Genomic DNA, 65,065 nt, shown 5'->3' on the forward strand with positions numbered 1-65,065 from the left:
GATAGGCATCAAGCACTTGGGAAGGCCTCAAATTAGCTTAGCTTTGTTTTGTTTACCCAAAATCAGTTCAGTGAAACCACACAGTCACAACCAGTCAAATGATGAAAATAGATTCTGGTCTACCCATCACTTTCCACAGTGCCTGCAGTCATCCAAATCTCCCCGCTATCTCAACAGCTATCTGTGTTCTTGTTTCTGCACCAAAAATCAGGCTCTGCTTAGTTATCCACTTGTAACTGCATTCCAGACTACCTAGTCTTAGGTTTTGCAACTAGAACTTCAACCTCCTGACTTTCATCTGCACGTTTTTGGTTTTTTGTTTTTTTTTTTTCCCATAAATACAGCATTCTGCTGTAATCACATGAAGTATTTGGACAGGAAATTTAAACCTCCTCATTTACAAACCAGCCAGAAATGTTTTGAAGTGTGTGAGCACAGATAATATAATCCCCATCAACATAACTTGTTTAGAACTAAGCATGTCTCCTATGATGTTCCTAGTAAGGCCTTTCAGTGGTGAAACCATGAGAAGAAATGCCCCATTATTTGTAATGAGTAATATAATTCTTGTAATAGGAAAAGCTCTGACTACCAAATGTATTTTTGTTATACTGCTGAAGTCAACTTGCACATTTTATAAAACAGGGTGCATTAAATCTTTGTAGGTTTTTTTTATTATTCCTTACAGACAGTTTTTTTACATTATATGGACTAGTGACTAGGAAAGAGTCTGTTTAGCCAAATTTGCATTCCTGTGTTTTGTTATTTGGACTGAAAAAGCAATTATATGTACCAGGAAATAGGATACATGCTGAAATACATGAAATGTACGTTACAGGGGTAAAAAAAAGTTATCAGGAAGCAGAATTGGGTCCATAAACTGTTGTACTTTATATAGCTTCAGTGAGCAAACAGCTTCTCCCGTTTAGAAAAAAAATCCTACAGCACAGATTTTTACTTCAAAATGTACTGAACAAAGTCAGTGGAAGGGAATTATTCAGAGATAGTGTGGATATTTTAAGGGCACTTTCTACTATTTTCCAAAATTATCAGCACTTTGAGTTTGCCTGATAAAAGTGTTCTTCATAACAATCCTCACAGCAGGCTCATGAATTGATTCAATCATCTTGTAACTACATCTACTGCCATCCAGAGGTAATTGGCAAAAGTTTGAAGAGTAAATCTAAGTTAATGGTATCACTAACAATGAGACATGAATCCTGTACATTAGAGCAGCTCCCATCAAACACAAACTTCAATTTGCAGCCCAGCTGAACAGAAACTACAAAAATAAAAGTTAAGTAGGATAATTCTTTATTCTTTCTCACAAGAAAAACAAACCTGATGGTATGTCACGTTGATGCTGTAGTTTTTTTGGTGCATCATGTATATCCTGCATTATGCTTTCAAATAATCTTTTGGACAAGTGTTTCTGTAAATTATACTCTGCCATATTACGTTTCTCATGCAGCTAAATTTTTCATGTGGTAAAAAAAAAAAAAAAAAAGACCCAAAACTCTGCAGCATTCTTCATCTCAAATAAAAACTGCACTTTGTAAGAGAATCCAAACCCTGCCTGGTCACCTCCTAGTAAAGAAAGCAAGCAAAGAGTACAGCATTAAGCACACATATGCACATACTGTGACATGTATTGCTATTGCTCATACTGAAGAGGTAAAGTACCTCAGGGAAAAGGAGAGCAATGATGAAATTGTTTAATTATCTATGGACTGTAAGTGCCCACAGTTAGCTGTTGTCAAGCCCTACAGCTGAACACAACCAACAGGCAGTCTGTGAAATGTGATATTTGGTATGCCAAAAGGAACACAGGAACTCCAGAACAGAGATGATCAAAATTAATTAACACTTCTAAAAATTCATTCTTTTAAAAATTGTTGGGAAAGTACTTTTACAAAGCTGATTTAACATGAGATAATAAATCATTCATTTCCTAAAAGCTGTTTCTATAACTGGACACTGGTATTACCCTTTCGGAATTTTGGATTTGCAGAAGTACACACACATCTATTTCCTTAACAGAAGCCATGTACCTGGCTGCAATCCCCAGCTCTAAGATGGGAGTACAAGGTCAAAGCATGGCTGTGATTACTGCAGTCAGCTCAGAAGCCCCTCCTCAGAATGGGACAGTTTCCCAAAATATCCATGACTATTTACAAATCTCTGTATACAAATCTTTTCCAATATTCTTCCAACTACCACGTTCCCAACCACACCGTGAAATCACAAACTGCAAACTCCAAAAGCAGGGTCGTGCTCTGAGGTGCAGATTCCTGGAATACATAAAAAGGCTGGAATTCAGATCAACACAGCTGTTTCCAGAATGTAATTTTTACCTTCTGAGATCCCTCTACATGTTCTCAGGTAAAGCAAGAAGGTCAATTCCTGGCATGCACTTCTCCTGCTGTTCCAGTGGTAATCATTAACAGTTCAAGCAACTTTGGAAGTGCAAGAGATGATGTCCTCTCAGCTTAACGCATCTACCTGAAGCATTCTGGACTTTGTACAAATACAGACCAAAAGAACTCTGTGAGTTAGCTGCAAAAGGATAAAACAGGAGGGTACCTGGGTCAGTGTAAAGGTATTAACCATACTTTAACAAAACAGTGGGCCTTGCAGTTCAAAAGTTCAAATTTATGCCTAAATCTAGATAGTGCCTATGCACCTCTTCAAAGAACTGTCTTTAAAATTTGTTTTATCTGCAATTCCAGGTGAAAGTATGAGCTACCCAAGGCACAAAATATTATCCAATGCCATCTTGTGGTAAACAAGAAAATAGTCCATGCCAACCAGCTTGGATTTAAATGCATAGGGATTCTGTTGCTCCACAGTATACAAATCATGCTCAAAACAGATGACTTGAGGAAAAAAAAATTCCAGGTTAGACTATGGGTAAGTTGTGTTGTGCTAGCCATTAGAATTTGAGCATCAGTTATTTGTCCTCACCTTATAAACACGGCATTTTGTTTCATTTCAACAACATTGCTGTGGCATTGCACTCAGAATCATTTCCATCACTCCAAAACTAATGTAAAGGCAAAGATGGGGTAATAACTTAAAAGAGAACTGTACCTTGTATGAAAACACCCATCATTTCCCTGCACTACAGCCAAGTGCTATCATGAGCTTGTTTTCAGGGCACCAGGGATCAGCTCAAAATACCATGGCCACACAAGCCAAATCACTGTATAGCTATAAAAGGATTTTTCTGTAGCCCATTTGTTTAAAAATAGCATGGAGGTATCTGTGACCCAGCTGACCTTTAGGAGCACACCATATCATCACAATCACCTCACTTATAATTATGTCTGTTGAGACATCTGCCAGATGATACTGCTTCCCAAACGCTGTTCCTCCCTTCTCTGCGGGCAGATTTACCCACAACACCTGTGTCAGTCTCGGTGGAGCTGCATACAGCACTTGAATGTTGATCCTGAGAGGAGCACTCAGCAGGACTGTTCTACGGCAAGGAGCATCAGAAAGGATCATATGCTAAAATAAAAATCATTTAAAAAGGAACAAAAAATCACACACACCCCCATCAAAAAAATTAAAAAAAAAAAAAAAGTTCCTGTGTCACAGTCTCAGTGTTTGGATGCCACAGAGCCCCACTGACTCTACGATGGTCCCACCACTCTGCTTTTGGCATTTGCCTCCCCTCATGTCCTGAGTCTTCCCGCCGTGTGTTCCACCTCAGAACCACTCATGGTGGCAGCAGGAGACAGATTTGGGGCCACCCTGAACCCCACACAACCCCAGCCTGGGGTCACTGGGATTTCATCAGTGTCATTGGTGATCATCAGCATCATAGGTGAAGGGTCCAGAAGGTGAAGTCCCATGAGGAGCGGCCAAGGAAGCCGGGGTTGTTTTGGACAAGAGGCTCAGGAGTGATCTTATCCTTCTCTACAACTAGGCAAAAGGAGTTTGTAGCAGGTAGGGTTTGGCCTCTTCTGCCAGGCAATAGTGACAAGACAAGAGGATATAATCTTGAACTGCACCAGGGGAGGTTCAGGTTGAGTATTAGAAATAATTTCTCCACAGAAAGAGTGATTAAACACTGGATGGGCTGCCTAGGGAGGTGGTGGAGTCACTGTCCCTAAAGACTTTTAATGAAAAACTGGACGTGGAATTCAGTTTCCTGGTCTAGCTGACATGGTGATGTTTAGCCACAGTTTGGACTTAATGTCCTCAGAGGGCTTCTCGAGCCTAAGTGATTCTGTGATTCCGAGACTGGAAGTGCATGCCCGTAAGCCACGGCGGCGGCTCCCCTGGCACACCAGGGCTCCTCTGGCACACCAGGGCTCCCCTGGCACACCGCGGCTCCTCTGGCACACACCAGGGCTCCCCTGGCACACTGCGGCTCCCCCGCCACACCGCGGGCCCGCCGGGTTTGCGGAGAGCCACGGCTCCCTCTGGCGGGCCGGCGCGACGGGACTACACCTCCCGGCGGGCATTGCGCCCGCCCGCCCCAGGGCACGGCGGGACGGGCCCGGCGGTTCCGGCGCGCTGACCCGGCGGAGCTTTGCCGCGCTCCGGGGCAGCGGCGGCGCCGCTCGCACGTGGAGCCGCTGCCATGGCGGCCGTGCGGGTGGAGGCGGTGCTGGCGGCCGCCGAGGAGCAGGAGGCGGAGAAGCGGCGGAGCATCACGGTGGAAAAGGAGCTGGAGCTGGAGTACGACCTGGGCAATTTGCTGGCCGTGGACCGCAACCCGCCTCCGGCGGCGGCGCTGCGCGGGGCCGGCCCGCGGCGGGAGGCGCTGCTGCGGGCGCTGGCCCGCGACAACACGCAGCTGCTCGTGTCGCGGCTCTGGGAGCTGCCGGCCGAGCGCGCCGGCGGCGCCGGGGGCCCGCTGGTGGCGCAGCTGCCCGAGCCCGCGTTCCGCCTGCCGCGGGAGAAGCCGCCGCCCAAGCCGCGGCCGCCGACGCGCTGGGAGCAGTTCGCGCGGCTGAAGGGCATCCGCCGCAAGAAGAAAACCTCGCTGGTGTGGGACGAGCAGGCCAAGGAGTGGCGGCGGCGCTGGGGCTACCGGCGGGCGGGCGGAGACCCGTCCCGCGCCTGGCTGGCGGAGGTGCCGGCGGGCGCCGACCCCGAGGAGGACCAGTTCGCCCGGCTGCGGCGGGAGAAGCGGGAGCGGGTGGCGCGCAACGAGCTGAACCGGCTGCGCAACCTGGCCCGGGCGCACCGCGCCGGGAGCGCCGTGCCCGCCGCGCCCCTGCACCCCACCGGGCACCAGGACCGCGAGGAGCTGCGGCGGGCGGCCCGCGTGGCCCGCGTCTCCACCGCCTCGCTCGGCCGCTTCCAGCCGCGCCTGCCCAAGGAGTCAGCGGAGCCGCCCTCCCGCAGCGGCGGCAAGAAGCGCCGCTTCGAGCCGCTGCTGGGCAACCTGGCGGCCGAGCGCAGCCGGCAGCTGGAGCTGCTGCGGGACATGGGCAGCAAGAAGCCGGTGCTCGACATCACCCGCGCCGTCAACAAGCAGCTGCGGCAGGAGGAGGCCGAGGCGGCCGCTGCCAACAAGGGCAAGAAGCAGTCGAAGCGGGGCAAGCGCGGCCGCCGGCAGCAGCGGCCGGGGCGCAGCGGCAAGAAGAGCGCAGCCCGGCGGCAGCCGCAGAAGCCTGCGGGCGGCGGCAGCGGCGGGGCCAGGAGGAAGAAGGCGTGAGGGACGGTGTGCGGCACCGGCTGGGGATGCCCACCGAGGCGTGGGAAGGGACTGTCGCTGCCAGCCCCCTGCCCGGTGCTCTGTTTACACGCGTATCTGTCAATAAATGCGTTCTGACCTTTCTAAAACGTCCTGCGTTTGGCTCTTAGCTGGTAGACGGAGGAGGGCTGTGTTCTCCATCCAAGGGAAATTGGTCTCCTGTGAAGGGAGAAGGGTGCCCCCGTTCCCGCCAGGCTGGGGGTGTCACAGTGACTTTTTTCACAGGTAATGTTGCTTCACAGTTGCCCTGCAGCATCTCTGCCAGGACGAAAGCTGAGCAAAGCTGTTTTCAGGTAGCTGGGACTGGACCGCAGATGTGACCTGGGGTTTTGATGGAGAAGCAGCCGCAGGTGCAGTTAAAGGATGTGGCTGCTGCTCTCTGCCCTGGGCAAGTGGCCTGATGGTGGAGCTCGTGCTCTGTAAGTCAACTTCTGCCGCTCAGCTCTGTGGTGTTCAGGTTCAGTTACACCAGGAACATGGAAACTTACTGTAAGATTTATTGCAGCGCCTAAGAAATTGTACAGATTGTCTACAGCATTTTGTTGATGAAAAAAGGAAGTCAAAGCTGCTGACCAGCCACTGAGTTCAGCAGAAAAATGTTTGTATTGTACAGGTTAAAACCTAACACCTTGGAGCTTGGAAGGCATTGATGGACTGACCGCTGCCCAGTCTCTGGGCCTTGCACAGGGTGTGTTCTTTGCCTCTCTAGTGCTTCTTGCCCGTGTGCTGAGCCATCTGCAGCACTGCAGGTGCTTTGGACTTGTCAGTGGCAGGAATGGTCTTGTGGGCACAACCCTCTGTTATCAACCCTTCAGCGTAAGTATCAGGGCAAAGCAGGGGCAAATAACGCATGGATGGATGGATGGAAAAGGTTGTTTCAGAGAGACATTCCAGACCTCTGATCTTCCAGGCAGTTCCATAGGGCACACTTGGTACATGCTCAGGCAGAGAGAAGGGCTCTTTTCCCATACAAATATACATCTGATGAGAATTCTGTGCTGCTCACAAGGCTGCTGGTCAATTTTCTCCACCAAAATCCCATGAAGTGTGTTCATCTCCAGCAGCAAAGTGGTCACCTGAGCAGAGGTGCAGGTGCTCCTGTGGTGTTGCCACTTTTTGGCTCTCACAGGTGGATAAAGGTTTTGCAGCTTCGTGTAGGTGCCTGAGCAGGCCACTAACCTGCTTTCCCAGGCTCAGCACCTTGCAAAATCCTGAGTTTCAGGGTTATCTGATCTGCTTATAGAATCATTGAATGGTGTGGGTTGGAAGGGACCTTAAAGATCATCTAGTAAGACATACAGAGTATGCAAAGGCAAATACTTACATCTGTTACATTAGAAAAATGATGCTTTTTTTGTCAGAATCCAATGTTTCCTTTGCTCAGTACTGGTGTACTACTGTGCTGGCAGCTAAGCGGCATAGCTTACAGCTTAAAAATTTGGTTATAAAATTTTGATCTGTCCTGCACTGTAATTTACCATGATTTCACAGAATTGCAGAATTGTGATGGTTGGAAGGGACTTCTGGAGATCACCTTGTCCAAGGCCCCTGCCAAGGCAGGGTCACGCAGAGCAGGTGACACAGGAACATGTCCAGGTGGGTTTTGAATGTCTCCAGAGGGAGAGACTCCACGAGCTCCCTGGGCAGCCTGTTCCACCCTCAGTGTGAAGAAATTCCTCATGCTGAGATGCAGCTTCTTGTGTTTTAGTTTAGAACATTTCTCTTGTGATTTAGTTTATGACCATTCCTCCTTGTCCTGTCACTGGGCACAACTGAAGAGTCAGAAAAGTAGTTCCCTTAATTTGAGGACCATGGGGGTTTTTTTATTATTTTCACCTTGCAATTCCATTACTTTCAATATTTTTCTGTGACAAATACACGACAGGCACTCAGCCCTAACGAGATTTTAGTCGCTCTTCACTGGCATTCTGTGCTGTTTTAGCGAACAGATTTCGCTTGCCTTAAAACAGGCGTGAGTTTGAGACTGACCCGTGCGAGTCCGAGTTTGGGACAGCCGTGTGCCGGGCGGCGGCGCTGTCCCGGGAGGAGGGGCCCGTTCCCGGCCCGTTCCCGGCCCGTTCCTGTCCCGTTCCCGGCCGTGCGCAGAGCCGGGCGATGGCGGCGGGGCGGGCGCGGGTGTCCCGCCTGCTGCGGCAGCTGCAGCGGGCAGCGTGAGTGCGGGCTCCCTCGGGGATCCCTCCCGGGTCTCTCCGGGATCCCTCCCGGGGCCAGGGCCGCCCCTGGGAAGCTCCCCCCGTGCCCGCTCCCGCTGCACTGCGGCGGGCCCGGCTGCAGGCCCTTGCAAGGGGTGCTCACAGGACACTTTTAGGACGTAAATCTTTAGTTTTCTGCTTTAGTTTTCCCCTTTTAACCGTACCTTTTTTTTTAACGTTTTAACTAGTTGTCGGTGCCCGAGCCATGGCCACACTTATTCCCAAGGTAAGACTGAATTTGTTTCTCCAAAATAATTCTGCAGGAGGCCGTGGCCCTGCAGAGGGCTGTATGTATCCGTGCAGCCTGGGCAGAGGGTGCAGGTAACAGGTGGGAAGGAACAAGCTAAAGGAGAAGGTAAGCAGCCTGTTATTTTGCAGCTGTACAGTGGTAGTGGTTATTGTTAGAGAGTCACTGCTCCCACATAAGCCACAGTTTCTGCCTCCTGTCCCCTCCCTCCCCATGCCGTGGGGCCAGCTGATCTGAACTTTGCTCTGGCTGTCATCGCCTGACCCATCTCAACTTTAGGTCTGCTTCTGGATACACATCTGTTACATCAGAAGAGAAACAGGAAACTATGTGGATAAAAAGTAGCCTTTCACAAAGGTGTGTGTTGGGTTGGTGAATAAAATCTCCATAGCCTTTTTATGCAGTCAGTCCCAAGAACGCAGCTCACTTAGGCCAGGATGGTGGACTGTGAGCAGGGGAGCTGCACTGACTTACCCAAGTCACCCTAGGAGGAGCTTCTGTTTGCATGGACTGTAGGGAGGCTAGGAGAATAACTATCTGTCAGTCTCCAGATCCACTAAACATTAGCGGCTTGGGCCATAATTTCAGTAATGTGTAACTCTAAGTAGCATGGTTTCACATGCTTAGAACACTTCTTAAAGAATTGACATTGTCATTTTACATATGGAAAAACTATTTATAGGTTCAGATACTTGTTTTGCCCAAGACCATCCATACAGCAAGACAATAGTGCAGCTGAGAAATAGAATTTCATTCTTTTGCTTGTCTGCTTGATGACCTACTCAGTCAATTTAAACTAATCTCTTGCTGAACTGAAGCCTGAGTTAAGAACCCTCTCTGAAAGTTTTAGGCAGCAATATATTCTATAGCGTAGCAAGATGATATAAGTTCAGTAAATCTCTAAATAGTAGGAATTGACTGAACAGTGACTATAGCTGAAAAAAAACCCCAAACTTCTTTATGTTTCTTGGCAGTGTTCAAGGAAATAGTACAATTTTTTAACTCAGCAAAATTCGCCCTGAAAGTTAAGTTTGGTTCAAGAATGTAACAGCAGGGTGTCTATTATACTATCAGAAAGCAAGAGAGTAAATGGTTTGGACATGTCCTTAGCCTGTCAAATTAATGACTGAAAGTACAGCAGACTCCAGCTCCAGGAGAGGTCAAACATGTACAGCCTGGCAAGAGGTGGCAATGAAAGAGCTGATAGCAGCTGGCCTGTGCTTGAATAGAAAGTACATAAAGGGTTTTAATACATCTATCTGTTACTGTCGTGGGTCAGTGCTTCAGTGCACCCCAGCGTGTCTGTGAGCCTCATCTTCGTGGCTTCACTCATTGGATCAGAATCCAAATTGCATGTTTTCCATTAATATAGCAGACGTAAGGCATGACTCCAGCAGGAGGAGCAGAATGCTTTGCCTGGTGTTTTCTTGGAGAAGAATGGGCAATTTCGGTTGATGCAGTTTGCTTCGTCTATGGCAAAATCAGAATATGCCAGAAATTGAGTTTTGTGATAATTCATGCAAAAATGACATGGCAGAGAGAAGCTATGACTGAAATACTGTCCTTATAAATATCTTCTAATTAAAGTTAATAGAAACACACTGATTCTTATTTACTATTAGGAGTGCACGTGGTAATTTTCTAGCACATAATTCAGTTTCACCTGGAAGTTCAGGACTAGGGAGAAGTAAAATGTTGTGTAAACACCTGTTATGTATTGCTCATACATAAAGGTGTTCTCTATCCAGGTGCATAAAGAGGATGTCTCATGAATTTGTCTCAAATGTTGTTCTGAAGGTTATCATGTATCCCCTATAGCATTTCTAGCACCTCTCAGCTTGTATGTAGCAGCCTGAATGCTCTACATATACTCAGTTCACCTTTTTTATGTGCTGTTCTGGTCTTTGTAGACTGCAAACAAACTCTCATGCAACCTTCCTGCTAATTTATTCAGATTTTATAAAAAATAATTCTTGAAAGAACTTGAAAAGCTCACTTGTTTTGTTGAATTACATGAGTCAGATCAAGTACTTGGATCATTTAATCTCATGAACAGCAAGGCGTGAAATGGGTAACTGTTATCCACACAAGCTGAGATGACCTGTGGAAATATGTTAGTGATTCTAAAAGCAAGGAATCTGTCAACTCTAGAGCTGAGAAACAGATTGAAATAACTTATTGTTTCCTAATTCTGCTGTTTTATTTCCATTCCAGTTCCTGAACAGCCCACCCTGGGGAATACAGACTATGCCTTTGAGGTAGATTTAATAATAAAATATGTTTCATTTAAAAGTCGTGCAAACAATACTTCTTGACAAATATGGCATTTAACAAATATTTACATTATATTTCACTTTGAATGAATAGGGTCAGATGCCATTTTTGTAGAGAAAAAGAAATGTTCTTTTTTATTTTTATAGATGGCCATTTCAAACATCCGCTATGGAGAAGGAGTTACCAGAGAGATTGGCATGGTAAGCTGCTATGGTGTAAGTCCATCGCTGGTAAAAAGTGATTTTCTGAAGGGCTGCCAGTGCTATCAATCCACTCGATAAAGGAAAGCTTATATATGGTGTGGTCCACTGTATCAGTGCAAAAAGGTCAGAGCATGCTGTTGGCTGAAGAGCAGAAGCATGGTGCATCAGTGGTGCTTTGGTACATGAAATGCAGCTCTGGGGAAAATTGGGTCGTTGATACTTTGCTGCAAGAATGCAACAATGTTTTTCTCTGACCGGGAATTTAATTCAGAAAGGTTTGAATCCTGCTGACTCACCGGGATTTTCTCAAGATCGCTTTTATCTTTCTAGAGCTCATTAACTCAATCAGAGACTTTCTGTTAAATTGGCTGGATATTCATTCAGTTCTCAGCTTGCCCTGTGTAAGTGTAGAATTTTTGTTTCAGCAGTGTGAGATGGTTCATCTGAGTACATTGTTCCAGTGTGCTTTTATCACTGTCTGTTTTCATTTATCATTTTTCTCCTTTTTGGCATTTCTAGCATCAATAGATCTCTTTTTTATTTGAAAATTTATGAAATAAGATTATAGTCAGACAGTAAATGAAATTAGACAGAACCTGTCTTTAAACAGCACTAGAATAATTTATACATATTGTATAGCTATTGTGACAATTAGCAAAGGTTAGGATGTAGCATTATTTTTCCTTTTGCCACCTTTTGATTTTTCATCAATAAATAAATATCCAGTATTACATTTTCAATATTTTAATGCTGTGCTTTGGTAGACAGCTAAAGGAGACAATCTGTGAAAAGGCCTTTTTTATTCTCACAGAAACTTAGGGAAAAATATTTTTTAAATGTTTTATATTTTACTATAGTTTAAAGTGGTTCCATATGGTTCAACAACTTTAGTTTTCTTCTGTCTTAAGACTTCAACTATATAAATTTGGCAGCTTTAAATTTTATTCTGCTTTCTGTATTCTACATGTATGTGGTTAATGTTCTTTTTCTTCAGCTGATATGGTCTTAAAAATTTTGCAGTAACCAACTATTTTTAAGTCAGGGTTTTATTATTATCAAATGGTTCACTTGATTTGGATTAGTGTTTAAATAGTGAAGTGTATGATTTTATACCAGTTGTTTGGTTTTTTGATTCATTATTGTAGGACCTGCAGAATCTTGGTGCTAGAAGAGTTTGTTTGATGACAGATAAAAACCTCTCCAAACTCCCTCCTGTAAATGCAGTATTGAATTCCTTGGCAAAATATGGTATAAACTTTCAAATATACGATAATGTCCGTGTGGAGCCAACAGACCAAAGGTACAATTTGCTTCTGACTTGCATTTCTCCAAGTAGTGCCTAGGCCTTTACAGGATTCCATATGGCTTTTTAAACACCTCCTTGTGGCCTGCATGCTGGTCTTAACAGTTTGTTTTCCTGTGTACTGATTTTATCCTGACTAATTGGAAAATCTTTCTTGTGTCCTAAGTTTCCTGGATGCCATTCAATTTGCTAAAAAGGGAGAGTTTGATGCCTATGTTGCTGTTGGAGGTGGCTCTGTGATAGACACCTGCAAAGCTGCCAACCTGTACGCAGCCAGCCCTTCCTCAGAATTCCTGGATTATGTCAATGCTCCTATTGGGAAAGGGAAGCCGGTCACTGTGCCCCTCAAGCCACTCATTGCAGGTAAAGCAGGAGGAGAGTGTGTGGAGACTGGGGCCAGGGGAAGGTGAGTCATTCTACACTCTCTGATACTTCTACTGAAATCAGTTTGCTGTGGCTGTTTCAGCTTCCTTTGGGCTGGCTTCTCCTATAGTTGTATTCAGCAGTCATTTTGCTGTTTAATTCGGTGGAGGTAAAATCAGAGGTTTTATCCTTATTTTGTCTTGTTTAGCTCAGTTAGAACTCCTTTACTGAGAAAAGAGATCAAAGTAGCAGTTTCTCTTTGATCTGTTGGCTTTGGATCAGGGATACATTCAAGATTTCCTGGGCCCTGTAATTTTGGGTGGTGTTACTATTGTGGTTTTATTGTTTAAATTGCAGTATTATATATATTTTTATTATTTGTTGTTATCTCCATTCTTCCTTTTAAGTTCCTACAACATCTGGCACTGGAAGTGAAACCACTGGTGTTGCCATTTTTGACTTCAAAGAACTAAAAGTTAAAACCGGTGAGGTTTTGGTGCTTTGTTTTGGGGTTATTTTGTTTGTTTTGTGGAGGTTTCTGTGTGTTATTCAAGACAATCACTTTTCCCATGTCTTTGTTATTTCCCTGCCTTGAAAGGAAAGGATACTGCATGTCATTTCAGGTGTCATTTTGTTTGATTCAACAGCCGCAGGCAAATTTTAAAAGCTTAAAGGTTTCCTCCTTGAATTAAATTTATATCATATTAACATAATGAAATACCTATGTAATGCAGTGGATTATAGTTTGAAGGCAAAACAGGAAACTAAAATCTTTCAAGTCCTTAAATGGCAGAAAATGTTAATTGCAAAGGAAATTTCTACTTATATTCAGGGTCAACCAACTGTTCCTTATTTCCTCTGTATTTTTCTTTCTACTTTTAAGACTTCTGTTTCTTTGTTGTGTAATTGCAACCAAATGTTCCTTTTCCTGACTTTGGAAACCTCAGGCCTGGGATGCTGTGCAAGTGAGGGACACTGTCTTCCTTTGGCCTTTTCATCCCTGGCAAATAAAGATTAAGGCTAAAATGTCATCTTGAGCTTCATAGCTGTTTAAGATTTTGCTTCTAAACGTGTGGATTTTATATGCCACACAGTCTTGGGACCCAGATGGGTGTGCTAAGGAGGTTTGACAATAGCTCAAGAATTTTCTAGTGTATACATCGTCAGTCTGTCTGTCTGTCAGTCTGTCTCTCTCAGAGCTACATCTTTGCACCCTTAACCGAAATACAAGGACATGGTTATTACAGATGCTGAAGACAACCATTGGCAATAACAACTGATTGCAGGTACAAACCAGATTTGCCTTGTGACATTCCACAGAAGATACAAATCTAAGAATACTGCAGATGCCACAGACATCTTGCAAGGCTGCTCAGGGAGGGTTGCAAACAGAGAGAGAACATGGTCTGGTATAATCCACTTCAGGCAAAAGTCTCAAATCATATAACTCTTTTAGAGAAACTTCATCATCAGTCTTACATTCAAAAATACTCTCTACCCTCCCCTCTCTCTCTTTGCTTTCATGTTCATAGCTTCAAATATTTTTTCCCTCTTTAGTGTCGTGTTTTGAACATTAAGCTTATCTTGTTCTATTTTGTTGCAAAGCATCTTTAGCTGACTTTCCTCCCTTTGCACATTGCAGGTATTGCTTCAAGAGCCATTAAGCCCACATTAGGCATCATTGATCCTTTACACACACTGTCTATGCCTGAACGAATAGTGGCCAACAGTGGCTTTGATGTGCTTTGGTGAGTTTTCTGCATAGGCTGCTACTTGAATTTATTTAAATTTTGTATTTTTACTATGATGATTGTAGAAAAAATTTATTTTGAGAGCACAAGAGGATGAACTTTTTTTCTCTTTTTGCTGTTCTTGTTAAGGTGGGCTCTGTCAGACTTTTCCTTAGTTTCACTGCCTCCCTCAGAATGTATGGAAACAAATCCTGCATTTGCAGAAATTTGAATGTTTTTGCAGTGCACTGGAGAAATTGTTTGCTTCCAGAATAGCTGTTGTCAGTAAAGAGAGTCCAGATGTCATTTTTTAAGGGATCGTGAGATAGATGATTAATCACAGTTGTAACAGCACTTATCATGAATCATAGACATAGAAGGAAATAGAGAATAAGAATATTCTAACAAAAGCCAGGATGTCTCAATAAAAATTCATAAAAGCTTGTGAGATACTAGCAGGTCTTCACCCAGCTATGGTCATCTGGGAACCAATCTCATAGTTTGCTTTTCACTTGGCACAAAATTTTATTCATCTTAAACCAACAGCTTAACAGCACAAAATGCATTGACATTTCTATTTGGAGAGCCAGGGCTTACTTTGCTTCTGGGTGCTATGTATTAAAGTAATAGATTTGTAATGAAACTGACATTTCTCAAGCGTGGTGAAGGACCCCAGCCTGCAATGTCTGTAATGGAAAAAAGGCATTTGTTCATCAATGAAAATGGTTTGTCTGTAGTTTTTTCATCTTAATGGAGCCATGTAGGCAGTTCCCTGTCTTTATGTGGTCAGATTCATGAGTGTCTGGGAGATGAGACTATTAGCAGTTCCACTTAGCATGTAATTTTTTCAAGGCCAGTACTTCTAAAAGAATAGTACTGTATGAAATTTCCAGTGCTAAAGTCTCTTATGGTTGCTGTCCTACAGAAAGGAAATGCACTCATTGCACATATACAGCCCTCTTCAGTGAAAAACACTGTAGGTGCTGGTGCACCCAACCAGGCTTTTAGCATGGTGTGAGCTGATAGAAGGAGACTGTGTTTAGATTTCCTTTGGTGTGTTTATTCGAGAGGAAGTGCTCTGGAGGTGCTGGCCCAGCATTCTTCCACTGTCTGTGAGATTGTATTTCTTGTTTCAGCAACTGCTGGACACCAGAAATAAAAAAGAACCTGCATTCAAAGGACAGCAGGGCAGTAAAAAGGAGCTCTCCCCCTTAAATAATTGATTTCTCCCTTTCTGCTAGCCATGCCCTGGAATCATACACGGCTCTCCCTTACCACCAGCGCGGTCCCTGCCCCTCCAATCCCCTGCACCGCCCGGCCTACCAAGGCAGCAACCCCGTCAGCGACGTCTGGGCTCTGCACGCTCTGCGCGTTGTGGCCAAGTACCTGAAAAGGTAACACCCTCAGCAGCCACCTCTGCAGGCTGTTCAGGCCACAGTGCCCCAAAAGGGGTGCCTGCAGCAGTGTAAATTTTAGGCTAGAGTAATGCAAGCTGCAACATTAAGCTTTTGTTTTCTACCCTGGAATTTTCTTAAATAAAACAAAATATTTTTCAGATAAAATTCAAAATTTCAGATAAAATAGTTAGTCTTGAGGTGATAGCTTTTTAATGCCTCTGTGAATCTATTCTTAAAGTCCTCATTTAAAGGTGTTTCAAATTGTTCAGTTAGTATGGGAGCAGAATTTACTTTTTTTTTTTCAAGAATCTCCTTTGACAGCATAAGGGGAATATGTAACAAATTGAATAAAATACTGCTGATGTTATTTCTGTGGCCTTCAGCACCAAATTAAGATAGTTGCCCATCCATTGAGAAGGTAATAACATGCACTTATGAATGTGCAAAAGTATGCATTTATTGCAAACCTGCTCATTCTTAGAAGACCTTCAGTTTAGAATAGGTATTGACTTAGCTGGGAGTTGGTGTTGATCCTTGTCGATGAAGTTTTAATCTGTTTACAGCTTTTGCATGCCATGTGCACTTCTATTAAAGATCAATGTGGGGTTTTTTTGAAAAAATCTTTTCACAGTACCTAGTGAGTCAAAATAGTTGGGTTTTGTTCCTTTGGAATCTATTCATGAGACATTTTCTCCTTAACTGTCAAGCTACACAAGGATCCTGAGGCATAGGAAGGCAGGGAATCCTGTCTACTTCCCACACAGGTGGTGGGGTCTAGAGCACCACCTAATGAGATGGTGAGAAAGCTGGAGTGATCCTGGAGCCACACGCAGAATTACCAAAGATTCTAACTCGAATTTTTTAATTCACCACTCAATTGAATATGGCTAAATTCACTCTATTTACTTGTTTTTTGGAAAAGTGAAAGAAAGCTTGCCCTTCACTGAACCAGTATGATCTGCATAATTTATCCAGATGCAGGATTGTTCTTTTACCAAAGCGTGACTTGATTTCACTTCCGCCATTTTAATCTCAGCTTATCTTTTAGATTTTTTTGTGTATCTGTCCATAAAGAAGCCCTCTCTCCCTTCTCCCTGCTGAATCACCAATCTGTTTGTGAATTCATTGGTACCATTTGCCTCCATGGTGCACAGAGCCATCAGAAACCCCGAGGACCGCGAAGCAAGAGCCAACATGCACCTGGCAAGTGCTTTTGCTGGTATTGGCTTTGGCAATGCTGGTGTTCATCTCTGGTAAGTACAGAGAAATAGTAACCCCATGTGAGGTCAGCTTACAGCTAGTGCTTGTTCCACATTGTCAAAGATGTTGCTGCCCTTGTTGCTGATTGTGGAGTAAGGACTTGTAGCCTGGCCTGTGATGCTGAAGGACCTGTGTGCTGTGACAAACTGATGGGCTCTTGTCATTCATGTGTATAAGCACTGTGTATTCTTGGGTTGTGATACTCAAAACCAATCACGTGAAAATTAAAAAACACAGCCTTCTTTAACTTCCTTGGTAGTAAAAACGAGTGAAAAAGTCAGTGGCATTCAAATAGTTAGATTCCATGCCAGCTGTTCCGCAGTGAGACAGCAATGATGTAATCTTGAGTTCTTCCTGAACTGATGCAATTATCTGTAAGTTTGTCTGTGGGATAGGCAATCAGCAGTCTGAAATGAGCTGCAATTAATATTGCAAGGCAATATAGTTTCATTTGGATGAAAATCTCAAAGAAGCAAAGCCTAAAAGTGAATTGTGTACAGAAGTTATTAGCAGTCATTCTCTTCAGAGACCTTCCTTTCATTCCCTTTCTTTGAGCAAGTCTACTTTTATAATTATATCTTAAAATTGAAGTTTCTTTTTCTCAGACAGTGTGAACACACAGGTATGCAGACTATGATATTTTTGGCCTATTTACATTACTTTAGGAACTGAATGGCTTTCAGTTCAGTCAGTGAAGTAACTTCACACTCACAAAGTAAGGGAGGTACTGTTTTTTACAGCTAGGTCTCTGAGGTGCAGAGGGATGAGGTTGTCTGTACCTAATATCTACATCATACCTGTCAATACCTTCTGAGTATCTGTACTGAAGAGACTTGCATATTGAAAACTGACCACAGAAGGGACTGAACACAAATTTTCCAAATACCGGGAGAGCTGCCCTAACCACTCTCTCTCTGCTCTCTGTTCCAGCCATGGAATGTCTTACCCTATTTCTGGTTTGGTGAAAACTTATAAACCAAAGGATTATAATGTGGATCACTCTTTAGTGGTAAAACTTGTTTATTTTTGGGTTTTTATTATACATTTCAAATATCTGTTATCTGTCATTAATGATCATTAAAGTCCATTGAAGTTAAAAGTACATGTCCTGTTGATGTATTTCATTATTTTTCTCTTTTTTTTTTTCTTTCCTCAGCCCCATGGCCTTTCTGTGGTGCTGACATCCCCAGCAGTGTTTGCTTTCACAGCACAGATACATCCTGAGAGGCATTTAGAAGCTGCAGAGATTCTAGGTAGGAGTCTCTGTGGGTACAGTTCTCATGTACAAATGGAATTCTTTCCAAACTGACATTTTGGGATTGAAAAAAACAATGTGCAAGCAATTGTCATTGGTTGTTGGGAGGGGTTTAAGTCTAGAAAACAAGATTCTGGAATTAGATGTCATGCAAATTAGATAGAATAATGCTGAATTTTGATATTGTATGGTGTGATTAGAGGTGGAGAAATCTGATTCTTGGCCAGAAAAGTGGACAGCTGAAATTAACTGGAAGTCTGTTGCAAATCAAACAAGAGCTGTGATTGGCACAACTCTTGGTGCTTTATGAAGAGTAGTTACCACAAAGTGAACCAGTACTCAGGGGCATTTGTTAGCTAAAAGGAAGTATTTTCCCTAACAAATTCCCTGCTGTGGCAGTGAATTAGAACAGTGATATTCTGCATCGCTCCTGCTCTTTTTCCGTGGCACACAGCTGTGGCTTTTAGTCTTTCTAATGTTTGTTAAGGTGTTGGAATTTCTCAGTGGCTGATGCCAAGGGAAAGCTTTTCCTGGAGTAGCTCTTCTGTGGACACATATGTAATGGCTAAAAAGAGATTAATGAACAAAATGTCCTTTTCTGCTTTTTAACAGAATAAAAGTGAATGCTGCAAGCTGACAGCTCATTTAAAAGTTATTTTGTCATACAGTGCCTTTTTGTGTGTGCAGCCCATCACCAAAGGGTGTCCTAAGAGGAAGGATAGCTCTTTATTATACCTCCAGCATGACTGTGTGTAATAAACCAGCTTCCAGTGATGCAGGCTCAGAGCTGTTAGCAGTTAGCTGTGACAGCATGGCTCTGCTCTGAGCTAATTTATTTGTCTAAGGTCAGGGGTTTTGCCTGCACTAGGTTTTGTGTCGTGGCTACACTGCTGTTAATACCCATGCTGCCTAAGGAGCAGGCACAGCCACATGCACAGCAGTGCAGGGAGTGGAGAAAATATGGTTAGGTCAACTCTTCTGGTATTTGGAAAATTTGTGTTCAGTCCCTTGTATGGTCAGCCTTCTGTATGCAAGTCACGGCAGTCCAGTCACATGTATGACTGGCTTGTGTAAGTAATCTCAAAGCTTGTGTAAGTAATCTCAAAGTGGGGGTCTCAAGAAGAATGGGATTTTAATCAAGACATTTTATAGTGTTTTATATATAGTAAAAATATTTTATATATATTATATTATTTTATATTTTCTATATATTTTTATTGTATTTTATAGAGGGTCAGAAAAACTACATTGGGTAAAAGTTCTGTTTATTTCATAAACAGTCTGTGAGGTTGTTCAGGCTTCCTCTAACGTTTGCTGTCCTGCCTATGGTCAAAACCAAAACACAAACTTAGCTGGAGTCATATACTAAGCTAGTAAATATCTGTGTTCCTACAGCAATTACACACAACTAAAATTAGTTGAACAAAATGTGTCTGGATAACTGGTCAGCACAGCATATCAGAAATTTTCAACTCTGGCTTTTGATTTTAAAACAAGTGGCTGAAAAGCAGTTCCCTTAGGTTTTGTGCTATTTATTTCTGCCATAAATTCTGTCTGTAAAAGTTCTGTTAATTTTCTCAGTAGAAATTTTAACTACGTCATTGTGTGCCTTGCTGGAAAGGGATTCTGCCGAAAATGTGTCACGTGGAGTTGAATTTGTTCATTCCCATCTGGGGTGTTTACTTCTGAGTCCACTCCAGAGCCCAACTGACTACAGTAGTTGATTCAAATCTGTCATGTTGCCAAATGCAATGACTAAGAAGGTATTTTATGACACGAAGCAGATTACTAAATAGTTATGTTGTGTGTATGTACAGCTGTGAATTTGGGTACAGCCAGAAAAGCTTAATACCTCCCTGGATGTATTCTTAAACAGTTGAAATAGGTGTGCATGTGGCCAGAGATGTTCTAGGTGCAATCAAAGACTGATTTGCTTTTAGGTTGAGCAAAAAGAAAGTAATAGAACTATAGCAATATTTTTAAACTGCCAATCACATTTACTGTCATATTTTATCCTGCTCCCTTTCCCTTTTACTTTACTATCTGAAGATAATGGGTTTATGTCCTAGTTACCCCTCCACAGAAAAACCCAGGATAAACTCAGACTTCGTGGCATAGCCCCAATAGCATAAGATTTTGTACAAGACTCTGTCATATCTTCTTTATAATTTTTTCCCAGACATTATTTGCTACATTACTGCCAGCCTTACTATCTGAATACCTGAGTTCTTCAAGTGAGCTTGTAGGTCTCCTGTTCACTTAACTCCCTTTGAATGTTACACTGAGCTGTGTGAGGATCACAGAAGATGTTTTTTCTGGAGCTATGTATTGCTCTTACTCATCTCTCAGTGTGGCACTTGGACCTAACATAGTTGTGCAGTAACATCATTGAGGTTACACAGAGAACCAATTTAGCTCAGGTTACTTTGAAAGAAATCATATGGAGGAACTTGGGTCTCCTGTCTGGACACACTTTCATTATTACTTTTAAGTCCTGAACATTCATTGAAGAAGGGAACATGAGCTATTCTGTAAGAAGTATTTGTAATATTTCCTTTTGTATTGGTGTTTTCATTACTGTTCAGTAGATGTTTCAAAGAGAGCAGTTCCTCCTCTTCAGTTCTACAGTATCCTACACAAGTCAGCACATATTCAAACAGCAATAAATTTAGAATTTACTCAACATGCTGAACACTGCCCTGCTGTCTCCTGCCTTTTTCAGCCCACATGCTGTAGTCCTCTCTGTGAATGTGTAATTGAACAGAACAGTCCTCTAGATGTCAGCAAACTCAAGGCCTTAAAACGAAGTTAGCATTTGGTACACTGTCCATACAAATAAATACCACTGATGTTCATGCATTAGCTTCTTTCCTCCCAGCAGTTAGTCAGACTCAAAAGTGCTTCTCCCTGTGAGCACAGAGGGAAAGGAAGTTAACCTCATGTGGCAGTTAGTCTTTTTGGCAGCAGTTAACGTGCTTCTGATCTTGTTTTATTTCACCTTTCACCAACCATTCCAACTGTAAAATGAGGACTGATTCCTCTTTTTACTTCATGTTGCTTTTAGGGCAGTGGCTGTTATGTATGGATATGTATTCAGCTGATATTATGATTAAATTAAGTCCAGGACAGGCTTCCTCTGCTCTCTCCACCCTACAGTCAAGACATTATGTCTTATTTTAGGAGCTGACATCCGCACTGCCAGAATCAAAGATGCGGGGCTTATTTTGGCAGACACACTCCGGAAATTCCTGTTTGATCTGAATGTTGATGATGGCTTAGCTGCAATTGGTTATTCCAAAGCAGACATCCCTGCATTAGTCAAAGGCACTCTGCCTCAGGTAAGACAGAGAGCAAAACAGTTTTTCTTGTCAAATGAAATAGAACAGATTTTGGAAAAAAAACAGAAGTGTTTCTTTTCCAGCAAGTTTTATTTCTCTTCCTGCATGAAAACTATTTAAATGGAGAAAATTATGGATAGTCAACTGTATTTTGTTTCACTGCACAGCTTAGGTTTTTCTTTTCAGTGGGATGGAGTGCGTGCTGCAGTTTTCACATGAATTCAGAAAAAAGGGCCAAGTGTTTGGTTTGGGTTTTTTTTAATGTTACAGTTTTTAAAAAGAGGATGTTTTTCATAGGCCTGTGATCTTTGTAGTAGATACTGCTTTTTTATAACTACCTCTCTTAATTATGTGTGCAGGTGGTCTATAGATAAAGCCCTAATACCAAGTGTTATCTGGTAAGAATGATCCAACTCACTTTGCATTAAACTTTCCATATTGAGAAGTTGCATTTTTCTTCGCAGATGGCTTTTTTGTTCCATTGACCCCATCAGAATTTGAAATAAGGTCCCCTGGGATGATATAGATTAAACTTGTAATACCCTTTATTGTTTCAGTGCCCACAAAGACACTGCAAAAAGCAACACACCACTCTTAAAGCAAAATCCAGAGTCTTCCTTGTAAAAAGACAGTTTGATTCATATGCTATGGACCTAGTATTTGTTCCCACCAAGTTGGAAGGGAAATATATATTATGGAGAAAGTGAAAATTTTTTAGGCCAAAAGGTCATTCACTTTTTACAGCAGATCCTGTATAGTTCTTCTCATAAATCTCAGAACACCTTAGAACAGTTACATTAACAGTAAATATTAATATTCCTATTTTATACCTGAGAAAGTGACACAAAAGTGCAACTACTTAGGATCACACAAAACAGAGCAGTGGCAAGGCCAGGAAGAAAACTAAGGTCTCTGAGCACCCCTGAAGTAGGTTATGCATGTGCATTGTTATGGGGCACATGGGGCATTTGGAGGGTTTGTTTTGATAAACATGTTTCTTTATACATATTTCTTGCATTCAAAATAAACATTGAATGCAAGTTTTGCATAGCTGGGGAAGGATTCTTCACCAAAAGGTGTTGAAGGGTTTTTCTGTCTTCTTACGACATTGGTGATTCATTGTACTGTGTAAAATGAGATGACCTAATAATTTCTCAGCCCTTATTTTTTTGTATGAGACATTACATGATGCAAATGTATCAGTGTTCCTTAACAATCTGTTAGTAACCATGGGTTAATCCATACAGTTTATATTTTGGTATAATTTTTTTGCTTTTCATCTTGCAGTAGGTTTGCTTTGTAATACAGCAATGGCCCATTCACATCAGGAAAGCAATGTGGTGCAGTGGTGATAGCACCAAAAAGTTTGCCAAGTATATTCCATGCCTTGAAGTACAGGCTGCAGGGAAAAATGTAATCTGACCTTTGGGGTTTGGGGGGGAGCTCTGTTGGGACACACATCTATGCTTGAAGTTAAAACAGAATTTTATTTCCCTTCCTAAGTGAGGCTGTTGAAATGGACCTTGTGTACAGACAGCAGTTATTCTAGCAAAGAAGATGCTGCCTCAAAGTTCAAGGTGGCTGGGTGGTGGTGTGTGAGAGGAGATGGGGGCACTGAAAATGAGAGATTGTGGAAGGGCTGTTCTCTGCCCACCCAGCCCCTGCTGATGTCCCGGGGGCAGCTGCAGTGGGGCAGAGCCAGTGATGAGTCCGGAGCTGCTGGGTTTGGCACCAGACCAGAATGCACTGAGTGAGGCTGAGGGAGCAGGGCCTCGCTGTCTGGGCACCAGCAAATATCAGCAAGCTTGTGCAGAGGTAGTGATGGTGCCTCTGTGTCGAGGCATGCGGGAGGAGCACCCGTTTGCAGCCTTCTGTCGACAGAGCTGGGAAATGCTCCAGTCTGCCAGGCTGTCAGGCTGGCTGTCTCCTGTCACCCGGTGTGATTTCACAGACAGATCCAGACATCTCAGTGCACAGAGCTGCAAAACTGGCTTTGGCCCAGATGGTCCTAATATGATGAATTTATTAATATTTGAGCACTGTGTTGCTATATTTTGCATATTATGAATCTGAAATAAACAACAAACTACTGCCCTAGTGCTGTTTGAATTTGGTTTCAAAACTGCATAGAAGAATCTTAGTCTTCTCTCTTTGGCTGATCTCTGTGTGTAGCAGCACTGGTGTCAGCGATGGGGAGAGAGGTATCATTTGATTGCACTTATGCACCTGTGAATCTTCTGTAGGTAAAATTATGCACACAGAGCTGCACTTCTCAGACTCCTCACAAGCCATGATTATGAGCTGTGAATACCTCTCATTCTCACCTGACTTCTCACCACGCCAGCCCACTGTTTCACGTTGATTTTGCAGTGTGGTGGCCTCTCTTGCTGTGTAACCACATCCAGCCTGCCACAGCAGCATCCCACAGGCTGGGGGAAGTGCACGGCTGCAGCCTTGTGCTCTGGCATCACCCTGGGCATGGGGTGTGCTCTGCTCCCAGGGGGCTCAGCTGAGCCTCCTGCCCAGGCAGGGCACTGGGGGAACCCCTTTCCCTGCATCTCACTCTGTGCCTCAGGCAAGGACCTCAGCAAATGATATCCACTGTCTCATATGTGAAAAAAGAGGAGAACTTTGAAGCTGGAGAGCAGCATCTTCCACAAGGGAGATGTTGCAGCAGAAGAAACTCTCTCTTGCCAAAACACACCTCATCTAAAGATGTGTTTCTAGTGTGGGCCTGGACTCTGTCTTTGCAGACATCTCTAACTCTCCCTAGTATTTCAGTAAATGTTAAAATCATTGGTTGTTGAAAACATGAAAGTTCTAATCATAACCAGTATGAGCACACTGATGTTGGGCCCTTTCAGCTGAATTTTCCTGCAGTAACTGGGTACCTGCACTAATGCAGCTCCTCATCCTCAATAACACAGGGCTTTTCTGAGTTGCAGCCCTTGCCTTTGTGCTTATTTTGTCAAGCAGAGCACTAAAGCACATACCTGAGTTTCATTGCAGTCAGTGGGGCTTTAGCCCCTGAACATTCTGCTGAATCAGTGTCCAAATGAAGACCAGCCACAATTCCTTTGTATTCCAGCTCTGAGGTGTGGGGCAGTTTCCTACTGTCCCTTTCTCTCTCTTTTTTGGAGTCTGACTTACAGGTGCTGTTTATTCTCCCAATTTACAGCAGCTCCTAGGCCTTGAGAGATGTAGTACTTTGAAAGTCTTGGTCCCTAAAACTCTAACTCCTAGTTCAGTGCTGGCAAATTAATTTTAAAATGGACTATATTCTCAGGATAATGTCCTCCAGTGTACTGACATCTGCAATGGAGAAGGCCCATGTTTGCTGTGCTTGACTCTGAAACTGAACAGCATTCTGATCTTGCTTCTGTGTATTTAATTACAGGGAATCTTAGCTTATATATTCTTGAAAGAACTGTACAGTTGATGATGCTTCAACTTTAATTACTTGATTACTTATTTTGCAAAACTTTGTTATTCTCTGTGAAAGATGTTAGTACAGAGACACATAGTTCACCTACTGTTTGATTAATTTTATTAGCATCCATTTATAATCCATTATAATTTTCTTTCATCTTGCAGGAGAGAGTGACTAAACTATCACCACGTCCCCAAACAGAAGAAGACTTATCTGCTCTCTTCGAGGCTTCCATGAAACTTTATTAGCTTAAACATGTTGTGGAAAGTGTGGTCTATTCTAACACAGAGGTAGTTTCTCATAGATACGGGACTGAACTTGTTTAGAGCATGGAAAAATTTGGGTAACTTTGACTTCTGTTCCATTGTACACTGCCAAAAGGTCACATAATTCATCTTTAACTAAACACTGCTTTGAAGTGAGGGCTTGACTGTGGTTTCTTTCTTGCTCAGTTGTCAGTGACATTGACTTGCATAAAAGTTGGAGCAGATTTCTTGCATTACTGAAGGCTTTTTTGTGCTTCAGAGGTGGTCAAAGGTGGAAAAATGTTCTAAGGGATGTTTCAAGCCATTTTGCAAATTATGCTTCTATTTAAATTATCCATATTTTGTTTTAAAAAGGCATGCTAGTTAAGAAATAATGAAGGTCATTTTTAATTAGGGAGGGGAAGTCCCCTGCAGAAAATGTCAGCTTACTGTATTCTGTTCTGCTTTATCATCTTTTTACCATCTGGCTTTGCTAAGAAGGTTGTTGAACTGGGATGCTTTTTCATTGTTTGATTAAGAAAAATCTGTACACTTCATAGCTGTTTGGAAAAGACTGCTTGGAAATTTGGTTTGGGTTAAAATTCTGACAGATATTGTCATGTATTTATCTTTCCTCTTATAATCTCTATAATTTATCTTTCCTTTTATGCTCTATATGGGGTGTTAATCAGAGGAGTAAAACCAGAGTAAAGCATGGTTACACACTCAACAGAAACCACATCACAGTAAGACAGCATCCATCATGGTCATTCTGTCTGGCTGGAGGCAACATCCCCCCTTTCCTGCTGTGTTCTGTGGAAAGAAGCTCTCAACTGTATCTTGCTTTGCTGTGAATCAATTGCTTCTGCTGAGCTCCTGCAGGTGCTGTCCCTCAGAGTGCAGCCACCAGCTTCAGGAAGTGGCTGTGTGCTGTGGTTCAATATTAAAAAGAGGTGGTGAAGCATTTGGCTGCACAGTGCCCCAGGGGGAGCACTGGTTAGATGTGGGAATGAGCGTGCACCTTCCGAGCAGTTAACCAGCTGGTTGGCTGTCAACTGAGAAAGGGAAGTGGGGAAGGGAGAAAGGAAACTAACATTTTAATATTATTTTAATATTATTTTCCTTTATTTAAAAGGTCCACGTGGTTGTGTATACAATTTGTTTAAATCAGATTCTGCTTCACGTTGGACTCTTTCAGCATCTGATTCATGCTGCTACCACAGCACAAGACAAATGAGAGAAGAGCCCTGTGACTTCTGGTGTGCATATTTCTTTCTGCTGGGGAGGGAGCACTTTTCAGTCACCCTGCTGAAGTAGAAGGCTCTATGTTTGTATTTGTGTGATCAAAGTAGTGCTGTCCTAGCATCTGAGGACAGATGTGTACTGGATATTGGCACTGGATTTCAGGGCTGTTAAACAGCTGGGTGGATACTGGTTGAAGACAGATTGGTTTTAGTATCAGAACAGGTTTGGTGGCCATAGGCCTGCACTGCCACTGTGTGATGCACATGCGATCTCCGTGTCCTTCTGAACCTTCCCCTCTGCTGAAATTGCCCACAAGTACCTCTGTCATGAAGGCTGATGTTGTAATAGCAAGGGATTCACTTCATTATATTGTGCAAAGCTGACATGTTTAGAAAAAAAAAGAAAAAAAAAAAAAGTTTGTCAAAACTTTTTGTCCAATCCTGTTGTCCACAGTCAGGCTGGATGAAGCTCTGAACCCAGTCTAGTGAAAGATGTTCCTGCCCGTGGCAGGGAGATTAGAACTAGATCTTTAAGATCCCTTCCAGCCCAAACCATTCTATGGTTCTGTATAAACTTTTGGCCTGTTGTGTCTTTCCACTCCTGTCTTTCTTCAGTCTGTGGTAGCAGTACAGATTCATGAAGAGACAATCTTTTTGTCCAGGAGCCTAATTCATGGCAGTCCTGCTGTGTTTGGGGGGAATATACTGTCTGGAAAACTGAGCAGCATGTGATCTCATCACTGCAGCAGAGCACTCTGATGGGCTGCTTAGGGAGGTAGGATAACTTCTTCCAGCACACTTTTTATCTGCCTTTTATGTCAGTATTGCAGGCTGCATTTTCAACTGACAGAACCTCACACTTAGGTTCCTATACCACGTAACCTGCAGTTCCTGATGGTTTATAAAATAAACCTCATGCCCTCTTTGATACCCATAGTTTACAGATGAGACAAAGAGGTTTATGTAATACCTAACCTAACATGAGCAGATGGTGCTGTAAGAAGGGACATTTCTGTTTTTCTCACCTCTTAGGCTGCATCAAGGTCTTCAACTGCCTTAAACTGGTTGTGAAATCTCTCCCACAGACATCAGTTACATGTGAAAATCTCTCTCATAGACATCAGTCTCCACCACCAATTATTAGTTACTAGTAGGGATTTTCTGAGGAAAAATCAAGAGAGCTCAAGTTGCCCCAGAATGCTGTCATTCAATGATGACAGTGATGATGTGACAGGGTGTCACATCCTGGCTCCTGGGCAGTGGTAGTTTTATTCACAGCTGAAGAACTACATGGGGTTTTTCATGTGTTATCTCACTAATTACTCTGTACTGGTATTTCTGTGGGGAGCTGGGGTAACACTGTAATTGTGAGTGCCCAGTGGTGGTTGGGCACGTGTGTGAAATCTGGGAGGCTCGTTCTTGTGGCTCCTGTTACTGCTGTGCTGCTCAAACCCTCTGTGATGGAGCTGTTAGTTTAGATTGTGCTGAAATGCAAATAACAAAAATAAAGCTTGTTTGAGAGCAGCATTTTAATCTGTATTCTCTGAGCTGTGTGCAGGTAAATACAGCCCAAAGCCTGGCCCATGAGATCATTCACTTAGTCCATTCACATTGATTAGATTAGCTTTGGAAAGCAAGTATGAACAAGTGCCTATGTAGTGCTGGTGAAAATAGTTTACCAGCAGGTATAGTTTTATCTGGAGTACCAAATGAAAAACTCCCTCACTTCACAAGGTAGAGCCTGCAGGATTGCTGCCTGGGATTTATAGATATGAGAGCAGCTGGTACAGTAGTTTGTCCATCCCCTCATTTGCCTTGCCTCTTTCCATAGCAGTGCAGATTTTCTCAGCAATTAAAAAGAGAATAAAGCAAAAAATATGTACTTAATATGCCTAAATCTTCAAAAACTCTCACCATCATCCTGTGTGAATAAACTTGGATGTAACTACATGTAGGTTAGGCTGTGTGATCATTGCTGTTGCACTGTCTTGTGCCGTGGCTGTCATCTTCTGTCTTGTGGTTGGCTTTCCATCTCCCTGAGACCTTAAAAAAATGGATGAGAAAGAGCAATGGTCAAGGGACACAGGCAAGCTCTGTCTAGGCCCTTTCCTTAACCCCTGATTAAATCTGCTTAGGCATCACTGTGCTCCAGGACACGTGCAGTGTGCCTGGGATTCAACAGCTCCAACCAAATAAATCCATCACTGCATTAAACATCTCTGTGCAGAGGACCTAAAGGTAAGGTCTCCATTTTTCCTCAAACCATCCTTGTATGCTTCCTAAATAAAAATGAACTTGATTTAAATCCAAGCACCAGCTAGTGAATGCAGAAAGTGATGCCACCATTTTCCTGATGCCTCCAGCAGCCATGGCTCACACAGCGCTGCACAAGCTGCTTGTCTGCTGCAGTGTCAGCCCTGAGCAGTGAGGAGAGGGTCTTCCACACCTGCTATCTCTGCTAAACCTGCCTGGAGATCTGAGTTAATCTTTGACATACCACCTGGCCTCCTGTAGAAGGAGATTCCTCTGAACAGTGGTGTCGTGAGACTGTCAGTGACCAAATGTGCAGAGGTCTCAGCTCTCTTTGCACATGCCTTTTTCAGCCTTTCTGTTTACCTGCAGTGTACTTATGAGAAAGCACACAGGGCAGTGGGTCAAAAAATGCTTAGTGCATAATTTTGAAGTGTAGTGGTCCATGAGAATAAGCAGAAGCTTCTACTTTTTGCTCTGAAATTTTTCTCAAAGAAAGTGAGACCAAAGAAAAGCTCCACACCTGGGTTATCATCAGGAAGGCTACAGTTCCCTTAGATGCAACATTTCTGAATGTAATTTTATACTTTGGCAGATCTAATCTTCCACTAACCCACTAAAATGCCATTCAGTTTCTTTTTTTCACCATAGTCCTGAAAGAGCTGCCACAAGTGTAGAAAATGTTGTCCAGCCAAAAAAAAAAGAGGAAGAACCATTTGACACAGCTCAATATTGTGTTCATCAGTTTCTTAACTGCTTTCCTAGTAATAGGGAGGAGGATGAAAAAAATACTTTCAGACTTTGGTTTCTATTGAAAAATTACATGTACCCTATTTTCAGAGAACTTAAGTACAACAAATAGCAGCAGATATTTTCCTTATTTCTCTGAACATGGGAAATAAAGGGGGAAATTAATTTACATCCATGTAGTGGCATAGTTAAGTGAAGGCAGAGGAAATGAGACTTGTACCCTCTGGAGATAATTCACGTGTTAATTTGTGTCACCCTGTAGAGCCACACAGATTGATTCCTGAGCCACAAACACTGGCAGCACGTTCACCACCAAAGTCAACTGAGCAGCAAAGGAGTATTGGGTGTGCTGACACTGTAGTCTGAGCTCCCATTAAATGTTTAATGTAATCTAATATTACTTTATCATGAAATACATATCTCATAACCCAAAATGGTTTATTGATGGGGAACCTTTCCTATGTGTTCCCTAACTTGTAGTGACTTTGACCTACTTTAGCAGTGCACTTGTGCTTTTTCTGGGTGTTTGACCATACAGCTTAAATTAGCAAGTTGACATTGAAATGCTGATTTACACCTGCAGTCAAATGGATAACACATGTTAAAGACTGATTGTCAGCAGCTCCAATACATTATGGCTTCATTCTCTGGCATTGTTTCTTCCTTTTATGGGATTTAAGGACAGCATTGTGTGGCATTGTTGTTATGGCTATGGACACAGCTGTGGGGGGCTGACACTGTGTATGGTCCTTGTCATTTATCTAAAAGCTGACATCACTTTCAGAAAATGACTGTGAAAGTTTGGATGTTTAAGTGTTGCTGTATGTTTTAAGACAGCATTGGGAATAAAAAAGCCTTTTTGCTGACATTAAAAAAAACCCAACCAGTTAACATTGAATAGCTTGTTCTTCTGACCCTTTCACCTTAAGGAAGATTAATGGTGGTTTAGATCAGAACATCCCCCCTGATCAGGGTCTGAATGCTTCAGGGATTCAGGCAGACAAAGAAAGTCATTTCACCCCTAGGTCACCAGCACAGACCTGTGGTGTCTCACTAGTGACCACTGGATGATTGCTCAGTAGTTTATGTGCAAGAGTTGGTGGTCATAATCCATTTTCCAATGGACAGGTTCCTGCCTCATGAAAGCTGTCACTGAGTGCCTATCCAAGCAGCAAAAAATGGGAATTAACATGAACAGCCTGCATTACATTTGCCTTGCACTACTAAAATCTCAGAGCCTCTGTGTTTCAGTGGATCAGGCTCACTCCAGGAAGGGTTGAAGCTGTGCTGGTGCTGTTCTGTGAGTGGTGGCACCTCCGTGTTCCCTTCTGGAGGGATGCAGCCTCTGGAGCACACAGGTCTCATTCAGACACACTCACAGTGTCACCACCTGCATTTAGGACATCCTGGAATGTCATGTCCCACAGCTTTCCTGTAGTCACATCCCAGGTTTAGTTCTTGGTGTGGTCAAGCTGGTGTACTTCATACCTACTGCACTTGTATTTCAAATGGAAGACCTAAAGTTAGGACTCAGTAAAACTGAGCAGAGAGCTGGCGGGCAGGTTCTGATTGTAAAGTAACTCTCTGTGACTTCTCATGTCAGAAATTATAATGTCACCAACCAGAAAGCCCAGTTCAGGGGCCTACCCAGCAGAGCTGAGCTGAAAACGCCAAGGTGCCCAACAAAGGCAGCAGGGGGTTGGCTGACAGGCACTAAAGGTCCGAGTGTGTCCTTCAGCAGGGACATCAGCACGCACACAGCAAGCCAGGCTTTGGGAAAAACTGGCAGACATATGAGTACAGTTGTTCACAGCTGAGATGTTGAGCCTGAGTATATAATGTTGTTACACACGACAGAAAAAATAGAGTGCTAGGATGTAAAGGCTGAGAGGATCAGACTTCAGGGGGACATATGAGAATATGCATTAAAAAATATTGTAAAAACCTGAAGGATGAGGAATCTAGACGTACATTGTTATTAGGTTTCATGTCCAGATCAAGGCCCACAAGGGCTCTTTCCTGTTCCCTTTTGGTTTCTTTTTTCTCCCAGGATTAGCTCTGTACAGTACTTTCCTAGTAGTGGACAGAGCAAATGAAAAGATTACAGGTGAAACTGAAGTAATAAAGGGAAGTGCTTAAGTGTAAAGGCTAACAGGATAAAGGAGAAGGACACGTAAAGACGAGTTCTGCGAAAATCAGAGATCTGAGGCTGCTGCGTGACTTTAAAAGTACTGACCTCTATGTAGCTTATAAGCTTGAAAATCCTCTCCTATGTATTTGCAGCATTAATTCCTCTTGTTATCTGAGGTGATCTACTTTAATCAGATTCCTACAAACAAGTCAAGTGCTTACAGCAGAAGATCTTTGACACCCCTACTGGCAGCGTCAGTGGACAGGACAAAGACCAAACCAGCAGGGAGATCAGATAAATGGCCTCATCTCAGCAAAAACTGTTTTAGGATAATTGGCATCAGAGTTCCCCCCCTCCAGGCTCTTACCTGTATGCTCTATGGTCATTTGATGTACTGGTTGCACAAAAGCAACCTCAAAATAATCACATTTCAAAGGCACAGGAATTCTGAAGCCTCCTCTGTCACAGTGCCAACTCCTGTGCTACCTTGCTTCTTCACTCAGATAACTTGAGTCTGGATCAAAAGGGGACTCATAAATTTGATCTGCTTTTGAGCCTTTAGTGCAGCTTCTACTTCCTGTTTTCTAAGTTGCTAGTCCCATGGTCTCTAGCCCAAATAACGATGGTCCTTGTTTTAAATTTAATCTCATTTTCACACAGAGCTTAAGCAGAGGGGGCAATGCCATCTGATACCCTCCAAAGACCTTTCATCCCCACTGGAGCACATGTATTGCCTGTGGCAAAAGGAGCTTGATGGCTGTGTGAGGACACACGAGATACGAGATACGTAAGGTGACAGTTTAGGTTGCCTTACTCTTTAGACTTATCCACTGGAGAAATGCTAATTATTTTGTGCCTGGTTACCCATTTTATTGCATGTGGTGCAAGACTCAGGATGCAGTTGCAGCAAGAGGGCTACCACTGCCTAAATCTAGGAACCACAGGACAAGCTTGGATTAATATGCTTGTTTGCCCAAAACTGGTTATGTTTCTAGCAGGAGCCAATAGTTGAGATAATCTTAAAAAATTTAAAGGAAAAAATTGGGAGTGAAAAAAACCAATCCAAAAATCATTGTGGCTTATCAAGGGAATAAAGACCTCACTGATCAATTTGCTTGAAAAATTAGTAAATCCAGGACAAATGTAGTTTAAGATTAGCATCTTAATGAACTATTGTTGTCACAGCCTGGTTTGGACATATCGCTCCTTTGTTGACATTTTTAATGCTTTCTGTGGATTACCAGTACATGACCAGTATATGAAAGCTTGTTAAGCCTCCACGTGCTCAACCTGGCCCTAGCTTTAATACTGGCTTAGTGCAATCCCTGCTGTTGGCACAAGCTCTGTGGGACTGGAGCCTTGTGGTGCTGAGCATTGTGTTTCTACCTAATCATCATATGGACCTACTCAAGTGTGTTTTACAAGCTTAGGGCAAATTTGTGACTGCCCAATTATCTATATGTAACTTTTTTATAAGAGAAGCCAACCAGGTTGGGGGCTTTGCCCCCTTTCTTTGTCTTTCCCTTCTTTTTTTCAGAATTCTGGAATATCTTTCTGTAAGTAGTGGGGGGATGCTTTCAGCCTGGCTTCCAGGTCTGGCTGGTATTTCCTTTCCCGATTAGCAGAGAAGCCTGTGCACTCATCTTTTCAAACTGCAGAGCTCTTGCATCTCTCTCCTGGTTCCCTGTAAAGAATTGAAAGTTCAAAATGTTTTTTGAATGCCTCAATTTTATTCCCATTAAGGAAAAATCTGTTACAGCAGCTTCTAGACAGCTGCAAATTGACATGTAACTTTTGAAAATTCACCTTTAAGCTGTGCAGTGCTACTTCAATTTTGAGCTAGTTTTGCTATCTGCTACAAGTGTGAGGTGAAGTTAGTGTATCTGTCTCTCTATTCCTTTCATTCAGAGAAAAACAACAGATTATTATGAGAATTTCACTGTATAGTTTGCTTTTTTGGTTGGTTTTCCTTTTCAGTTTTTTGCAGTTGTAATTCTGTGGCCCTAAACCGAAACAAAGCGATTTTCCTTCCACAAAAAAAAAAAAGGCTGCTAGCATTGCATCATGTAGAAGTGGTTTAGAGTAGATGCCTGCAGTATGCATGTGCAGTTTTATCCCATCTTATTTTTAAATGGTTATCTGTGCATCCCTCTTGTTCAGAATCCTATTCCAAAAATACCTGGGGTTTATCCTTATCATATTGCCCAGCTAACAGTAAGAAATAGGCTCAAGTGGCTCAGTACAGAGTAGATTTACCTCTTATGCAACAAGGTACAAGATCCAGGGAGAAGCCAGAGACCTGTCTTGGGAAGAGCTTTGTCCTCTGTGGGCCAGGGAATCCCTTGGCAATACCCCTTGCACATGTTGAGAGTATCAGGTTGCTTCCCTGCAACCTCACTGGTAGAAATTTGCACTGAAAAGGGATTCCTTTGTTCACAGAGGCCAGGAAAAATAAGGTCTAGAGGTTTCTGATCTTAAATAACTCAATGTTTTAATTACAGTTTTTTGTAACCATATTTTTAAAATTTTATTCCTTTCAAGTTTACCAGCTCTGGCATGCTTGGTAAACAGGACAAGCATCTACATTTGCTTCTTTGAAATATGTCCTAACAGATTCAGGCTTTGGAAAAAGCACCCTTGCCAACTCCTCAGAGGGACATCTCACCAGGTTATTGGATTTTTCTGCCATTTTTACAAGGTTTTATGAGACTTCTGCTATTTTGAAGTTTGTTATTTTTTTCCTTTCAGCCTCAGCAAGCATTTTTTCTTTTCCGCCTTTCCCTCCTTTCTACCCCCATTCCCAAGAATCAAACACTTTCCCTGTCCCAGACCTGCAGATAAAGTTAGATGTGTCTTTTGTCAGACAGCATGTGTCTGTTCTTGTGTCTGGAGTTCTCCTCCTCCTTCTCAGTTGTCCCTATTCACCTTTGGTTCCCTTGTTCTGGCACCAGGAAATGTTTTGATCCTTTACAATCAACACTGAGAGGGGGTATTTGGAAAACTGCTGTATCACAGCCCACAGGGAAGAATTTGGATTCAAGGGGTTCACTTGGGAGTCTTAGGTGAAAGATACACCCCAGGGCAAAAACTTCTTAGGGTCTTCTCATGGCTGCATGAGAAGCAGTGAGCACCATGTGAATGTGAATGAAGCTAATAGCTTATTCCTCACTTTAGCAGAGAAGAAAAAAAATGAGCCTGGTCTCCAGATATTTTATGTAGTTTGGGGAACAAGAAAAAAATATTAATAGACTCAAAAACTGTTCTGTTTTCTCCTCTCACCACAGAGTGGACTCTTGCTAGGTGAGTAGGGAGCTGGAAGGAGATACCATGTGAGATTGTTCTGATGTGGGTCTGCAGTTTCTAGGCTAGATATTCTGGAGAATTTCTCCTCCAAGTCTAAAATTACTGCCTACACTTCTTTATCAGGTAGCATGCACTAGAGCTTTTGCACTACACTTCCTGCAGATATAATTACGCCTATTTCATAGCTAAACCCAACATTGGACATTTGCCCAAAATATCTCCCAGAGAGGTAGAAAAAAGTAGCCCAATATGTGCAGGTCTTCTCTTGAAGCCACATTAAGATTTCATGCAAAACCTCAAGCACTCATAGTGCTCAACTACTCTGCAGGATCTGGACAAAATAAAGAAGCAAACTCCTTTTCATGGGCAGGGGAGAATTAATTCCCAGATGAGAATCCCAGATGAGGCATATTGTGTCTGTCCTCCTGAGCCCGATTTTTCTATCTGAAAGTGATGTGAATGCTTCCCATCAGCTCTCTGTACAGTATATTTGTCCCCAGAACATCCTGTGCCTTGTAAAGGTGTGTCCAAAGCCTACCTGCCTCGTAATGCAGTGAATGCCAGCTGGTGACCAGCTCTAGAGATTCGCTTCAGTCTTACATCCCACCAACCCTCAAAGGATGAAGAATCCAATTCTTGTTCTAATGTTAAACCCCATCTGTGATTTGAAAATATCTGTAGGTCATACCTAGAATCTGGAAAACAATGACTTAGGTCTAAAAGTGCCCCTCTTCTCATAGGATTCTGAATATCTGAAGGTGAAATAAAGGGTGGGTTAGATTTGTTATAGCTTTTTTTTTTTTTTAATGGACTATTCAGTGTTGGTCTTCATTATTTTTTTTTATCCTTTTGAAAGCTTTTAGAGCCTCCTGCATAACCGCCTCTGCCCCATTCAGTGCTGAATGGACGGTGCGCTGATCTTTTTCTCGGTGGGTAATGGATTTGGGTTGATTGCTTGACACAGGGACAATAGGGGGGTAAACAATTGCCTTGCACCCGTGCAGCTCCCCATCTGTTGAGTGCGTGCGCCTTCAGAGGCAGCCGGGCAGGGACAGATGAATGCGCCAGCCGAGCCTGATGTTAATGACATCAGTCATACAAGCAGAACATGTGGCGCAATAAATCAAAAACTAATTGAACTTTTGGTTGATTATATTGCCGTCCCACTGCCTGCTCCAAGCACGGCACAGTTTCCTAGGACAATGCCCCCAGCCCTGCAAAGGCTTTGCTGTCCCTGGACAGCAGGAGCCTGCCCTGGGAGGTGACAAAGTGACAACAGCTTCCCTTCGCTCGCTGCTTTCTTGAAACAGTGACACCTTCCACTCAACCAAAATGCTTCCAGGCTCAGGATGTCTATTTGGCCAATATTTATTTTTTCAAATAAGAAACGTTCATCAATACGACAGTGACGGCCCATGTTCACTGGCACTTTCCATCTGGGACTGTTGGTGGCAGACAGCTATAGGAGAAGACAGAGCTTGTTTTTGTGCTAATTAGACACACACGTGGTAGTAATGAAGGCTATTCATTAGACTGATATAATTTAATATCATTATTCACACTTGAAAGTGCTCCAACTACATCAGTTGTTGGAGCCTGCAAGCCAAAATTTTCTGTCTTGGGTGTCCATGGCAGCATTAAGTCACCAGAAGTTGAGTGGGCTGATATGCATAGAGGTGGAAAGGAACAATTTCTGATGGGAATATTAAGAAATTAAAAGCTTTGGCAAGAAGACCCTTTATTGAAATGTGTAAATATGGGATTAGACCCCAGAGCCATCAAGTCAGGAACCCATCCATGACTGAGCCACCTTTCCTCCCCGTGCAACCACAGATGTGTAGGGGGCATGGAGATCTATGCACATCTGCCTTCTTAGGCATCTGCTTTTGAAATTTTACTTTGAAAAACCGAGGATTCCTGTATTTGTTTATGAAATGAAAAGGTAAAGCACAAAATGCTTTTTTTAATATACTAGAGTCATCTCCTCATTATATGTAAGGAGCAAATTTTACGGTAAATATGTTAAAGTACACATTTAACCCAACTTATTTCAAATATCTTTGCAATACTTCTGAAACATTTGCCAATAGATTAGACTTTAATTATTAGCTATTTATTGCAGAAGATTCTCCACACTGGTAAAAGAAAATGTAAAATAAAATGCTCCTATCTGAGTAGAGGCTTAAGCAAGAGCTAAATTAAATCTTTGTTAATATTATTCATAGAAAGGCAGATGGGAGCAGAAAATGTTGCAATGAAGAATATGGAATGAGATGAGATCACAGCATCAGTCTGTCCTTTGTAGATCTGGACAATGATCACAGAGCCAGATTGGATTAGTGAAACCTATTTACCAGAAGTTCAGAGCGGTTGCATGAAGCTGAAAGGCAGTCAGTAGGGAGAGGTGGAAAATGCACCAGATTTACAGCTGCAGCGATGAAAATTTAGAAGTTTTCACTGTGATTTCTTCCAAATGTGAGTACATCAAAATCTAACAACAGCTATAGTGTTGTCTTTTAGAGGGATGGGATGTTTAGCAGCAGGGAAATATTTGCAGAGAGCAGCTCATCTGTTCTGCTGTGCCGTGCTCTGCCTGCAGCCCAGCCCTCGCTGCTGCTTTCTCGACCTAATCCGTGCAGGTGCTTCAATATTGTGGCTCTGTAAAATCTTTACTCTGGCAAAACTGGGAGATTTGGAATCGGTGTTGCTATACCTATGAGGTAACTGCTAAAGTGACAGCTTGCAACTGTGTGGCTTTTCTGTGTAATAGAAAAGAGAATGAAGTTCTGCGAGCAGTTAGAAGTGGGTGAAGTGCATGAATGTTGAATTTAAGTCTGCTGGCTCAATAAGTGGAACATTTCCAAAGCCATGCCCTGGAAATGAATGCATGATTAACATTAATTGCTTCTAATGAAGAGTAAGAGCCGGACAAAGCGCAGCCTGCATTTGATTGAACAAATTAGTTTAAACTCAATGGCTGCATATTTCAGCAACAAGAAAGCAGGGAAAAGCAGGGAAAACAAATTGTGGGGCCAGATCAGATCTTTACTTGAAAGCTGCGAGCATGAGCTCTCAGCTGCTTAATTTTGGAATATAAGTGGAAATGACAAAGTGAACCATCACTATAATTGTATTTGTTGCCCGAAATCTGGGCTATACGTACAAACATCCTTTTGCAGGCAAATCCATGTACATCATCTGCAAGGATTTGTTCTTCTCTTCCTTGCCCAGCTCTCTGCAGAAATTCATGTTTGCAGGGACAGCCTCGCAGCCCCACTGTTTGCATTGCTGCCATTGTATTCCCACGCAAGTGGGTCACTTCTGGCTACTTCTGTGATTCACCCTTCTTTCAATGCCTATTCAAGTAATTGCATGTTTGCTGGTGCTGTGACTCCCTTTCATGCCTTGCCTTTTTTCAGCCCTGTAAACCTTTTGCCACTCATTCTGGGAGACAACAGGGGATGAGGGACTGTGGATCATATGTGCTCTGAAAGTAGGCAAATTTATTACTGTTAGGCACATTTATGTGTTGCTCCTTTTGCACTAGCCTGGGCAGCAGCTATAACAGCACAAGAGCACTTGCTTCTGGTAGAAATCTCTAAAAACTGTACTCCTTACACTGGGTGGTAAAATACCTAAAATACCAGAGAGACAAGAAGGCAACTCCTTGCATCGCTACACTTTTCTGCACTTGAGTGTTTTGCTTAGAAGCAATTAGTTTAGTCTTCACACAGTGAAATTCCAGAAGTGAGGGTGATGGAAGGAGTTTCAAAAACAGCTTTATCCTAGGGTAAAAAAACCCAAACCACCTTCATTATGTTTGTCAGGCTTTCACCCCACACTCAACCTGGTTTAAATTATAAAATGTGTCCTGCAGGAGAAGACAGTGAGGATCCCTGAGGATATCACACTGTGCAGAGCAGCCTGTAATCACCCTGACAGCTTAGCACACTCCAGGCAGGCAGATAACTTCCTTGTGACAAGCTCAGTGTGGAAGTGCCCTGCGCTGCAATGGGCTGCTCACAGCTCACGGGATCCTCCCATTTTCCTGTCCTGTTTCACTACAGCCACAGCACAGGCCAGAATTTCCTCTCCAGTGGGCTCCTAATGCTCAGGACTTACATCCTCGCTGGGGTGTGGAGGGATGGCTGTTAGACACACACAGGCTGTCTAGGAAGAGTGACTTTGGTGTCACTGCCAGCTCTGCTTGTACCGGAGCCCTGGAAAGCCCAGCCACTCCTTATTGCTGCCATCTGAGTAGAGGAGCTTGGCTGCAATAAGGAGCAGCCTTGGATGACCTCCAGCTGCTTCCACAGCTCCAAAACTCTGCAAGCAGTAATACACAGCAAAGATAAGCACTGCAAGTGAAATGCATGCCAGCAACGTCAAGGAAGGCTCACCTGGGGTGTAGGAGTCACCCATCATCCTGTGACAAACCTTCCTGGCTCCTCAAAGCCTTTGGATTATACACGGAGCCTGAATAGGAAACCCCATTCACATGCCTTGCCCCAGGGTCAGCCTTTAGAATTGGCGTTAATTCTTCACATTTGGCAGCTTTCTGCAAGCCTGTTTCTGTCGCTGGTGGCTAAATCCTGTAGCTCTGGTAGCCTGAGCACAAGGCAGGCTAAGATATGATGAGGGGGAGAGCTGGGAGGATCACAGAGTCTTTCTGGCCAGTTTCAAGCCTAACTCCAACAACAAGAGTTTAAAGAGTCTTTACTTAATTCAGTAAAACCCTCACCCAAAACCAATCACTTCAGTCCAGACAAAAACTTGGCTCGTGGCCCTGATATCCTGTGTGTCTATTGGCTAATGGTTCTATGCTTTTGGTGTCTTTGTGGGTCTAAGAAATAAAAAGTGACAAAAAGACTTTGAGCAAAATGTTTGTCTTTAGCAAAAGCTAAAGAGGTGTACAGGTAATTTTGAGGACTGAAAAAGAAAAAAATTACGCTTAGTGCAAATGTTGTGCTGTGGACATCATGCAGTGAAAGTGAAACAATGTCATGAGGGACTTTGAGCTTATTGATAAAGTCTCTAAGTAGATAAAGTCATAATAGTCTCCAAGTTAATGTATACACCACTCATTTCCTCCTGAAGTGCTGGCAGGAGGGAGGCCAGATCAAAACCGAGAAAGGAGGAGGAGTGCTGCTCCTGGAAGCCTGTGAGAGAGGTGCAGAAACTCGGGATGTGCTGTGGCCCTGTGGCCACAGATTTCTGTATTTTGTAGGCCAGAGCATGGTCTCTGAGATCACATCAAAAGGGACTTTTGGATTGTTTCAGCTGCAATCTTCCTTAAACCCCTTCTTGACCCCTCTTCCCACCATGCCCCCAGTGAATTCTTACAGAGGTCTTTGGGAGGCACGTGTCCACCTCCACAGCATCCTGACCATGTTCCTGTTCTTCTCTTTGCAGCATGCAGTCCTGCCCGAAGACGAGCCAAAGCTACGCAGCACATCCTGGCAAAGAGTGTAAGAAAAATCTCCTTTCCTCTCCCTACTTTTTTATTTCACATTCTAGTTGGCTGCGCATACCCTCAAAAGTGCTGTGGGTCAATGGGAAGCAGATCTTCCAGGGTAAAGAAGTGCATCCGTGTCTGATGCAGGGAGTGGGGTGGGAAACAGAAGGGGAGTTTCTGTAAAGTAGCAGTTTATTTACGTAAGTGCTTTGAAACAAACAAACAAACAAAAAAACACCCACAAAACCAAAAAAACCCAAACAAACAAACAAAAAGGTATTGCCATGCAGAGCCAGTCAAAATTAACATAGTGGCTTACCAACACTGGCCATCTGAGGAAATCACCAACTTCAATACTGTCCATAGAGCCTTCCAGAGACATGCAGGAATGAAAAGTAAGCAAATCACACCAAATAATAAATCATATCAGTGTTAATCAAGTAATAATAATAATCATGTTTGTCCCCTGGCCCCAGCAGTGCTTGCCTGCCTTTGCCTCAGCCTCGGTGCAGAGGGCACAGAGGAACCCCCCAGATTAAAATAACTGAACATTCTTCATGCTCTGAATAAATGTCTTGCAAGTTCAGCTCCTTTCACACTTCAGAGACAGTTTTCTCTCCTGAAACCCACTTGACCCATTCACAACCCCTTGCACAATCCTTGCAGGATTGACAGTCTCTTCTGCATATCAGAGCACTTCTTACAAGTTTGAGACTCTTCTGCCAAAGCATTTCTTCTCACCACAGACCTGTCTCTTATCTAACACTTTGCTAAAGTACTTTGCTCCATGGCCTTCCCTTTTTCCATGCCCTTTCCTGCTTCCCAGATCCATCCTCATTTTCCAAGAGCCTTTTCTTTGTATTCCTGATTTCCTGATCTCCCCAGAGAACTGTAGGTCCTCCTGCTCACCACACTTACCTGTGCACTGGGAAAAAACCTCATCACATTCACTGTCACCCTCTCTTTTGGTTATTAAAGCAGATCACAGGATCCCAATACATCACAGGACACCTGAAGTGGTCCCCAGGAAGAGTCAGTAACATGTCTGTCATTTTTGGGGTAGAAAATCTGCATGTGTATATTTTCCCAAATTGTGACAGTCTTGGCTTGGTTGATTTTGTCCCATAACTCAGGCTGATATTTCAAAAGTACTCTTCATTCCAAAAGAAAGATGAGTCAGACTGCTGGAGTGTTACTCAAAATAAGCCATTTTGAGATACCCCACTTTTATTTGTTAAACCTTTGGTATATTTTGTTTTCCATGCAATATAGAAACAGCAAAAAAGACCAAACTAAAAGTGAAGTATTCTGACTTGACAAAATACTCAGATAATCTTTTTTTTTTGACAATATTTCTCATAGAACTATTTAGCTGAAAAATTTCAGCTGACTTACATCAAAATAAACAGAAATTCTATGTCTGTTATCTAGTTCCAAATCTCAGTAGATAGTTGTTTCTACTAAATGGAAGCATCACATATTTAATTTGGATTGGATCAGCTGCTGTGGCAGCACTGTACTCATAAAAGCCTAAGAAAATAAGATAAGAAAGTCCCTGTTTTGTTGCTATATTTTAAGAGGATTTGTTTTTTTTTTCCTTTGGGGCTTTCCTGACCCCAATTAAGGATGTCCTTTATTAGCTCTGAGTCATGATGCAGGCAGCATCATATTAGCAGTGGGAACACCAAGCCTGAGGAATGGTCTGCAGCTCCAGCTACAAAAACAAGGATGGCTCTCAAACCAAGGTGTTTGACTGACCACAGTCAACTCTTGGACATTCCCTTCTTCAGTGGGATGCAGCTGCTTACAGCTCATAAGCAAGCATTGAAGTAAATTGCACATACTGGAATAGATGTGCCTGTGGGGAAGCTGTGATTGCCAATTTCTAGACCCACAGAAAAGTCGCAGAATGATTGTTTATTTTTCACTTTTACATCTGCACCTGCAGTCAGAGCTGTAGAAATGCCTCAGCTAACAAAATCTTCTGCTCTGGTGATTGTAGTGGATGCACAACTTTAATCCTCAGCAAGGACAAAAATAGCAACCAACGTGGACATCTGCCAGACCTTTTTTTTCCACAGCAGAAATACTCAAGCAGTGTAGCATTAAGTGATTTAACATTCAAATTACTGACTGTGGGGGGTAACTTCCATCACACACAAGAACTCATCCCAAATGCATGATAATGACTGTGGAAGGAGAAAGCACCTTTTTTATTTTTAGCTGAGTGTTTCACCAATATGAATATTTGCAGTTCCTATTGCCCTGTTAAGAGTTATTTCCAGTGGCAGCAGATCTTTGCCTTCTCTTCTTCTTCTAGCCCCAAAGTCCCTTGGGTAGAACTGTCTGGACACCAGTACCTGTCTACTTTGCAAGAAAGTAGAAAATGCCCCTGTGCATGCTAGAGCTGCCACATTTTTAGAAATCAGCTCAGCATTAGGCCATCAAAATAACTTAACAAATCTGGATTTTTCTCCACTAACAATAACACATTGTTATTCAGACTCTAACTTTCAAAGTTTTATCCAAAGCCAGATATTTAAAATTATCACCTTTTCTGGGTGGTTGTTGGTTGGAAGTAGGATTTTAAGTCCAGGATCAGGATGGTTGGAAGAGCTTCTCTGTGACTGTCCTATGTCCTCTGTGCCCCTTCCCTCTGAACACAGCTAATTCCAGCAGTGGGTATGCCAGGCCTCAGTGTCCTCATGTGCATGGCAAAGTCCAGAAAAATAGAGTTTTCTGGGCTCTGATTTTGGAGTTAGTGTCCTGCAAACAGACTGGGCCAGTCAAAGGATTTAGAGGTTCTAAAATCAGTAGGTTTTTAGAGAGCAGTTTGCTAATTCTGCATAGTTTGGCTGACTCTGCCATTTGCACAGATTTAAATTTCCTGGTATGTCTAGAAAAGAAAAGTGACTCCCAGTTGATCCTTCTGCTTTACCCTAGGTACCCTAGAGAAATGTCAGCTCCACTTTAGATCAAAACCAAGCTACAGCAGGTTTAGTTTCCTGACCTAGATAAGTCTTTACATATTACAGTAATGGCTGAGGTAGCCAAAGTCACTGTAAAATCTTGAATTAGTAGATAAGGAACTCCCAAAATGTGCTACAACCAAATGCTAAAAAAAAAAAAAAAAAAAGAAAGAAAGAAGCTGCTGAAAATATGCTACAGAGATTGCACTGTTGTCTCCAGCTGTAATGGAAAATAGCACTGTAACTTATTTATACAGGTTCTGCTGCTTGAAGGTGTTTTGGCATTACTGATATCATATGTAACAAGGAATCTCAATAACACAAGACAACGTGCCTAAATAATTCTTGCTATTAATCAAGATAAAAATCCTCTTCTTTTCCCCAAACTGCATTTCATCCTGTGCAACACGTAGGCAGAAAGTTAAGTTTCAAATCCATGGTGGTTTACACTGATCAAATAAGCCACTTTCAGGATTACAGGTGACTGCAGCCAGCATCCTACTTATCAAAAATGCTCTTTCCATGACAGTGCAAAATAAGTGATGTCTCAGTAGCAGAGGGTTGATGACATTTTCTGTCACACACCAGCAAAGACTAGGCGTGACCAAGAGCACTGGACATTTTTCCAGAGATTGTGGGAAAAGCTGAGCTTTGTGGCATTCCTTGGAAGCTGGAAGAGCTCAGTTCACACGAGGCACACTCCAAGGGCTGTCATTAGAGACCCCTGCCAGCCACAGCCTCCTCAGATTAGTCCTGAACATGGGAGTCTCCACTGGTGCCCCCGTGGTGAAGGGGCTGATGCTCTGTAAGGTTTGTGTGGACATAGGAGCCTGAGCCTGAAAGAGCTGCTGCAGAAGGATGGGGAGGTGCTGGAGCTGCTCCAGGGGCAGCAGGGAGGGAGCCAATGCCAACAGCTTAAGCAGCAACAGGAGGCCTCTCTCAACTAGCATCACCCTCATTCTGAAACATCGCAGCAATGCTGAGGCTCAGCCCTGTTGGCAGCTCCAAATTTGTGATCAGGAGAGCTGGGAGCCAGCTGCAGCCTCCTTTAGCATCTGCTTGCCTTCAAGGACACCAGTAGTCCCTTTAACTGGGCATGTCTTTAAGTAGTTTACAGCACATGGAGCGTGTTAGGCTGTGTGTCAAAATCTGCAGAAACAGGGGGAAATCCCTATCCAGCCTTGGATTAGGCTTTGGTTGACTTACCTGCCTTTTTCAGAAGCACTTTTGCCTGTTGTTGGGCAGTTTCTGCTCCTCATCCTACTAGTCAGTAGGATTTAGGTAATGTAGGCTTGTCCAGACTCCTGAGGGTACGTGGAAACAAAAGAATTAAAAGTGGTTAGGTTGGGATTTTCTTCTTTCCTGTTTTGGAAAACATGGGTTTGCATATGTTGTATGTCCGTGTAAAAAATATACACAGAACATTGCAGATTTATGGCAAATTGAATTAAAATTAATTAGAGGAAATGGACAATTTGGCATGAGGGTACATGCTTGAATGGGGTCTTTTTTTTATCTTTAGTGTGCATTAGAGGGCAGAGCACTAGACAGAATTAAGGCTTTTCCTATGTCAATAGTGAGCTGGCCAGTTTTTGGTCTTAGTCTTGAGGCAAAATAATTATATTTATATCTAAAACACGTAGACAGCAGCTGCCAGTCATCAGCTAGATGTAACTAACTGCTTTTCTCCTGGTCTTCCAACATAAGTAAGTCTAATAGGAAATAGCCTGAATAGTTGCCACGTCTTGTTTCCTGGCTGGTTTGGATTTTCACCCTGTTTAAGTGGTTCTCTGTATGACAGCAGCAAGTCCTTAGGGAAGAATAAAAAAACCCAACCAAGTATGAAACACTCTGTCCCTGCTGTTGGAACTTTGATCTTCTTGAGAAAACTCTTTCCAGACCATCCTGGAGAACAGTCCTGACGAATCCACTTCTTTGAGGTGTATCCCTGTTTGTCCAAACTCACATTAGCTCTGGCATTCCCAGTTGCCTGTGGCAGCACAGTGAGTGCCTTGGCTTAGTCATAATTGATTAGAAAAGAACTTGATTTTGTTCATGCTTGTTTTCAGGGACTTGGAGATGGGGGGGTGGGCGTGAGGCCCAAAGTTGCAGCTGTCAGTGAGCTTTGTCTGGGTGAGCTAATGTTTGTGAAATTAATCCCCAGGAGCACAACTCCTCTCTGCCTCGTATTCTCTGTGGTCATTTATCAGGTAAAATATGTAAGTAAGTTTAAAAGATGGGAGAGACCATAAGGAAACAGCATTTGTAATTCGCATGAGTTTGACTGGTCGCCCAAGATGTGATGCAATAACAAAATAAATCTGAGCTGTCTCAGAGGCATATCCTATTCAGTAGAGCTTGGAAAGGAGCACATTTCGGCGTCCCGAGTAGAATACAGAAAGGTGCAAATAAGCAGCTGGGTCCCAGAAAGGCCCAGCAGGATTTTCCCACACTTCAGAAGCTGGAGCCAAACACAATCCCGCAAATCCCACAACCCCCCCACCTGACAAACCCCCCTTTGCACGACAGCAGAGCAGCAGGAAGGACACGCGGCCTTTGGGCTCCCCACGACCTGGGGGCGGGTGCCGGGTGTGAGGGGTGTTTGCTGTGCCCCGCAGGCGGCGGCGGCGGTGCCGGAGCGGCGGTGCCAGCACGGGGAGCCGCGGTGCCAGCACGGGGAGCCGAGGTGGTCCCAGCACGGTGAGCCGAGGTGGTCCCAGTACGGTGAGCCGCGGTGCCAGCACGGTGAGCCGAGGTGGTCCCAGCACGGTGAGCCGCGGTGCCAGCACGGTGATCTGCGGCGGTGCCAGCACGGTGAGGCGGGCGGCGAGGCGGCGGCTTGGGCCGCGGGCGGCCGGCAGGGCGGGCCCGCCACGGGCGCTGCCCGGCACGGTGAGTCCGCGGACGCGGCCCGTTATGCAGAGAAGCGGGCTCTTTATTGTGTACCTGGAGGATAATTCCGTGATTAAAATATCCGCTGGGATTAATGAGCTAATGGCCGTGGCGTTGCTCAATTTATTCAGAGTCATAAGCACTCCCTGACTCTCAGGTTTCTTGCTGTTGGGATGACCCCGAGAGTCCTTTTTTCCCAGCCCAATGGTCTAAGAAAGAGTCGGAATTCTCCAGCTCCGGTTCACAAGGTTGTCTTTTATCTAAAATATTTTTTCTCAGACCCACAGAGTTCTGTCTAGCAGGGCTGTCTGAGGCACACTCCCTGCCCCTGGGCTGGTGTCTACATTTTATACTACAAGTTACGTGTACTTTATTTATAATTATTTTCCAATACCTATCGCCTATGTTAGACAGTCTACTTCTACTCTAGACCAATCTAAATGTGCCACCATCACAATACAGACAGAGGTTAGGAAGAAAAAGGAAGAGGAATAGGACAACACTCATGTCCCTCCATCTTACCTCCTAGACCCCTTATAATAAAATCCCCAAAACTCCATTTTTCACTGGGTGATTAATTCATTATCACTCTACTTAAACTTTTCTGGCTTGTTAGTCTTCATACAAGGTTGGTAATTTGCTCCATGGGTTAAGACCGAAATCCCAAGTGTCTTTGTCTTCCTGCCAGGACTCCCCAGCTCCCTGCCAGGTTCTCCAAGCCCCTGCCAGGGGCTCGAGCCATCCAGGGCACCCAAAGGGGTGTCCTGGGTTCCAACACCTGACAATATTTTAGGGATGATAAATTGTAAATTACTGCATTTGCTTGAGTCATCCTATTATATAAGATCCCTGTTCAGTTGCTTAGAATCAGCTAGAATGTAATCATCAGGGATGGATTTTCAGATTCTGGATGTCAGCCACAGACCTGATTTTTTGGCAACCAAAGCTTGTTCAGCATATTTGTGAGAAACCGTGAAGGAAAAACAGAGCTTGCCAATACAAAACCAAGGAGATGAGTAAACATAAACAGAGCGGCCATTCAGCTCCTCCAACACTGGTGTGTTATGTTTGGAAAACTGAAGCTGGAGCAGGGCTGTGCAGTTTCACATGGGATGGCCTTTTAATCAAAAACACATCTTTTGCTCTCCTTTGAAAGATCACCCAGATGCAGTCAGGTAGTATTTCTTTAAAGAAATCCCACATGGCATGTTTTTCCAAGATAAATTGGACATTTGGATGTTAAAAGGTGCTAAATCTCTAAAGCAGGTCCACGAAGGTGCATGTTCCTCACACCATTGGTCTGCAACCACACTGCACATATGCCATGCCATTGAGAAACCAACCAGACAAGAGTGGGGCCTGGGAAACAGGAAAGGAAGAAAGTGAGCCCCTGGGACCATAGGAAAAGATCTCCAAAAGATCTCAGGACCAGAGCCAAGATGTGGCTGAAAAAAGAACAGGAGCTTCAGGACTGGAGCAGGGACAGGAGAAGGAGTGGCTGGGACTGGCTACAGGGTAAAGGATGGCAGAGAGGCAGAGAGGCAGAAAGGAGGGACTGCTGATCTCTGCTCTTGGGGGAGATGAGAGGTACTGGATGACAGATAAGTGCAAACAAGAGAAAAGCTGTAGGAATCTAAAACGAGCAGAAAAGGGAGAAACAGGTCCCATAGAGGGAGAAAGGGAAGTGAGTTGGCAGAACTTAGACAGTAAGTTTAAATTAGAACCAAAAACAGACAAACAAACAGAAGAACACAGATGAGGCCATTAGAAAATGGCCATCAGAAATCCTGCACAAACAGCAAAGCAGTACAGTCCATTCCAGCATTCTGGAAGTGGAGTTCACACTGCATCCAGCCACCACTGCCCTGAGGGGAGCAACTACAAACCTTGAAGCCATGAGGACTTTCTTTTGCTTAGATATTTTTCTGAAAGTTTTCAAGAACATTTTCTGTATCTGATAAGAGGAACAGGCTGAAGGGAAGAATCAGACAAAGTAAGAAAAGCAAAATCAAACAAAAAGGAAAAATATGGGCATCAGCTGAAGCACTGATGATGCACTTGCTGAGTACTGTTAGTACCTAATATGCACGATGAGAGGAAGTAATTGCATTAGCTTCGACGTGAGGGATACAGTAAGGTACCTAATGGAATTACTGCAGGGGGTGGAGCAGGAAGAAGGAAAATGGTTAGGATGTTTATCACAGGCAAATATTGCCCCCAGAAGGAGGAGACAGTTCCAGTTGCTAAGTCATGCTGGAGACAGCACTAGAAGCAGCACCCTGGCTGTTTCCAAATTTTCTGTTGTTATTTATATTCCATTGGTCAAAGCAGTAGAGAGGTCCACATTCCCACAGCCAAATAGGAGGATTTGACCTCATGAAAAAATCTGACATCCCTCACTCATATATTTCCTTGGCACAGTGGGCAGGAATGTCAGTGAGCATTTATCCATGGATAAGTTATCATATGAGCAATTACTTGAAACTGAAGGGTAACCTTCAGAGCTGAGGACAGCAGAGAGAGAGATGTCACTCAGCCACAGGCAGAAAGGTGGAAATCCCTCCCTGTGATGGGGTAGACATAGCACACATCTCTGCCCAGGTTAAAACAACTCCCCAGAGCAATACAGAAAGGAGAGAATGATCTCCTAGGCAGGACAAACCCGCAGTGGGGGCCGAGGAGCAGCACTGGGCTCTTTGCTTGTAGAAATACACAAGTGCTTACAGAGGGGGAAAGGGCTCCCATTCAGCTTGGTCTGCTAAGGGCAGCTTGTCATCTCATTTGAAAAGTCCAGGGGCAAGCTGAGAGACTTTCCAGAGTGACTTAAGCAGCCCCACAATCACTTATTTTGACATCACAGTAGATGATCTCTGTGCTCTTTTCCCTATAACCAAATCTGGTGGGACTGTGACCTGTATCTGGGCTCTGTCCATATCTGGGGTTTATTGCATGGAAGGAGGTTTTTCATACAAGCTGTGCCAATGGGATAATTGCAGCTAATGTCATGTTTCTTATGCTTTACAGTGGGAATTACTGAACAGGAGTCATCCAAGTCCTATAATCACCTGTTGGATGGAAAATCTTTGGTAAGCAAATAGAGCAAGACCAGCTACCAATGCATCTTAAAACCTGTACCCATCAGCGTGTCCCACAGTAACAGCACGTCAGCCTGTTGCAGCACCTGCAGATTTAGCCCTTGCTAAAGCTTGAAACATGATTTATGCCAGAGGATCCCTTAGCTGGGAGCAGAGACTGGCACAGGACAGGGAACCGCCCCTCAGGAACTGGGAAGAGTGGTGGGATGGAAACAGACAGGCTCCTACTCTGGATGCTCCGCCACCTGCAAGAGCTGGGAGAAATTAACCTCTTGTCTCTCAGGGCATTTCACAAATTGGGAAAAAAAAGTTCTCAAGTGGAACAAGCATCAAATAATTTGTTTTCTCCAGAATGCCAAGCTGACACAATAATCTCCAAAGCCAGAAACATAAAGAATTGATGGGAAAATTATCATACAAACCCCCAAAATGTGTTCTCTGATAGACAGAAAAAATATTTTGGTTAAAAATGACTCACCTTTACTAAAATGTTCTTCCTCCCTTCTTTGTCTTACAGTGCCCCCCTAATTTTCATTGTCTCTACATTTAATAAAAACTGACTTTTTCAAAGAAAAAAATTATTTTTAATAGTTTCTGGCCAACACCAGACCATGCATTTGAAACTTTATGGTTTCAGAGGCTCTTTTGGATGGCTGAAGCATGCTTGCTAGCTGATATCTGGCTACCCTTAAGAAAAATGACAGTACAGTACTTAAGGATGTTTAAAACTAATGTTATTCAGTGTAATGAATTTAACTGGACCTACCAATAATTAACACAGTTACATTTCAAAGGATGCTTGCAAAAGTGATTTCAAACATCTCTAAGCCTTAGGATACTTGAAAAACACACCTAAATGTACACAGTCTCTGATTAATCCTAGGAGAAATAGCCCTGGAAAGCTTAAGACCTGTTATGGTAGTGACAACAATATGAACATTTTTTTTCAGGATTGCCAGTAAAATCAATAAGTGTGCTTATTGCCTGAAATAATGAGATCACCTCACAATTTTTGACTTTTTTTTTTTCTATTTCTGGGCAACTCACACTTAAACTTACCATCTTGGAGGATATGCTATTCTCAGAGACCTGGTTATGGAAAAACGAGACTCAGTTCTGGTGGGCAATTTATGATCAAATAAGACAAGGAGGAAGTGGATGATTAGGCACTTGTGGGGCTGTGGCAGAACTGGAGCATAGCCAGGGTGCCCCCACACCACAGAGCAGCACACAACAAAACAGGGAAGCATCTCTGAGTGCTGAAGGAGCTGTGATGGCCGAGATATCTGCTTCCCAGGCTGCTGTAGAGGTGGGAGCAGCAAGAGGCAGGCTGCTCACTCTGCACACAACCTCATTGCCTCAGGAAGATAAACACAAAACCTAGGGAGTAAAACGTTCTGCAAGTGTCCCTTCCTTGATGGGAGGTGTAACTCTGGCTCACTGAAGTCCTGTGCTGAGCTCAGTGAGAATATTCACGTGAGCAGCTGGTAACTGTGTGGGTGAGAGTCGGGCCGTCAAATCCTTAACCTGCTTTCTCTTGTGAAGAGATTTACAGCATTTATTGGTTTTCCTAAAACAGCCTCTTTCCTCAGATGAACCAGTGTCCCCACTCATCAGTGGCATTTCCTGATGATGTGCTTTATCCTCCCACAGATCCCTCCATCTCCAGTTGCCCACATCACGGTGAGAGCTGTGGCTGTCACGGGCTCGCCCACACGCGACCGCACTTCTACGGAAGAGTAAGTCCCTTCCCACCCTCCAGACATGCCTCTTGCTTCCCAAAGGCAGGGAGAGATTGCTAAAGGTTGATTTTGTTATCAGCCATAGCCATATACGCAGCTATTGCTGTGCCCATTACACCTCTACTTTATCACTAGAAAAAAAATCATTGTGATTCAAAATAAAAGTATTTTCCCCCTAAGAAGTCTGTAATATTTGCCCTAAAATGTGATTAGAAAATGTAATTAATTGAAGAAAAAAATTATGTCTTAAAGTGTAATTAAGGAACAGGTTGACCATAGTACAAATGCACTCATCACCAGACAGTTAACCCAGAAATGGGTCTGGGTGGGATTTGAGATGCCGCCATTGTCACCTGAGGGACAGTAACGAGCTCATTGTCACAGTGTCCTCGCACTCCATACACAGAAATGCAAGTTCCCCACAGCCAGTGGAGCTCATCACAGCCAGTGGGACTTTGGTGGAAGGGCCCAGCTCTCTCCTTGGGCAATCCCCCTGCTCCTTGTTGGGTGGCAGCTGCTAGAGAGGATGCACTTAGAGTGGTCCCACTTGCAGCCCGTCCCCTTGTGTCAGTGTCCCCTCTGACAGTGAGGGAACAAGGGCACCAAGCTGAGTGGTGGCTGCTGCAGCATCCCAGCCCCCTGACCCACAGAGCTCATTCCAGCCTTGCTGATCCCAGGGGTGGGCCAGGCATGGGCACATGTTTCAGCCAGGCATGGGAACACCTTTTCAGCCAGGCAGCTCCTGCTTCTCAGTGGCTGGTTGTCACAAGCAGGGAAGAAGGGCCAGGGAGAAGCACTCTGCACACACCTTGTGTTTCATTTGTCAGCCACAGGCAGCGCTGGAGGAAGACAACAGAGTATGACCTGGCCCTGCCACCAGGAGCAGAAGCTTCCCTACCACTGACAGGAGGCAACCTGTGTGGGACACCCAGCCTCCTGAGGAAGATGTGGATGAAGCACAAGAAGAAGTCAGAGTACCTGGGGGCAACAAACAGTGCCTTTGAGGCGGACTGATGAGGCTCAGCATCCCTTGGAAAGGCAGAAGGTCCTTTAGCAGGACAAGGTGCTTTAGGATCAATGAGGGAACGGACACAGCACAGCTCATCCAGGAAAATGATATCCTTTTTGTTACTTGATGCCATTGCCTCAGAACAGTGGGAGAAAGGCTAACAAAGGTAAAAATGATGAACGTGATGCAACTCAATGGCCTTTCCTTGTTGCATCATATGAAAATCCTGACTAACGCACTAGATTTACCTCTTGACTCAATGCTGAGACTACTGCTGACCCATCCAGCATTTCCATTGTCCTGTCTGAATGAGCTCAGACTTGAAACAAGGGAAGCCTACAAAGAGGTTTGTGTTTTCCTGCAAGGCAACAGACTGATTACAGAGTGCCATTAAATCCCAGGGATCTGCTTGTGCACCACTGCCTGTCATCTTTCCCCTCTCATATCATGAGATAAAAACCTCATCTTGCAATATGCTTGGCTGAATGACACTTGCTAAAAAACATCTCTTTTTCTTCAGTTTTGATGTTTCAAGGCAGGAGTAAAAGATGCAAAAATTCTAAAACAATGGACCAGAACTGAGAAAGTTTGCAAACATATGTACCAAACTTTGCTACGTGACAAATGACTTGTGTTTTAAGTTGTCCTGCCAGATCAAACTATGAGCAAGAGGATACCCTCAAGGGATGCTTTCTGCTGTAGAACCTGCTTATAAGTGAAATGGTAGTCAGCAATTTACCCTCTACCCATGTGGTAAAGGATATTACATTAAGTGCACAAAATACTAAGAGGAAGGAAAATATGTAAATGGTGCAACTAGGTGACTAAGTATAAGATATTTGCATGTAAGAGACCCATGCTTATGAATAGATGGATTTAATGGGATTTGCTTTAAAAAATTTTTCTCTCTCTTTTTTTTTTTTAATTTGTTTTCAATTTGGAAATTGCTGGTCAGGTCCTCTTCAGTTTTTTTCTTAAAAAAGAACAAAAACTAGTTTTACAAAAAGTTTTCACCACTGTTATGGACAATATTACATTAGCCATGAGCAGTACTTGCCTTCTGTGAGTGCTCTCCTACTTAATATAAAAACCACTGTTTTCCCTAAATACAGAACTTTATATTTAAAGTTAGAGGAGGCGTATCTCCTGTTGTTTGTAGCAATGATGACCTCTAATCTAACTGCCAATGCACCAAGGCGTAAATTAAAAATAAAACTCTGACTCTGGGGCAGTAGCAGAGGGAAGGAGCTCCCATCTACACCTTGCTTGCCTGCAGCCCGTGCAGTGAAGCCACTGAGATGCCATCACAGACAATGCCATGGTGGTGAGGGGCAGCTGGCCCTGCTCAGGGGTCACCCCTCAGGAGTACCAAGGGACCACCTGGATGGGAGGGAAAGACAGCCAGGACTTCTGGCTTTGGGTTGAGCAGGGTGGAGCAGCACGCAAAGGAGAGGTTTGCAGCTTGACAGCCTGAGCAACCAAAGTTCATGGAATGGGAAAACAAATGGAGCAGGCCAGTAGCTTTACAGAGCATATGGTCCTGATGGCTGCAGGGAGGGCAGCAGCAAAAATCTATTGGGGCTGGACATGGTGGAAATGGTAGTAGGATGGGGATGGAAGTTCTTACTTAAAAAGCTACTGTGGCTTTTCTTACTGCTAGAGCCAAGTCAGTCCAGTGTGCCAAGGAGAGAGAGGCACTGCACCTTCATGAAATACCTCTGTTAGCCCTCCTGTTCAGCTCTCCATCACTGCTCCAGTCACAGGCTCCTCTGTCAGAGGTGCTCAACTGACCAGAGGAAAACTTTGCACCTCAAAACCACACAGACTCTCCCTCCCCATTACCAAAGGTGAAAGTCCTTCTCTGGCCCAGCAGCCTGAGACAGGGATGATCTGCTCTCCAGCTTTCTTTTCTTGCTCCTGGGAAAGAAGTAGAACACAGTTCCTTGTGAACCCCATGCTGGCAGTGGTGACCCAGTGTTGCCCATGTGTTCTCTGCATGAGAGGGCAAAGCTGACACCCACTGAAGGCTGCTCACCTGAGGTTTCTCACAGGGGTCCAGCCCACCTTCAAATTAGAGTCTGGCACACTGATCCTGTGCAAAAGTCTGAGCACCCTGACCCTGCCAACTTCAGGTCCTCTGTGACTGAGCCAAGCTGGAGCCATGGTCAAGAGTTTCCTGAAGCATTTTTTACAAACATCGCCAACCACACTTCAGCCCCCTCCTCAGCCCATAGGACTCCTGCCAGAAACCATATATGTATTTTTGCACATATAGGTAAACCTGGTAAATTCAGTGGGACTGCTCCCCTGCACAGCAGTACACACTTTCAAAGAGCTGGGATAAGACCAATCACTGCTTCCCCTTTCTGGTCTCATTTCCTAAACAAAGGAAAAATAAGGATGATGGACAGACACTGGGAAAAGTCCATTTACTGAATTGGGTGTAATTAAGGGAGTGAACATTTGTGGTACCTGCTCTTGTAGTTCACATGGCCCAAAAAGTAATGAAACACAGTCCAGGGCAGCAGAAGTTGCATTGTAGAAATAGTATTTAATTTATTAATTAATAGCTTTGGGCAGTATGAGGATGGAGGTGGAGATTATTAATATTTCTTCTTAATAATTGCTGTATTTTGACATGTGTATTTATGCTTTTCTTATTTATTTATTTATAATTTGGATCTACAAGAGAAGGAGCTATTTACAAGAAGCATATTTAATTTCTTTGTATTCCAGGAACTGCTGTGGAGATTTTTTGTATTGTAGTATTTATTTTATTGATTTAAAATTATGTTCCATACTTTAAAAAAAAAAAAAAAACAAAACAAAAAACCAACAAAATAAACAAGTAGCATGTGGTTACATATGGATCTCAGAGACTTAGGAGTTTTTGGGAAGCATTTAGTGGCAAGTAAAAGAGGGTGTATGATACTGAAAAAAGGTGAATCTCTGATAGCAAAGAACATGAACTTTGTTCTCTGGAGCCTGAAAGTGTATTTGTGAGCAGCTTCAGTGTTGTCCAGGTGATAGAACAATTTTGTTATCAGATGTGCAGAGAAAAGCCCTGGCACTGTCAGCAGCTAGAAATCAGACACACCTTTGCACACCCAACCTCAAGCACATCCCACACAGGACATTTGCTCACCTCCCTCCCACCAAGTAAGAGTGCCAAGACAAAGAGTCCTGAAAGGGATTCAAGGCTCTGGTAGAGAATAAAGGCAATGGAGCTGTCACCATTGCCTCACTGAACTTACCTCAAAGACAACCCTGGCTTTGGAGAGCCCCTGCTGAACCTCGGCCCAGCCTGAGGTGGATGGCACAGGACCACAGGAGCCCAGCCTAGGGAAGGTGACTCAGGACTGCAAGTGGAAAGAATTCAGGATACAAGGAAAAAAGCTTATGGTGTGGGCATGGTCCATTAAGCCAGACTTCACAGCTCTCCATTAGAGGATGACTTATTCCCTGCCTGCCACGCTGCCCATAGTCACACTGCTCTGGTGAAAAGTTGCCACATTTCTGGCTCTTCCATTACAGACACCATCTATGTTTAGTATGAGCAGCCAGGGAGTGTCCTCTTGGGGAGTGTCCACACCACAGGAGCTGCCACAGATTTTTTCCAGGACCTGGCCTCTGCTGGGAGTACCTGATCTTTAGCTGTGCATTAAAAATACCAGCATGAGTATGGAAGAGGATGTGGATGTGCAACATATTTTCCAGATGAAGTTGTACAGAAAGCTGCATGAGGTTGACTCCAGCATGCTGTCAGAAAAATGTGAAATAGTGATTACAAAAATGAGTGAACTTCTCCATTTTTCCACCAAAGACACAAGCTGTTAACTGTGCAGGCAAAAGTATTGCCTCTGGCACCACCAGACACAAGCCTGATGTCATAATTTATAACATCTGTGAGAAGATGCATTTTTCAGACATATTTCATGTCAATTTATAATTTGGCGTTCCCCAGAAGTAGAGACTGACTAGGGCACTGATCTGACAGAAAGAGACTGCATGATGACAGTCCATCCTGCTTACAGCCATTTATAATTCATTTCCCCCCCAAAAAAAGATTTCTAATTTCTCCCCACCATTTCAAAACCATCTTTGTGATAGAACTACTCACTAAACGATGCATAATTGCTTTGCATACCACTTTATTTAAATAAACTGTAGTGAATTTAGGCTGGGCTAATATATAAAATAATTCCTGCTGATGCATGAAAAAACCACCACAGATATGCCTTACTGGCCTTTCTTCCCCTTTTGCTCTCACTTTACAGGTCCTGTAGCAAGCAGGTTTGCCACAAGAGTCAATCACAGACACGTCACTATTTGAGGGAATACCACATCCTTTATACAGAAAATGTTTAAACTCAAACATTGACATCAGCAGAATAGTTTTACTTCTGTAAGTTACCCAGTCAGAAAAGTTGCAATGTCAGAACTTGCACACACAAAAATTGAAACAAGCCAGATTTCTCAGATGAGACCCCTGATAAGAATCTCTACAAACAATACAGATGTCAAATAGACACTATTATCTATGCAAAGTTTTTAGAATCTCAGCATTGACTCCAGAGATGATTCACCAGTGAGCAGCTAAACCCTAAACCTTTGAGGTGAGTAATGATGTTATTCTGGGTAGTCCCAGTCTCCTACTTATGATTACCTCCTGTGAGTGTATCATCAATGTCCTGGCAAGCTTTCACTCCCTCTTCCACCAGCATCTTTTCCAATTCTTTTGCCAGCCCATGGTGAGCTAAGGTGGCTGAATGCCTGTAGCCCCGAGGAAGCCCTGTAAAGGTACATGGTTGCCCCCATACACAAAGGCAAACTGATGCTGATCCCCTTGCTGCAATGGCACCACACAAAACATGTCTTTAACATCAGCAGTGGCCATGACCCTGTGTGCCTGCTCCTGGCTGCTGGCTGTGAGCTCAGGGGTGTTTGGTACAGCTGCTGGTAAGGGGTCTGTGCCAGCACTACTACAGCAGCAGTCCACAGTTAATCTCCACTTACCATTTGGTTCTCACGCTGGCCATACTGGGGAACTGGAAGCTGAGTGAGTGGGGATAATTTCCTATTTTTTCACCTCCTCTAGAACTGGGGCAATTCCCTTCCAGACCCCAAGGGCAGTCATTAGAGTTTGACATTTGTAAGTTTTGAAGGGGGAAGATGTGGGGCCATCAGCAAGTCTAACTTGGTGGTTCCAAAGGATCACTGGCACCTCAGATTGTCACGCTCTCCCTTTCAAAACCTCCAGTCCCAGTAAACTTAAAAGGAAGTCCTCTGTTGCCATGGTAACAGTCATGGTAGCTTCTTCTCCCAGTAACCTAAGAACAACCGCAGCGGTAGTTACTGGTTGTGACACCCCAACACATTCACTACAAGCAAGGGCCACTTGGGTGGGACAGCTCCTCAGGTGGTGGCATCTTGTTTAGTCAGGGCTGATATCTGAGCCCCAGTGCCCACGAAAAGTGTCAGCACTCTGCTTTTGGGTCTGGCAGCTACCATCAATAGACGTCTCCATTTCCATTACCTGTGAGCTGTCCAACATAAACCAGCACAGCTGCTGCTCCCCTGCACACCTCACAGGAGCAGAGCTTTCAGGTTCCCTCTTTTGTTTAGCACACTTTCTTCCCTGTCTGTATCTATTAAAGAGGGTGTGCTCAGGCTCATATTACATTTCTCTGCTCTTGGTTTCCAGGACATTTTGCCCAGCCATTGTAGTACCATCTCTTCTAACTTGTCCAGGGGAAACCATCCATTACATTTTAGAGATTCCCTTTTTCCAGCCTTGTGACCAAACTGCCTCTCGTGAGTGGGCATTCCTACCCAACCTGATTGGCACGGGGAAGGATCCTGTAGGAAATCCTCAGAGTACATCAGGTGGTCCAGATTAGAAAGAAATGTGAGCAGCAATTTAGAGGTACTGCTGTGATCACCTAGCCATGCCTTTTCCAGCCCCAGTGCTCCTGGAGCTGTAGGCTCTTTGACTCTCTCAACCCTAACCCCAACCCCAATGGCAGCTCGACCCTGGGCCAGAGGTCCTCACTGCCACAGGTGGCACAGATTAAAGAGTGTGGAGCTGGCAGTGGTGGCACCCTGCCCTGGTGCCCTTGCAATGCCTTTTTGAGTGCCAGTGTCCCTGAAGCTGCAGGCTCTGTAGATCTCTGAAGCCTAAACCTGACCCTCAGGGCATCTTGTCACAGGATTGAGGTCCCCATCCCCATGGGTGGTCCAGATGAGAAAGATGTAAGAGCAGCAATACTGGGGTCCTGCTGGGATCACCTTGACATTCCTTTTCCAGCCCCAGTGTTCCTGGAGCTATAGGCTCTTTGACTCTTTCAACCTTATCCATAAACTATGTGGCATTCAAAACTTTTTTTAAGTGGCAGAATTTTATTTACATATATGGGCACACAAATCACTAATATAAAAACTGAAGTATTTAGGAGGAAAAAAGGGAGTTGAATATTTAATTCAGTAAGATGAAGGCCCAGAAAACTGCAGGAATTTAGATCAAAGGGGGACAATTCAGGGTGAAATAGAAGCAGTGTGAATGATGTACCTTTTCTTAGCCATTGGGTTGAAGTCTCTACTAGAAGAGACATCATATTTAACATATTTAATTAATAAGGCCTGTGGAGTAGTACAGGGCCTCAGAGCTGTTCTAAAGGAGGTAGATCAGTGCAGACACTTGCTGGCAGCCCCCAGTCCCAGCCAGGTGTTTCACCACATCAGACCTCCTGTCCTGCAGACTCACCTGCCTGACATCTGACTCTGCTTTATTTTAGGCTGATATTTCCCTACTGAGCCGTCACGTTTTGCATAGCAGTGAAACAGCAAGGGGTACCACACAACCTGTTTGTCTGATGCTCCCTTTTTTGGGGACAATGGGCTTCACTGGACCATAAAGCAGAAGAGACATGCAAAGGCCCCTGCAGCATGCAGAGCTCTTCAGCCCTGTGTCTGACGAGGCACTTTTGGGTGAAGTGAGCCCTGGGGAGCTGATGCTGTGGAACCAGACACTCTGCCTGAGATGTGCCAGCAAAGCAAAGGTGGGGCTCAGGAAACAACAGTCTCTTCACCAAAGGTGTGTCCTTAGCGACAAGGACCACAGTCAACATAGCAAAAACTTCAGCAATTACAGCCCACTGTAGTTCCAAGCCCCTGTCATGGCCAGGGACACCTTCCTCTAGACCAGCTTGCTAAAAAACAGCCTGACTTTGAACTCTTCCAGGGATGGGGCACCCACAACCTCTCTGGGCAACCTCTTCAGTGCCTCACTACCCTACAGTAAAGAATTTCTTTCTAACAGCTAATCTAAACGTGGCCTATTTCAGTTTAGTCATTCCCCATTCTGCTATCTGGACTTACCCTTGTCAAAAGTGCCTCTCCAGCTCTCCTGTAGCTCCCTTTAGGTACTGGAATGCTGCTCTAAGGTTTCCCAGGAGCCTTCTCTTCTCCAGGCTGAGCAGCCCCAACTCTCTCAGCCTCTCCATAGGAGAGGTGCTCAAGCCCTCTGAGCATCTTCATCACCCTCCTCTGGACTTGCTCCAGCACATCCAAATCTTTCTTTTGTTGCAGGGCCCCAGACCTGGACACTATAGTCTGGAACGGGTTTCACATTACTTATCTATAATGAACTCCTATAAATGGTGTTCATCAAGCATTCAGACTCTTATAATGTCTATTCATTTAGTCTCAATTGCAATATATAAAAATCCAAGCCTGGCTAACATTTTTTTAAAATAATTTACAAATAGAAATACCAGCTTATTTAGCTGACAACAACATACTGGAAGTGGGTCATCCCATTAGCTGAAGAGACACAAATATTCTAGGGGGAAAAGAAGGAATAACAAATAAGCCTCAAATAATTTTCCTCCATGGACAAACCCTTTGACAGGGACATTCTCAGCAGCCGACATGCTGGTTTTTCGTGCCTCAGTGCAGCAGCCACACGCAGCACAGACAAAGGTCTGTGCAAAGGTGATGTGGGGCAGGCAAGGCTGTGAAGGAAGGTTGCTGTGATCCATCATGCAGGGCTGCAAGGGGACAGTTGTGACTTGCACACACCTCAGCTGACACCTGACCCGTGGCTCTGGCTGTGAGGCTGTTTCGGAGCACAAGGCTCTCACCAGACACGGGGTCTCCACGTGGGAAGCAGAGATGCTCCGTGGCTGTGCCCCTTCCTTCCCTGACCTTCACCACCTAAAGAAATGAGGCAGTGTGACAGAGGAGTCACCCCAGCTGTGGCCTGGCTACCACCACTCCCGCACCCACCTTGCCCACACCAATCCTCCCTGCGTGTCAGGAGTGGGAAACAGCCATGCAATCCCTTCCTAGGCACCCCATGGAGCAGCACTCAGCCCCTTCTGCCTTCCTCTGTGGCTCCTGACATTCCCAGCCGTGCCACAGCCAGCCCCCCCCATCTCCTCATGCAGGGAGGGCAGGTCAATGCTCACACTAAAGTTGTAGCAAACGTGTGGAACAGGTTCTGGCCCCACCTGCACACCAGCCACAGCAGCTGGACACACTGAGGGCCTCTCTGCTGCCCATGCCCTCAGCTTTAGCTCCCTTTTTAAGGTTAAAAACACCTTCCTGCTGCTGGCTACAGGCACTTGTGTAATGAAAGCTTAACCAGCATGATCAGTAAAGGTGGAGACACTGAATCCAAGCATTGCGGGGTCAGCAGCATCAGCCCCATCAATAAAGGGTCAGGTAAACCATTCCTCACCCAGTCCAGCTGCTAAAGCTGGCACCAGCAGCTCTGTACAGATAGCAAAGTAAAGAGGAAGACTGCACGTTCCAGCTGATAACAATCCTTGCGCAAAAGCAAGAGAAATGGCTTATTGACACAATTCTGGTTTTGGCCATGAACAGCTGGCTTACAGCAGCCTTGCCACTACACAGCAGCCCCCAGCAGGCATCTGGAGTGCTGTGTGAATTACCAGTGCAAACATCACACACCAGCATTGTCCTGACACAGAGCACAGCTCTGACACCAAGCCAGTTTCGCAGATTTTCTCAGCCTTCAGGTCCCCACACTGTGTTGTCCGGGTCCATAACCAGGTTTCGAGAGTGTGTCACCCTCCAGAAACCCTGCAGAGATGTGGGAGGGGGGTGGATGCTCTTCCCACAGGGTGGGAAATCCCTGTCCTTCCTTTCTGGGTATCCTCTAATGGAGAAGAGAGGCAGGCAAGCAGCCAGGTGTGCAGAGGTGAATGCTGCTTTGCTTAGGCACAGGCTCCATCTTCACATCTCTCCCCATGTCACCAGCTAACCTGGCTGGCACCATTATCTTCTGACTCACAGGTGCCTGCATTTCTCTCAGGAGAATGTTGGTATTAGCAAGCTTGCAAATTGCTGTTCTGCAAAACATTTAAAGCCTCGGTAAGAGCAGACATCAACAAAATAAAAATCTACTCCAGCTAATCCAAGTGCCTAAAAATAGGGTACAAAACTGCTCTGCTGTGATAAACCTACATGTATTTATAAAGTCACAGAATTGCAGCACAGCCACTGAGCTGAAAACTTCAACAATGACTGTTAATATGAGATGGGGAAAAGTAAGTTTCAAAACTCAGGCAGAACAAGCATAAAACACACAGCTCCTGACAGCCCATGGACTGCTCAGTTCCCAGTAGTTCCCCTGAAACACAAAGCCAGCACATCGTGCAGTCACCAAAATGCTGAAGGAAGGTTCTGATCAGTCCTAACCCCTGGGACTGTGCCCTGCTGCCATGGAAGCTCTTTCCACAGGCTCCAGAGGAGGGGGCTCACTTCATGCCAGAGAAGAACATTTGCCTTCACAAAAGGGTCCCAGCAGTGCAAGCTTCAGCACAGTCTCTGTTTAGTTGCTCACAGTTTTGGACCTGATACTTTCCATGAGGAGCAATATTTTTGCAAAGTACTCAAGGAAATTTGAACACTTCCTTTTTCCAGGATGTGAAAAATGTTAAAAAGCCCTCTGTCCTCTAGTCTTTTTTTTTGATGCACCATAACAGACTGTTCAACAGATGTTTGGGGTGAAGTTAGAGATAAATGAGATTATGGAGCCAGTTTTATGCAACTGTCAGGTCACCCAGTTACAGCAATCACTTTTGTCCCCAGAAATCATCAGGTCAGCACCAAAACCCTTTTAGTAGTTCTGCCACAGAACCCACAACAGAAGGAAAACTCCCAAGTCACCTCCTCAGCATTTAGTGTGCTCCCAGCTGGAGGGCTGTTAGCTTAAGCAGATTATTTCAGAGAGAAAGTAGCACATGCACGAGCCCTGCCACACAGGACACAACAGCTGCCTTACAGACAAACACCTCACTTGATCAAGGAGCTCTTGCCTCACACTTGCTGCACAGAGGGTAGGTGTTGCACAAAACCCACTGACACACACACACACTTTCCCCTGTGGCTCAGCACCAGCTCCCAAATGACAGCGTAGCTGTGTCCTGCTGGGGCACTGAGCAGGGGACATCTGGCTTCATCCTCTCCCAGCCAGCAGCTCTACCTCAGACCACCATCACCCACTGCAGAAGCACTGCTTTATTTCTTTTCATTTCCCACGAGGAAATAGCACAAAGTCCATCTAATCAGGGTGAATGCACACAGCAATTGTCCAAGCTCCTGCATCTTGATAGCCGGCACAGGCACGGAGTCCTGGCTGATGTCACACTGGGAAACGAAAGGACCTCCATCATATGTTGGAAACAGTGTTATGCAAATGCTGTTCCATAAACATCCAGGACAGCTGGATGCCTGTCACCTTGGGCTGCACACAGCTGGGGAAGAGGCTGCCTGTCCCCACAACCCCAGACTGGTTGTGTGCTGTGACCCATGGGCAGCACTGCACTCGGGACACCAGGGCTGCTTGTGTACCACACGCTGCAAGGCAGGGACAGCGTGCCACAAACAGCCCTTGTGTCTGCACCCTCATGAACAGCCAGCTCTGAGTCTCTGATTAGGTTTGGTTTAGGTGGCACAAACCTCAGCTGGTTCTCAGTGCATGGTCCAGTAACTAAAATTCCTCAGGGAAAACACAGTGCAATGTGGTAAGAAAAATATTCCTGCAAATGCATCAACATCTTCCAGTGCTGCAAGCCATCCAGGTGTGGATTTAAGCCACTTTAAAAAGTAAAAACTAAATGTTTTTGAGTTTCCCCCTGCACAGGCCAGGTCTGTCAGAGCACCTGTGTGCCTGTGAGCACTGCAGGGACAGACAGACAGCGCCGAGTCAGGGCAGCGCCTGCATCCCTCACCTCCCCCGTTCATTTCAAACCCTCACCAGACTGTCAGAACCAAACCCCTCCTTTCTCACTCAAACTCAGAGTTTTTAGCATCATGGCTGGCTGCTGCTGGGTATGAGGTCACAGCAAGGAAACAAGTCCAGCAACTAAAGGAGCAAATGAAGGTCACTGCTATAGAGTAAATCTATTGAGGTGTCTGAAGTTCTTTCTTCCCTCCAAGATCTGTGTTCTGCCTGCTTTGCAGCTGTCATATTGCTTAAGTAGATCAATAGCTAATAGCTTCATTCATGCTCTCTAAAGAGCCAGAAAGGCTTTTTGTTCTGGGTTATAGACAGAAGAAAAACTGTGGTCCATAAGCATTATGCTACAATGTAGTCACTTCTATCCTCCCATCACACTCCTTGTGACATAAAAATTGCAAAAAACTCTGCTTAAAAAGACTCTGTCAGTCACTACATATAAAAACATCTCCCAAATTATTTCTCCGGTTTTAAATTAAATATTAAATAAAAATTTTTAAATTAAATTTTAAAAATAAGAATAATGCCTAATAGGACAAAAAATTACCAGGGTACAACAACAAGTGCTTTGGTCCTGCCACCACCTGAACTGTAGCAGCGTGTGCTTGTGGGTACTGCTCCAAATTTTGTGACACCTAATATCAACACTCAGTAGACACACAAATGTGCTGGCACTTGAGGTGATCTTGCTTGCTTAGCTCTACGGATTTTACCTGAATCAGCATTATCTTTTTCTCCCATCCTGCCATAGTCAGACCTTGCAGAATCATAGTAATAATAATTTTTTCAACATTTTAAATTATTTGCATTTTTTACTGTTTTAGCAGAGCTGGCTCCAAGCACATTTGCAGAGCATGCCTTTGCTCTGAATGCAAGCAGTGTCTAGCAGTGGAGTTTAAAGGATGGAGAAGGATGAGGTAGACAAGGACTGCTGCTGACAGCCAGATCCCGTGCTTGTCCACCTGCAGAGCTGAGCTGCTGTGGGGCAGGGAACTGGGCTGGAACTGAGGTGCTCACACCTCCCTGGCACCAAACCTTGGGAAGGATGAACGGGATTAGATGCTGCAGGTGCTTCTTCCCTGAAATTGTCCTTGCAACCACTGATCCTCTTCAGGGCAATATTTCTCTTCTTACCTTGCTGTTACCTGCTCATTTAAACCTGGAAAGCAGAGAAACATGCATGTTTACTCCTGCCTTCCCCAAGGGCAAGGAACACAGTGCTGACCCACACAGGGCCAGGCTGGGTTATAAACACAGACCCTGATGACTCCTGGGAAAATGTTTACCAGCAGGAAACATTACAGAATCACAGAATATGCTGAGTTGAAAGGGTCCCACAAGGATCATTAATTCCAAGTTTCAGCCCTGCACAGGACCATCCATAAAACTGCTGACAGTGTCTGTCATGAGCTGAACTGAGGCTCCAGACCTCCAAGTTCTACTGATCACGATTTCCAGAAGATTCAAATTCTGCAGCTATTTACAGACACATGGTTGAGAGCTATTCATTATACGCATGAGATGGGAGAACTTCAGTGAAGAGAAACTCCCCAACATGCTATTAACACCCACGTTTGCTCCTGAGCCATTGCTGAGGGAGTCAGATGCCACACGTTGTCCAGGATGCTCAGGAGCTTTGTGGGGAGAGAGGCACCTGCTGCCAGCCAGCCATGGCTCTCCTTTCCAGGGCCAGGACCAACGGAGCCCCTGTGCCTGCTCGGACTTTTGCTGCCCCACTGCGCCCTGAGAAGGGTGACCTCAGGTGACCCAGGGCATGTTTGCCTTTTTCCCTCAGCCAGACAGACAAAAGCAATGGAAGATGTAATGTGTTTTGCACATTTGCCCAATGCAATTAGCAACAGGCTCCTAGCCGAGGGGCTGCATTGTCACACTCAGCTGGAGCCAGCTAAGCTGATTTGTCCGTGTTCGCAAAACTCCCCTTTCACAGGCCACTGACTGTGGTCAAAGGACAAACCGATGAGGTCCCA

The 65,065-nt window shown here is 44.1% G+C and overlaps 3 protein-coding genes and 3 long non-coding RNA genes across 15 annotated transcripts; 4 read left to right on the forward strand and 2 right to left on the reverse strand.

Moving 5' to 3' along the window:
- Positions 1 to 305: 305 nt before the first annotated feature.
- Positions 306 to 4,352, reverse strand: LOC135280175 (uncharacterized). Its single transcript, XR_010347226.1, has 2 exons — positions 3,310 to 4,352; positions 306 to 2,556 (listed from the first exon to the last, which is right to left on the reverse strand). It is a non-coding gene; the product is annotated as an uncharacterized LOC135280175 (long non-coding RNA).
- A 201-nt stretch (positions 4,353 to 4,553) lies between these two features.
- Positions 4,554 to 5,674, forward strand: RRS1 (ribosome biogenesis regulator 1 homolog). The gene has a single exon (XM_064387892.1). It carries the CDS (start codon positions 4,592 to 4,594, stop codon positions 5,672 to 5,674), a length of 1,083 nt encoding a protein of 360 aa, XP_064243962.1. The 5' UTR covers positions 4,554 to 4,591.
- A 106-nt stretch (positions 5,675 to 5,780) lies between these two features.
- On the forward strand, positions 5,781 to 25,150 carry ADHFE1 (alcohol dehydrogenase iron containing 1). 6 transcript variants are annotated; one of them, XM_064387853.1, is made up of 14 exons: positions 5,781 to 5,938; positions 8,115 to 8,152; positions 10,388 to 10,431; positions 10,594 to 10,647; positions 11,796 to 11,950; positions 12,120 to 12,316; positions 12,724 to 12,801; positions 13,959 to 14,064; positions 15,288 to 15,440; positions 16,598 to 16,696; positions 17,634 to 17,712; positions 17,860 to 17,956; positions 21,139 to 21,296; positions 24,891 to 25,150. In XM_064387853.1, the coding sequence occupies exons 1-14, from the start codon at positions 5,781 to 5,783 to the stop codon at positions 24,972 to 24,974; spliced, it is 1,500 nt and encodes a 499-aa protein (XP_064243923.1). In that variant the 3' UTR covers positions 24,975 to 25,150. The 6 variants fall into 6 exon arrangements, with proteins under 6 accessions (XP_064243923.1, XP_064243951.1, XP_064243937.1 ...); XM_064387881.1 differs by lacking the exon at positions 17,634 to 17,712 and adding an exon at positions 7,205 to 7,309 and having other exon boundaries at positions 5,803 to 6,529; positions 16,492 to 16,696; XM_064387874.1 differs by lacking the exon at positions 5,781 to 5,938 and adding an exon at positions 7,339 to 7,884.
- On the reverse strand, positions 17,312 to 45,683 carry LOC135280169 (uncharacterized). The gene is made up of 7 exons (XR_010347222.1): positions 40,424 to 45,683; positions 39,993 to 40,105; positions 35,338 to 35,401; positions 31,714 to 33,030; positions 31,187 to 31,288; positions 28,130 to 28,841; positions 17,312 to 20,865 (listed from the first exon to the last, which is right to left on the reverse strand). It is a non-coding gene; the product is annotated as an uncharacterized LOC135280169 (long non-coding RNA).
- On the forward strand, positions 34,637 to 54,634 carry VXN (vexin). 5 transcript variants are annotated; one of them, XM_064387926.1, is made up of 8 exons: positions 36,175 to 36,591; positions 36,955 to 37,124; positions 40,062 to 40,117; positions 45,692 to 45,783; positions 45,829 to 45,887; positions 48,990 to 49,051; positions 50,714 to 50,799; positions 51,630 to 54,634. In XM_064387926.1, exons 2-8 carry the CDS (start codon positions 37,061 to 37,063, stop codon positions 51,814 to 51,816), a joined length of 606 nt encoding a protein of 201 aa, XP_064243996.1. In that variant the 5' UTR covers positions 36,175 to 36,591; positions 36,955 to 37,060; the 3' UTR covers positions 51,817 to 54,634. The 5 variants fall into 5 exon arrangements, with proteins under 5 accessions (XP_064243969.1, XP_064243996.1, XP_064243987.1 ...); XM_064387906.1 differs by having other exon boundaries at positions 36,186 to 36,591; positions 45,829 to 45,965; XM_064387899.1 differs by lacking the exon at positions 36,175 to 36,591 and adding an exon at positions 34,637 to 35,578 and having other exon boundaries at positions 45,692 to 45,965.
- A 2,559-nt stretch (positions 54,635 to 57,193) lies between these two features.
- LOC135289514 (uncharacterized) lies at positions 57,194 to 59,121 on the forward strand. The gene is made up of 3 exons (XR_010352274.1): positions 57,194 to 57,418; positions 57,516 to 57,737; positions 58,606 to 59,121. It is a non-coding gene; the product is annotated as an uncharacterized LOC135289514 (long non-coding RNA).
- Positions 59,122 to 65,065: the final 5,944 nt, after the last annotated feature.

The sequence above is a fragment of the Passer domesticus genome, chromosome 1 (genome assembly GCF_036417665.1).
Source record: "Passer domesticus isolate bPasDom1 chromosome 1, bPasDom1.hap1, whole genome shotgun sequence".
NCBI lineage: Eukaryota > Metazoa > Chordata > Aves > Passeriformes > Passeridae > Passer > Passer domesticus.

Coding starts and splice junctions, on each gene's coding strand:
- VXN (XM_064387899.1), top strand. CDS start 37,061: ATGCACCAGATTTACAGCTGCAGCGATGAAAATTTAGAAGTTTTCACT. Junction 40,118..45,691: donor AGCACATCCTGGCAAAGAGT/GTAAGAAAAATC, acceptor TGTGCCCCGCAG/GCGGCGGCGGCGGTGCCGGA. Junction 49,052..50,713: donor TGTTGGATGGAAAATCTTTG/GTAAGCAAATAG, acceptor ATCCTCCCACAG/ATCCCTCCATCTCCAGTTGC.
- ADHFE1 (XM_064387853.1), top strand. CDS start 5,781: ATGCGTTCTGACCTTTCTAAAACGTCCTGCGTTTGGCTCTTAGCTGGT. Junction 11,951..12,119: donor GTGGAGCCAACAGACCAAAG/GTACAATTTGCT, acceptor TTGTGTCCTAAG/TTTCCTGGATGCCATTCAAT. Junction 12,317..12,723: donor CCTCAAGCCACTCATTGCAG/GTAAAGCAGGAG, acceptor CTTCCTTTTAAG/TTCCTACAACATCTGGCACT.
- RRS1 (XM_064387892.1), top strand. CDS start 4,592: ATGGCGGCCGTGCGGGTGGAGGCGGTGCTGGCGGCCGCCGAGGAGCAG.